General features: G+C 36.9%; 2 protein-coding genes across 2 annotated transcripts; both read left to right on the top strand.

Annotated features, from left to right (window-relative positions):
- Nucleotides 1-38222: 38222 nt before the first annotated feature.
- LOC111915285 (E3 ubiquitin-protein ligase UPL3) lies at nucleotides 38223-46371 on the top strand. The gene is made up of 18 exons (XM_023910955.3): nucleotides 38223-39455; nucleotides 39544-39654; nucleotides 39740-39856; nucleotides 39942-40112; nucleotides 40188-40349; nucleotides 40487-40714; nucleotides 40803-40924; nucleotides 41000-42434; nucleotides 42527-42625; nucleotides 42795-44219; nucleotides 44347-44571; nucleotides 44679-44783; nucleotides 45020-45100; nucleotides 45199-45267; nucleotides 45367-45495; nucleotides 45594-45716; nucleotides 45827-46024; nucleotides 46127-46371. The coding sequence occupies exons 1-17, from the start codon at nucleotides 38559-38561 to the stop codon at nucleotides 45890-45892; spliced, it is 5565 nt and encodes a 1854-aa protein (XP_023766723.1). The 5' UTR covers nucleotides 38223-38558; the 3' UTR covers nucleotides 45893-46024; nucleotides 46127-46371.
- Nucleotides 46372-57561: 11190 nt separating this feature from the next.
- On the top strand, nucleotides 57562-60930 carry LOC111915270 (uncharacterized). The gene is made up of 4 exons (XM_052766645.1): nucleotides 57562-57928; nucleotides 58008-58069; nucleotides 58450-58502; nucleotides 60579-60930. The coding sequence occupies exons 1-4, from the start codon at nucleotides 57562-57564 to the stop codon at nucleotides 60928-60930; spliced, it is 834 nt and encodes a 277-aa protein (XP_052622605.1).
- Nucleotides 60931-72089: the final 11159 nt, after the last annotated feature.

Here is a 72089-nt window from a genome sequence, read left to right as displayed (position 1 = left end):
TGATGCCTGACTCGCCGAGTAGGACCACGGTCTTGGTCACAGATTCGCGACTGGACTCGACGAGTCCATTAGGGACTCGGCGAGTCGACGCTGTTCAAGCTGAAACCCTAGCCGTTTCGATTCTGGATCGTATATAATGTCTTTAGGGCCGTCATGTCTCGTCTTTTGGCCGATTGAAGATAACCTAAACGGCTGTGGGCATCTGGAGCAAGGGTGAAGGCTAGTGGAAGCTTAAAGAGGTTGTTAGGCAAGGAGAGGCAAGGTGGTGATCAAAGGAGGATCAAGGGGTTGAGCTCTGAAGGTTGGGGACGCAGGGATCACGTTTTCCAGGTAATCCTCGGATCATTTCTGTAGTTTTGGTGTTGTACACGAATCTAGGGTTTAGGAAACCCATTTAAGGATTTGATAGATTATAGAGTTGTTACAAGTGTTTAAATCCCAGTAATAGTATGTGTAAAGGTCCAGGAAGTCCCATATCTATATATTACGGAATCATGCGAATTACAGGAGGCAGTTGATTGACTGCATGGCGAGGACTCGCCGAGTCCAATGATCAGACTCGGCGAGTAGCTTGAAGATTCACTAGGACTCGCCGAGTTGTTCTTCAGACTCGGCGAGTAGCTTGAAGACTTACTGGAACTCGTCGAGTCGTTCTTCAGACTCGGCGAGTGGTGTCAGGATGTCTATACTCGTCGAGTTACCCTTTGTACTCGACGAGTCCGGTCAAGATTGACCGTTGACCTGTATATATCTTAGAGGGGTCAGTTGTCTTGTTTGATAAGATCATTAACTAGGGCTGTGGTATTTTAGGGAACCTGCGGACTAGCGGATTGTGTGCGAGTAGCTCGAGGAGGTTATAGCCTGCGTACTACGAGGTGAGTCTTCTCACTATACTTCACCCGGAAGGGTTTGACTGTTAGACCGGAAGGTCGCGTGTGTTATATTCATGCTATGTCTAGAGAGATAGATGCTTTATATGCGATGTGTGCTTATATGTGATGTATGATTATACGGGCCGGAAGGCGAGACTTTATGTGTTAGAAAGAACGGTATGATATATGTGCTTTATGTGTTAGAGTATTTGTATTATGTGTTATATATGTGTATGGGCCGGAAGGCAATTATCTTGTGGATCGAAAGATCCGGGCCGGAAGGCAATGTTATGTGGATCGAAAGATCCGGGCCGGAAGGCAATGTTATGTGGACCGAAAGGTCCGGGCCGGAGGGCAATATTATGTGGACCGAAAGGTCCGGGCCGGAAGGCGTATGTGGGTAAGTCGTATACTGGGGAACTCACTAAGCATTTATGCTTACTAGTTGTGTTTATGTTTTTCAGGTACTAGTGATGACCGTGGGAAGGCGCCGGCGTGACACGTACACACTGCCACTGTTGGAGATCCTGGAGAATTATTATTTTTATTTTGAAATAAACTTGGAATAAACCCTTTTGTCGAATAATGATGTTTTATTTTTAACGAAAAATTTATTTGAAAATTTGAGCTGTTACAATTTTACTCCCCAAACTAGTCATTTATTTTTACTCCCCAATTACCAAAAGAGTAAACTCAAAAACTCTCTCAAGTATCATCCCGGGTTTTGACCGACTTCCCGAAAACGTAAGTGTCTCTCGACTTGATTAGTTGATATAACATAACATCTAGTGATTATACATCCTTTAATCCATCCATTTATGTGTTTTGACTAGTTTTCGAAAACACCAAGAACACACACTAGTGTTCTTAGGCCCTTAGCACCGTTTCAAGCTTCCTTATAGTAAGTACATCCATTCTTGAGTCTTAATAAGCTTGTATTACATATTAACATCAAAAAAAAGTCCCAAGAACACCAAGATCAAGTTGTTCACAGTTTTGAGAGGCTCCCAAAACCGTAAACACCAAATATGGTGCAAAGTAGTGCCTTACGATGCCTAGATGATTCACCATGCCTTAGGGACTTGTCTAGATTCATCCTTGATGAGTTTATCACACAAAAAGCACCAAAACCTTACATTTTCATGTGTTTACGGTTTGGGGATCTCCCAAAACCGTAAACACCCCAAAAGTTGCATAAAAGTCCCATAAAAGTCTCATGGTTATTCCTTATGTCTAAATCTAACCTAGACTAGTGCCATGATTGAGCTAAGGACTAGAAAACCCCAAATACCATAAACTGTTGAGTTTAAGCTAGTAAACTCATGAGTTTAAGGTAGTAAACTCATGAAGAAATGGTCCTTAGACCATAAACTCCATTTAGGAGTGCTTTGTTGCCACACAACACTTCCTAAGGCTTAATCATGAAGTAGGAATGCTTGGAATAGCTTAGAAGAGTTCAAAACAACAAATGGTCATAAGGTTAGGAGTTTATGAACGTAAACTCAAGGGGTGTTGGTCTTTAGGGAGTAAACTCATTTTAGGAGTGTTCCTTGAACCCCAAACACACTAGCCTTTCCCTACAACACGTAGATGCACTCCTTAACACTTATAACACTTATACCAAGTGTTTGTCATGTCCTAGAGTGTCTTGACTTGTTTATTAAGGTTTCAAAGACTATTTTTTATATACATATGTCTTTATATGTTATTAGGATCTTTGTGTGTGTCTAAGTCTTCACTTGACACCAAGCACTTATCCGACACTTCCTTCTGATCCACTCGCAACAGGTGAGTTCATACCCCTTAATCAATGTTTTAAATGATTTTAAATGCTTTAGTGGGGGGGGGGGAATACAGGTAGAAAACAGTATGTTATTAAATCACTCATATGTATGTATAACTGTGTTTTCATCCAGCAGATTTCACATACTTCAAAATGTGATGCATGAAATGGTTTTCTATCTTAAAAGTACCTTGGTAGCAAAAGTATTACGTTTGAAATGTTTATTAAAATGACATCAAGTCATTGTTAATTATTGTTCAAAACTCTTAGATGTCTTACAAAACCATTTTTACCTTCTTGAACAAAACTATATCTATACACTTATGTTCTTATATATGTATTGATGTTATAGTTTTCAGCCTTCATTTAGTTTCCCACACTCTTGTGTAGCAAGGGTGTATAAACCTGCATGGACAATCAATTAACTTCCAGTTAACTATTATAGGGATAGTTAAGAGATACCATTTACCGTTCCAAGTACAAGGAATCACACAAGAGTCAGTTCATTCATGAATCTATACTAGTACATTACATTATACGGGAGTACGTTTACATAGACACACTTACATGAGTACATTCACGTAGGTACGCTTACATGAGTACGTTCACATATGCTTACATGATACATGAATACGCTTACATGAGTACCTTTACGTAGATATGTAACAACTCAAATTTTCAAACAAATTTTTCATTTTAAAAACATAATTATTTCCATTAAAAACAAGACATAAACAGTTTAATTATTCGGTCAATACAATTATTCAAACTCCCAAGATCATGAAACATTCTTCAGTGTGTATCGATCATGCCGGCGCCTTCCCACGGTCCTCGCTAGTACCTGAAATACATGCACAACAACTGTAAGCATAAATGCTTAGTGAGTTCCCCAATATACAACTTACGCACATACGCCTTCCGGCCCGGACCATTCGGTCCACATAACATTGCCTTCCGGCCCGACCTTCCGGTCCATGTGTCTCTGGGGACTTCCGTCCCTGCTGGGTAAACCTTCCGGCCTTACCCACGCCGACCTTCCGGTCCATCACACATCATATCGCCTTCCGGCCCATAACATACATAGCACATATAACATATAACATACCACATATAGCATACATATCACATATCATATCCGACCTTCCGGTCACACAGTCAAACCCTTCCGGGTACAGTATAGTGAGAAGACTCACCTCGTAAGTGCTGAAAGCTAGCAACTCCTGAAATCACTCGCGCACAAACCAACGAGCTACAACCCTCCTATAACATTACATAACTCATTAACACCCATATCATCTAAGTGTGACTATCCCTAAGAAGTCAGACTTAGGTCAACGGTCAACGGTCAACTCGACTGGACTCGGCGAGTACCATGGCGACTCGGCGAGTCTAGTCGTCCTCACAAACTCCTGAATATTCCCTTTCTACTCGTCGAGTATCCCTCTTGACTCGACGAGGTCCTCGTGGAAGAATCGCGGGGCCACCCCGACTCCACTCGCCGAGTCTGATGAACAACTCGGCGAGTCCCAGTGAATCTTCAAGCTACTCGCCGAGTCTGAAGAACGACTCGGCGAGTCCATGCCATGCAGACGAGTAACTGCTTCCTGGGATGGGTCTCGTCCCGAAGTACACATGCATGGGACCTTCTGGACCTCTAAAGGTCCTAATACAAGACTATAATCGTGGGGTAACAAGGCATTACTTCATCAAATCACTAAATGGGTTCTATAAACCCTAATTTCATAAATACATCAAAATAACAGATTTGGTCCGATTATTACCTGAAAACGCACTCTCTGTGTCCCCCAAATCCCAGGACTCAATCCTCCTTGATATTCCTTTAGCCAAATCCCTCTTCTTCTTGCCTAACCAATTCTTCCAAGTTCCAAAGCTTCCTCCCTTGCTCTAGGCGTCCACAGCGATTAGGGTTCCTCTCAAATGACCAAAAGACTGAAAATGACGGCCTAAGAGGCGTTAAATACGATCCAAACTGAACGGTTAGGGTTTCTGCTGAACAGCGTCGACTCGCCGAGTCCATATCTGGACTCGTCGAGTCCAGTCGCGGAACCGCGACCAAGTCCGCGATCCTACTCGGCGAGTCTAGGCTCCAACTCGCCGAGTCCCCTCATAAGTCACCCCAAAACATAATTTTAAAAATACCTGAGATTCCGGGCTGTTACAATTCTCCCCCACTTGGATTAGACTTCGCCCTCGAAGTCTCACTCTGCAAATAGTTCCGGATGCTGCTCCCGCATTTCGCGCTCCGGTTCCCAAGTCATTTCTGATCCCTTATGGTGTTGCCATTGAACCAACACCAGAGGTACCTCCTTGTTCCTCAGAACCTTGATCTTCCGATCCCTGATAGCCACTGGTCTCTCCGCGTAATTCAGGCTCGCATCCACCTGAATATCCTCCAATGGAACCACTGCCGACTCATCGGCTATGCACTTCCTCAACTGCGACACATGAAAAGTGTCATGGATCTGACCCAACTCCGCTGGCAACTCCAACCGATAGGCTACCCGACCTATCCTTGCAATCACACGAAATGGCCCAATATACCGGGGCCCCAACTTGCCTCTCTTCCTGAACCGAATCACTCCTTTCCAAGGAGAGACCTTCAGGAGAACGAAGTCGCCGACTTGAAATTCAAGCTCGGATCGGCGCCTGTCTGCGTAACTCTTCTGTCGGCTCTGGGCAGTCAATAATCTTTGTCTCACTTATTGAATCTGCTCAGTCGTCTGGAGTATGATCTCCGTGCTGCCCATCACTCTCTGTCCCACCTCTCCCCAGCAAATGGGAGTCCGACACCTCCTACCATACAACAGCTCGAAAGGCGGCATACCAATGCTCGAATGATGGCTGTTGTTGTAGGAAAACTCTGCTAAGGGTAAATACGCATCCCAACTACCCCCGAAGTCTAACACACACGCTCGGAGCATGTCCTCCAGTGTCTGAATTGTCCGCTCGCTCTGACCGTCTGTCTGGGGATGGTATGCGGTACTAAAATGCAATTTAGTACCCAGCTCCTCATGGAATTTCTTCCAGAATCTGGAAGTAAAGCGCACATCACGGTCTGACACAATCGAGATCGGCACCCCGTGCCGAGACACCACCTCTCTCACGTATATCTCCGCCAATTTCTCCGCCGAAGAACTCTCACTGATGGCAAGGAAGTGTGCACTCTTTGTCAACCTATCCACGATCACCCAAATTGCGTCAGCTCCCCTAGCAGTCCTCGGCAATTTGGTGATAAAATCCATAGTAATCTGTTCCCACTTCCACTCGGGGATCTCCAATGGCTGTAACTTGCCATGCGGTCTCTGGTGCTCAGCCTTAACCCTACGGCAGGTCAAGCACCTCTCAACGAACCATGCCACGTCCCTCTTCATACAGGGCCACCAATATTCCTTCTTTAAATCCAAATACATCTTTGTAGCACCAGGATGGATCGAGAATTTCGATCTATGAGCCTCTTCCATCAAAGTAGTACGCGTACCGCCCAAGAACGGTACCCAAATCCGACCCTGAAACGTCATAAGGCCTCGACTATCCTTGACAAACTCTGAAATTAACCCCACAACCCGCTCTTTCTTCTGCATTTCTGGTCGCACAGCCTCTGTCTGGGCCCCACGAATAGCGTCCAATACTGGAGTCATCACAGTCAGTCTCAAGCATACGTCTCGCAATGGAGTGCTCTCCGCCCTGCGGCTCAATGCATCGGCTACCACATTAGCCTTGCCTGGGTGGTACAGGATCTCACAATCATAATCCTTGACCACATCCAACCACCTCCTCTGACGCATATTTAGGTTGGGCTGATCCATCAAATACTTCAAACTCTTATGGTCCGTGTATATCGTACATCGAACCCCATACAAGTAGTGGCGCCAAATCTTGAGAGCGAACACTACTGCCCCCAACTCTAAATCATGCGTGGGATATCTCGCCTCATGAGGCTTCAGCTGCCTCGACGCATAAGCTATCACATGACCCCTCTGCATTAACACTACACCCAATCCTGAAATCGATGCGTCGCAATATACCACGAAATCTTCCATCCCTTCTGGAAGAGCTAATACCGGGGCTTCGCACAATCTTTGGCGAAGTGTCTCAAAGGAGGTCTGCTGCTCGGGCCCCCATGAGAACGTGACACCCTTCCGGGTCAATCTGGTGAGTGGCACTGCGATCTTGGAGAAATCCTTGATAAATCTCCGATAATACCCTGCCAACCCAAGGAAACTTCTGATCTCAGAGGGTGACTTCGGCACCTCCCAACTCATCACCGCCTCAACCTTGGCCGGATCGACCAATATCCCTTTCTGATTAACCACATGTCCTAGAAACTGGACCTCCCGCAACCAGAAGTCACATTTGGAGAACTTTGCATAAAGTTTCTCCGACCTCAATACCTCAAGGACCTCCCTCAAATGCTCCTCATGCTGCTCTCTCGATCTCGAATACACCAGAATGTCGTCGATAAATACGATCACCGACCGATCCAACATCGGCCTGCATACCCTGTTCATGAGATCCATGAACACAGCCGGGGCATTGGTGAGTCCAAAAGGCATCACCACAAACTCATAATGTCCATATCGCGTCCTAAACGCTGTCTTCTGGACGTCTTCATCCCGTACTCTCACCTGATGGTATCCTGACCTCAGATCGATCTTGGAAAACCAAGATGCTCCCTGCAACTGATCGAATAAATCATCGATCCTCGGCAACGGGTAACGGTTCTTGACCGTTAGCTTGTTCAACTCCCGGTAATCAATGCACATCCGGTGTGAACCATCCTTCTTTTTGACGAACAGAATAGGTGCTCCCCATGGCGAGCTGCTCGGCCGAATGAATCCCTTTCCCAGCAACTCCTGGAGTTGCGAGGACAACTCTTGCATCTCTGGAGGTGCAAGACGATAGGGCACCTTGGCAATAGGCGCTGCCCCCGGAACCAGATCGATACTAAACTCTACTTGCCTCACAGGCGGTACTCCCGGCAACTCCTCGGGGAAGACATCTGAAAACTCGCGCACCACCGGAACTTCCTCAACTGACTTCGGTTTCTCAGAAACCTCCCGCGTATCCATCACATACGCCACGAAACCCTTACAGCCCTGTCGTAGACACTGCCTCGCCCTAGCGGCCGAACAAAAAGCTGATCCCGAACGGGTACCCTCGCCATATACCGAAAGAACTCCCCCTCTAGGGTCTCGTATAGTCACCAACTGACGCTCACAGTCGATGACAGCGCCGAACCGGCTCAGCCAGTCCATGCCCACGATGACACAGACATCCCCCATCGCGATAGGAATCAGATCAATCGGGAATCCAACCCCGAAAATCTCTAGTACACATCCCCGAAGAACCTCCGTAGCACAAATCACCTTCTCGTCAGCTATAGAGACTCTCAAAGGTCGACTCAACGACTCACGACTAGCGCCAATATGCTGACTAAAGGCCAAGGACACAAAGGACCTACTCGCACCCGAGTCAAATAACACTAAGGCAGGCACAGAGTTCACAAGGAAAGTACCTACGCGCATAACAACATAAGCATAACATATCGACATTAAAATAATTACATGAATTACAACATACCTGCCACAACATCGGGCGCAGCGCGGACCTCTTCCGCTGTCAGCTGAAAGGCTCTTCCCCGAGCCCTCGGGGCCTCGGCCTTCACCGGTCGAGTCGCAGTAACTCCGCAGCAGGTGCAGATCCCTGAAGAAGCTGAGGGCACTCGGCCTTCCTATGGCCAGTCTGGTTGCAATGAAAGCAAACCGAAAATCCCTTGGGGCACTCCCTAGCAATGTGCCCCTCCTTGCCACACTTGTAGCAAGCACCAGATCGACATACTCCATCATGACTCTTGCCGCACTTCCCGCAAGTGCGACTCTTCGAACCTCCTGTCCTCGAATCAGCGGACTTGGCCCGCTTGGCTGCCGGCTGGAACTGGGCCGGTCGCCGTTCCATCCGCTGAGACTCGGCCTCCTCCCTAGCCTGGGTCTCCAACTCGATCTCGCGCTTCCTGGCATTCGCCTGAAGCTCAGCAAAAGTATGGTAAGTGGAGTTTGACACAAACTCCCGAATATCCCTCCTCAAGACACCCAAGTATCGGCTCATCCGAGCCTGTTCTGAGGACACCAGCTCAGGGCAAAACATCGCCCTCTCATGAAACTTCCGTGTAATCACCGCAACAGAATCGGTACCCTGCTTGAGGGTCAAGAACTCCTGCACCAATCGTTCCCTCTCCACCGGGGGAACGTACTCATCCCTGAACATGGCAGTAAATCCCTCCCATGTCACCGCTGTAGTCTCTGCCAAAGTGAAATTCGCTGTCACGAACTTCCACCAGTCCTTCGCTCCCAGACGGAGCTGGTTCAAAGCGAACCGTACCCTCAGGTGCTCCGGGCATGAACAAGTATAGAAGCACCCCTCTATATCTGCGATCCACCTCATCGCAGCAATCGGATCCTGCGTCCCATCGAACTCTGGTGGCTTCGTGTTGCTGAACTCTCGGAACAGCAATGAATCACCCCCCTGTGGCCTAGCAGCGGCCACAGCTGCGGTAGCTGCAGCGGTTGCAGCCTCAGTCAATGCGGCGTACCGCTCGTCGAACGTCTCCATCAGGGTGGTCTTGATAGACCCAAACATCTCCGGGATCTCAGCCCGGATCGCCGCCGCCACCTCCTCGTGGATCATCTGACGAATGTCCTCGTCACTCATACCGCTCGAACTTGCCCCGTGCCGCGGTCTAACCATGATATCTCTGAAATACAACATAAAACTATCAGAGATTCTACCGAGTATAATCGTACTCGACACGCAACCCTACTCAGTCCCAGATATCCAGGGATTCTTACTTGGGCCTCCCACTGACCCGGTGTCCTCGGTAGTACGGGCCCAATACTACCGACCACACCGCATCAATGTTCATCCCAAGTCCTCCTCCCCAAACTCCAGATAGTGAGTACTCTACTTCTGATACGCTCTATCTACCCGCATACTAGCAAAGCATCACATATAGGCAACTTCCCTAGACTAAGGCATCACAAATCAGGCCACTATAGTCCTATCATGAATACCTAGTCTTCTAGCATGCATAACAATTCATATCATATAATATTGTAAGGTATTTTGGGGATCTTTTACCGTTCGGGCGCTGACTGATCGTACACACTGCTTCTTTCTTGCTTACCACAAAACCATTTACAAAAGTTTATGCCTTTATTTGAAAAGTTTCCTCAAATCCTCGGTTTGAGTTCAGTTACCCCCGAAGGTGCACCCGAATCCCTCAAACCAAGGCTCTGATACCAATTGTAACAACTCAAATTTTCAAACAAATTTTTCATTTTAAAAACATAATTATTTCCATTAAAAACAAGACATAAACAGTTTAATTATTCGGTCAATACAATTATTCAAACTCCCAAGATCATGAAATATTCTTCAGTGTGTATCGATCATGTCGGCGCCTTCCCACGGTCCTCGCTAGTACCTGAAATACATGCACAACAACTGTAAGCATAAATGCTTAGTGAGTTCCCCAATATACAACTTACGCACATACGCCTTCCGGCCCGGACCATTCGGTCCACATAACATTGCCTTCCGGCCCGACCTTCCGGTCCATGTGTCTCTGGGGACTTCCGTCCCTGCTGGGTAAACCTTCCGGCCTTACCCACGCCGACCTTCCGGTCCATCACACATCATATCGCCTTCCGGCCCATAACATACATAGCACATATAACATATAACATACCACATATAGCATACATATCACATATCATATCCGACCTTCCGGTCACACAGTCAAACCCTTCCGGGTACAGTATAGTGAGAAGACTCACCTCGTAAGTGCTGAAAGCTAGCAACTCCTGAAATCACTCGCGCACAAACCAACGAGCTACAACCCTCCTATAACATTACATAACTCATTAACACCCATATCATCTAAGTGTGACTATCCCTAAGAAGTCAGACTTAGGTCAACGGTCAACGGTCAACTCGACTGGACTCGGCGAGTACCATGGCGACTCGGCGAGTCTAGTCGTCCTCACAAACTCCTGAATATTCCCTTTCTACTCGTCGAGTATCCCTCTTGACTCGACGAGGTCCTCGTGGAAGAATCGCGGGGCCACCCCGACTCCACTCGCCGAGTCTGATGAACAACTCGGCGAGTCCCAGTGAATCTTCAAGCTACTCGCCGAGTCTGAAGAACGACTCGGTGAGTCCATGCCATGCAGACGAGTAACTGCTTCCTGGGATGGGTCTCGTCCCGAAGTACACATGCATGGGACCTTCTGGACCTCTAAAGGTCCTAATACAAGACTATAATCGTGGGGTAACAAGGCATTACTTCATCAAATCACTAAATGGGTTCTATAAACCCTAATTTCATAAATACATCAAAATAACAGATTTGGTCCGATTATTACCTGAAAACGCACTCTCTGTGTCCCCCAAATCCCAGGACTCAATCCTCCTTGATATTCCTTTAGCCAAATCCCTCTTCTTCTTGCCTAACCAATTCTTCCAAGTTCCAAAGCTTCCTCCCTTGCTCTAGGCGTCCACAGCGATTAGGGTTCCTCTCAAATGACCAAAAGACTGAAAATGACGGCCTAAGAGGCGTTAAATACGATCCAAACTGAACGGTTAGGGTTTCTGCTGAACAGCGTCGACTCGCCGAGTCCATATCTGGACTCGTCGAGTCCAGTCGCGGAACCGCGACCAAGTCCGCGATCCTACTCGGCGAGTCTAGGCTCCAACTCGCCGAGTCCCCTCATAAGTCACCCCAAAACATAATTTTAATAATACCTGAGATTCCGGGCTGTTACAAGATACATTTACATGTATACACTTACATGGATACTTGTACCTCGATTCACTAGGATGATTTATTAGTACCTTCTGTGTAAATTGTCCTGCCTATCCCAGTTCAACGGGATATCTAGACGGGACTAACCATTCTAAAACCCACCTATTAGCAACAGTGGTAGATGAACATCTACGGATGCCTACGGTTATTACTTATATTAGGGGTACCTTTACGGGACTAACCATTCCTTTGGCCTACTGTTCGTTATAGAGGTAAATGAACATCTACGGATGCCTACGGTTAATACTTATACTTGGAGTACCTTTACGGGACTAACCCTTCCTTAAACCTGTTGTAGCTATAGAGGAAAATTGAACAATCTACGGATGTTCAAAGGTTATACATTTCGCTAATCGCGATGTCGTGTTAATCCTAATACAAAAGGATAACACTTACATGATTATATTTTTCCTATTACTTTATTTTGTGATACATTCACATAAACGATGAGTTAGACTAAGTACTGTTTGTAATAGTCAAAAGAAGGAAAAACTATCATTGTCATAGCAAAACATTTGGGTCTTGGTAGAAGACGATTATATTTTCCTATTACTTTATTTTGTGATACATTCACATAAATGATGAGTTAGACTAAGTATTGTTTGTAATAGTCAAAAAGAAGGAAAAACTATCATTGTCATAGCAAAACATTTGGGTCTTGGTAGAAGACGATTATATTTTCCTATTACTTTATTTTGTGATACATTCACATAAACGATGAGTTAGACTAAGTACTGTTTGTAATAGTCAAAAAGAAGGAAAAACTATCACTGTCATAGCAAAACATTCGGGTCTTGGTAGAAGACTACATTTCATACTAGTAGGAAATATGGGATTTTCTAGGGTTTTCATATTTATATCAACTGTTTCATTTAAAGATTTACATGACACTCATAACAGCTTTCCAAAACAAGACAATGACACTTAAATACTTAAGAATTCACCAGCTTTAGGTTGATACTCTCTTTCAAAATAACTTGTATTCTCAGGTCACCAGTAGACAGGTACGATGGCCAGGTTTTGAGAAGACGGAGCACAGACAAGACTCGTCTTTTATTTTGATTACATATTTTGATGTCTTATTACAATGAAAGAACACCCATGTATTAAAACTTTACTTTTAATGCAATGGAAGATGTTGTTGCTTGTTTACTACTTTACACTGTTATGATACTTCACATGACGTCCTCCACCCCAGAACGTTTCCGTCGTTCACGGTTTTGGGGTGTGACATTTTATATTTCAATGGCTATTATACGAGTTACATTTTGCAAGTTATATCTTCTTTGTTACATCATTTATGTTAAACTTTTTATATCCATGGGATATGCAACAAGTAGTGTTTTATGGACGCATTAACAAGACACCATGCTAACCTTTTATCTTCATTTGCAATGACTAAAATTGTCTAGAACAATTTATACGATGGATTGGCAGAAGTTCTTATGTCTCTTTTAATGAACACGAGTACACGAGAGAATGTTCTCGAATATATGGTATAAATGATTAACAAAAATGAACCAACGCCTCATATCCCGGTAATAAGACTTTTTAGACCACAAACGCATAAATTATTTGTTATATCACCAAGGTTTTCATGTTCTTATTCTCATTAGATAAATGATTTTTGATTAAGAAAATAATTAAGAGGCAAATAATTCCGTTATCATCGCACTTGAGAAGATTTTAGTAAATCACTAGGGTAAGCAATCTAAGGGTTCACATGAAGAGATTAAGGTCACAAAAAATATTTTTTTGAACATGTCATGACTTCACTAGAACCAAAAGATAGAGTGATTGTTTTTTATTATTGATAAAAGAAAAGACTTATGATTAAATGATATGACTTATCAGTTTATGTGTAGGGGTTTACCTCAATGTGTGTGAACAATAAGCACAATACATGGGAGCAATTCGATGTAGAGGTATATGTTGATTTTAAATTCTTCAAGCGTTCTAATTTTTAGGCTTATATTTCTATTAAAGATTCAATTTTTAGGTGTTAAATTGAAGTTGTTAGGAGATACTGATTTTATTTGATCTTGAATTTCAAATATGTGTTATATATTGGTTTTTTATGATCTATATAAGTTTTAATTGAATTTAATTTATGTAAATTGGATATATTTTCAATAATGGATGATTGCCTTTTCCTACAATACAATTCATATTTGTATTATTTAAAATGTTATATGAGTTCATAAACTATTTTGATTTCTTCAATGAGGATTAAGACGATGAACAGTGGGTATGGAACAACAACAGAATAAAGAGTCTCTCCACAAGTTGTTGATGCTTTAATATTATAAGGTACTTCTTAATTTCCTTGAGAAAAATGTTTTTTTAATTGATTACCAACTTTTATTATTTTTGATTCTCAACAGGTTAATAGCTATTGTAGCTAAAGGTCAAGAGAAAATGAAGAGAATACTGAAGGAGTAAGAACCATTCCATGTTAATTATTGTGTAAAGAAATTACCAGCTTTGTAACGTGTGAATGACATGATGTTGAATCCTATAATGACTTTAAAAGTTAAAGGTACGATTTTGTCATTATTAAAGTGTATTTAAGACATTTGACTAATAGATAAACGATATCTGCTCAATTAGAAATTTATTGTTCATGATGCAAGAAATGTTATACTTTCGTTTTTCTACTTCTACTGCTAAAACACAATACAAAAAAATAACAAAACAAAAAAAAAACAAAACACCGACAACTCTTTGACTTTTGGGTTAGTACTTAGTTGTGTCTTTAAGGGAACTAGGGAGGGTTTTTGGTATTAGATGGAGTAAAATGGTCTTTTTCCCTAAATATGAATTAGAATTGGCTTGGGATTAGTGGATTATGAAAATTTACCTTAATTATTAATTATGGTTAATTGGTGTACTTATTAGGCAGAGTCTAGTTCTGACAGTTCGGGTGTGAGTTCTATCAGTCGTCTGTGCGAGGCAAGTCTCCTCACTATTCTTACCTATGTGGTAAAATATATTTATATATGTGATGAAAAGTTGGGTCTATGTGTTATTACTATGATATGTGTTACTATATGTGTTGAGACTTCGGGCAGTCTCCATGGTTGCTGATAACCCAGAAGGTGTGTTGTTTATCTACTGAGACTTTGGGTAGTCTATAGGGTTGTTGATAACCCATATCTATTTATTTTGTGCTGTGTTGTATGTGATGTTTTGGGGGAACTCACTAAGTTTCGTGCTTACAGTTGTTGATTAAATGTGTTTCAGTTACTTATGAAGATCGCAGGAAGGCGAATGCTTGATAATACACATTCGCCTGCAGTTTATGACTCCGGGTATTTTGGGACACTCTGATATTTTGATGATGATATGTATTTGACATTTATGATTTCCTGAGATGTTTTTTTGAACAGTGTTTTTATATGAATTTAAAAATGAAAAATTTGGGTTAGAAATTTGGATGTTACATAGGGCTCGAATGCGTGGGTTGGGCCTGAAGCATGTATGTTGGGATGGGCCCGTTCTTGTTTGATATATGCTTTTTTTTGGAACCCACTAAGCTTTGTGCTTGCGGTTTTTGTTTAAATTGTTTTTTAGGTACTTTCGGTTCACAAGGAAAGAGCTTGGCAATGATCGTATTGCACACCCCAAAGTTTATTTCCACATTACCTATTTATTTGTTATTATTGTTTAAGGATACATTATCATACTTTGATTATCTTTTACTGGAAACAAATGAATGTTGGTTTTTGGATTGATCTAAAAATAAAATTTTTTACCATGAATTTTTGGGACGTTACAAGCATACTTGTACTTCATTTATTGAATCAACGATACATTTACCAGTTATCACGGTATTAAGGGTTTACCAATTAATCTTTATGTCGTTGTCGCCCTCTTTAACGACCATGAGTTTGCTATGACCAACCCTCATGAGCTACACTTTCATTTTGTGAGATACATCTTTCATTACATATAAGGCACTCTTGGTCATGCTCTTCAATTTCATATACCATCCCCTTCCAGTTTCACTACTTACTATGATGTCGACTAGGGGTTCTACTTAGTGACTTTTCGTTCCATATACGGTTACTTCACATTTTTGGGTGACGACAGGGCCAACCCAGACGGTGGGTGACCTGGGTGACCACTCAGGGCCTACGACTCTAAGGGCCCAAAATTTCTAGAACATGTAGTGTGTGTGTGTCTATATATATATATATATATATATATATATATATATATATATATATATATATATATATATATATATATGATCAAATGAGAACACCAAAATGTTGAGAACACGAGAACAACTCTGAACTCTTCAAATATTACGATCTAAGGCTAATATAATTTGTAAAGTCATGAGATGAAAATTGTAAATTTCTAAAAGTTATGGGATGAGATTGTAAATTTTTAATAGTCTAAAGGGTAATATGGTCATTACATGTTAACCTATTTTTATCAAGTTGTTGGAATCTGTCTTTGCCCATCTCTCTCTATCTCTCACTCACGTATCCCTTTTCCTTTCACTCTCTAAATACAAATTTCAAACCTTTAAACCCTAATTGAGCCGTCACCACCATACACTTCCAAAACCATCATCACAACCTTCATCTTTTATCCTTTACTGCATCTACAAAAGCTACAACTTGTTATCAAGACATGTAAATCGATCTCCAATCGCTCGTTCTTTATTCATAAATTATATTTTGAGATTCCATACTTGCAAATAGATTTTAATTAGAAAGGATTGTTCTCGATTTTTCTTGAATGTGCAACTATGAAGGTCTCCATGAATGGAGAAGATCAAGAGACTCGAGGTGTTTGAGCACCATTTTTTGCGTTGCCGCCGCTGCCTCAACTCCGCCCTGATGCTATTTTTCATCACAACCTACTTATGTCACCTCATTCTTCTTCTTTCTTCGTGCGTGGTCGTTGCTGCCTCTCTTTCTCCCTAATTTGTATTTCGCGATGCCGTGAATATGAGTTTGTTGTTTTGATCACGGTATGCTTTTTTTTCTAATTTGTGAATTGTTTTGTTGTAGTTTGACTGATACCTATAATTCAATTCAACAAAAAAAATGAGAAGGTTGTTGCGGTTTTTGGTGAGTCTTGATTGGAATTTGAGAAAAGAAAAAGAAGTGGGATACCGTGGGAAGGGAATACACAACACAATCATTCAAAACCAAAAAAAAAACCATTGTTTTCAAGGTATGTTATTATTTTCTTGATGTTTGAGTTTTTTTTACTTACTTTTGCGTCATTTTCTTTTAGGCATCAAAAACAAAAAAAAAACAATTCTTTTAGGCATCTATAGCATTCATTCTACTTTGTTTTTATTATTTCACAAAAAATGCTTGATTTTAACATTAATATTGAAATTGCGAGAGATTTTGACTTGGCTTCAATTATATATTATGGTAGTTTGGTGTCTATTTAACGAACGTTTGATGAACTTTTTACTAGATGTTAATGATGGGTTTTGGTTATAAGAACATCCTATGTGCTCATACAAAGCCTAATGCTTGGATCTAGGTTTCTTTATTGTACATGCAAGTTATCCAAGACTATAAACCCTAATTCTAGCATACAAGTAATCATATTAACATAAGAATGGGTTTAAGTTATTACCTTGATTGTTATGTAGCAATAACAATCCTAAATCCTTCTTGTATTGACTTTAGAAAGCTTAGAGTCACAAATGTCACTCCTCTAATGGTTCACAAACACCAATAGCAAGAGGATGAGGAGGAGAGAGGATGGAGGCTGCCCAAAACGTGTTCTAACCCTAGAAGAGAAGTTCCCCACGTTTTTGAGCCTTAAGGGTTCTATATATAGTGAGGCTATTAGGGTTATCTAACAAGGAAACCCTAATTTGGATGCTTAAGCCCTAAGCAACCCATGGACTCCTTTAATTAAGGCCTTGGACGATTTCTAATGGGTTTCCCCATAGAATTCGTCTACTCCTTAATATAAGGCAATCCATAGCCCAATTGCAATTATCTTATAATTACAATTCCAGTCCCTTAAGTTTAATTAATCTCTTTTAGTCACGAAACTAATTACCAATTAATTCTTGACTAATATTAATTAAACAATATGATTTCTCCTTTAATATATTATTCTCATAATATATTAATAAATCATATTTAATCTTTTCTCTCCATAATTCATCCTATCAAGTTGCTTTGGTGAAGGCAACCCAAAAGGACCATGCACCATCGGGTCAAGTACATACCAAAATAGTTATGGACTTAAACACTAATCCAACAGTTAAGTACTTGGATACATTGTATTCATTTTTGATTATTGTAAGATTGATTTTCAACTTTCACCTTTTTTATTTTAATAAAATTTTGTTCATTAATGATAATCAATGTTTATGTTTATTACATGTTGATTTAAAAATGCAATTTAGAAAACAAATTGGTTAATAAGTTAAGCACTTTGTGGACAAATAGTACAAAAAAAAATCTTTGATTTCTTGTAGATTGACCAAGTTAATATAGATGAGCTAAAGGATTATAAAGATGAATGATGAATGCACATTGACAACAACTTGGAATGAGCCAAAATTTATATATATTAAGACATTGTAATTTTCCATTTGTGATTATAATTCATATCTGATTGTAAACGTGTTTATTTATTTTTTTGCAAAGCTGCTGTTTTATCTCTACTTTGTGTTCTATTCATTTAAAATTACAAATGTATTGATTTTTTTTATTTTTATAATGTTCTTTATTCAATTACGATTATATTTGTATTCATCAAAAACTATAATATTTTATATTTATGAATGAAAATATACATTCATATATGAATACATGGTTTCAAAGTGATCTTAATCATTAAGTACAATTGTGTCAATATAAATGTACAAGTCAAATTGTAATATAATCATTTATGATTGATAGTTTAGTTTTTTTATTCATTTACGGCGTATAACTTATGTGAAATCGGAGAAAAAAATGATTTTTTAAGATTTTTTTTTTCAGTTTTAAAATAAATTTTGGCAAAAATGTTTTTTATATTCCATTAATAAGAAAAATATAAAAATAGAATATTTCTTTGTTTTTTGGTAACTGATATTAAATTTAAGGGAATTTGGTTGAATTTTATTTTATTTTAATTTAATCAAAATATACAATTACTAATATGCTACAATATATTGATTGGTCTATAATTGTTCTCACGTTCTCAACATTTTATGTGTTCTCATTTAATCATCACCCTATATATGTATATATATATATATATATATATATATATATATATATATATATATATATATATATATGGAGAGAGAGAGAGAGAGACAAAGAGAGAGAGGTAGGTTCAAATGTTTCTCACATCTATTGTGTGCTATAATGCACCAATAAGAATTTAGAAATAATTATATGTATATTAAATGTTATCCATACTTATAACTTATTTTTATGGAAACTAATTAAATTCGTCATTCATGTCAACAATAATATTCTTTCAGAATGAATTCATATCTAGAAGAATGAAAGTGTATTCCAGCAAAATGAGAGTGTATTCTAGTAGAATATACTCTCGTTCTTCATACGTCATGCAACTTTATTTTATTTTAAGTGAGTGAGTCCTAAAACAAAATACGAACTTATATATAAAACCTATATCTAAATTCATTCTGAAAGAATGTTATTGTTGACATTAATGACAGATTTAATTAGTTTCCATAAAAAGAAAATTATAATTATGGATATCATTTAATATACATACAATTAAGAAATCATTTAGTATTTATGTTTATTTAATTCAATATTTATTTAATTACTAAATTATTATTGGTGCATTCTAGCACACAATAAATACAACAAACAAAATAACCTAGCCATATATATATATATATATATATATATATATATATATATATATATATATATATATATATATAATAACAAAGGTGAAATATTTATTTAAGTTTAATTGGCTTTTGAGGGTCTAATGAAAAACTTTATTAATATAATAATAGTAATTTTTTAGGAGCAATTCAAATGATGATTGAATATGATGGTATAATGCATAATTATATAAGAAGAATTGAAAATAATGAAACCCATCATCATTATTTTGGCTATAAAATTCAAAATGAACTAATTTCTTTTTTAGATGACACATAAATTCTATGATTAAAATAAATTAAAAGGCCAAATATTTTTCTATAATTATTGATTGTACTCCAGATGTGAGTCATCAAAAACAAATGACTTAATTCTACAAAGTGTGATCTTTTCTTCTAAAAAATAATAGTTGTTGAATATTTTTTTAGAATTTTTAAAAGTAGATGATACTTCTAGTTTGAGAATTTTTAATGAATTATTAGATACATTGAGATTGTTAGATCTTAATGTGGATGATATAATTGTCATAGTCTTAACCTTATAGTAGTGATATGACACTTTTTTTGAAAATACCGTTTCGTTTTTTGGAATTGTAGAGCCTTGTGTTTGTCATAGTCTTAAACATCCGGTTTTAGCAAACCAACAATCCACAAAAGGATAAATCTGCATATTTTCTGTTAAACCTAAGGGTATTTATGTCATCATCATTTTTAGAAGTATAAAAATATTTTTAGAAGTATAAATATATTGTTTAGAAGTATAAATAAATAATTTTTTCATATAGTTGTAACAACCCAAAAATATACTAAAAATTTAAACTTTTCAAAACCACTCCGGGTAAATAAAATTATTCAAACATCAACATAGTTCACAAATTGTTTTCAAAATGATTTCATATCAGAGTTCCCAGAAATCCCAAATCATAAAATGTGAGGATGTGTACGTCACACCTTCGCCTTGCCATGGTCACCTGACGTACCTAAAACAAAAATCAATAAATGTAAGCTCGAAGACTTAGTGAGTTACCCCCAAAATACTAGCATATACCACCCAACAACATATAACAAACAACATGTATAATGAGCCTTCAGCATGACTGGACCGCCTCCTCAGGGACTACAACCTATCTGGACCGCTCCCGAGCCTTCGGCATGACTGGACCGCCTCGCAGGGCCTACCGCCTATCCGAACCTTTCGTCGAGCCTTCGGCCTGACTGGACCGCCTCCTCAGGGCCTACAGCCTATCTGGACCGCCCCAGATATGTTGGCCTACAACACGAAGCAGGATCGCCTCAACCCAACCCCCAAACAAACAATCATGTGCACATGCATAACATACAAACAATAGCATGCATATAACAGTCAAACCGATCTAACAGATCACAAGCATAGTAATGATCCTATAACCAAGACACCGACCTAACATGTCACTAACATAGCATCCTAACTACCATGATGTAAATCAATAGGCATATCATATAATAATCCGAATACAATCCATAAAGGTCCAACCTTGGTGCCTTAGACTCTGTTGATATAGTGAGGATAACTCACTTAGCAAGTAGTGCTGAACTGAACTGGGAGTCTCCTGTCGCTATTTCACCGACCACCTTGATTGCCTAAAATGATGAATACTAAATTCATAAGCGGGGTCTCCAAAATTGTCAAAGGGTCCATATTTCCATTTCCCAATTTCGGCCTAAGGCCCAATATCAATACACTAACCCAAGTCTATATGCACAAGCCCAACAATGGCCCAAATTTCCTAATTGGGCCTTACCACAGGACCCTTTGACAGAACTGGCCCTACTTCTAATATTTAGGGCCCAACAAGGCCCAAGTCCAAATAGTCTAACAGCGGCCTAACCCGAAGCCCACAAGTTAAAAGTCCAATCTGAGGACGTACGCGGGGCGTACTCCCTTGGTACGCTAGGTGTACGCCTGTCTTATGTTGACCGCCATCGGGGTGGTTGACCCCGTACGCTAGGCGTACAAGAATTACGCCAGGGCGTACGCAGGGTTTCACCAAAACCCTAATAAGTGCTTAATGGCTTAAGCACTTAACCACAAATTCCAGATCCATCGACCAAATGTGCCATTGAACCATAAAGTTTCAAACTTTATCACTTTGGACGTCCAGAAAGGTCTTAACACATGGTCTTAATCCATTAAGACCTTCCTACTTCATGCATGAGACAAATCTAGCTATTGGGACCTCATTTTTATCACTTAGGACCTCTTCTAAGGTCTGAAAGGACAACCCATTTCGTCTAAGTCATCACATGCACCATTTTGGGACTTTTGGGATAAGAAAGCTTCCATAAAGCTAAAATGACTAGATCTATAACACATGAGCATAAAGTTCCAAGATTTTTACCTTATGGAGCTTGTAGGGCACAACACAACTTCAGATCTATAGCCTTGATCTCCTTCTCTAACTCCTTGGTGCAATGACTTCACCTTCAAAGGTTCAAAATGCACACCAACTCACACTCTCACACAAAACTAGGGTTTGGAACGTTTTCTGGGATATGGAGGTTGAGCATAACCAGAGGAAATGAGCTATAAGGGCGTTTATATAGTCCCCAACCCTAAATATTAGGGTTTTCACCTGACATGAGTACGCCCAACGTACATGAGTGTACGCCCAACGTACTAGGGCGCGCCTAGTACGCTCAGCGTACCCTTATGTACGCTCAACGTACTCCTTCCTGGCTCAAAGTGGCCACTTTAGTCCTTATACTTCTTATGGCCCAACTCAACCACTCTAGGGACTATAATTGGAAACTTATAAAAGAGGAGGGATTCGAAATATACCTGCGGAGTTCAGGATGTTACAACTCTCCCCCACTTGACCTAGACTTCGTCCCCAAAGTCTGCTGCAACGAATAGATACGTGTAGTGTTCCCGCATTTCGTACTCTGGCTCCCAAGTACACTCGGATCCCTTCCGATGCCGCCACTACACCTTTACCAAAAGTATTTCCTAGCTACGTAGAATTTTTATCCTCCTTTCCAAAATAGCCACTGGCTGCTCCACGTAGTTCAGGTGCTCATCAACTTGGACAACATCCAATGACACTACCGCATCCTCATCCAATATGCACTTTCGCAACTGGGAAACGTGAAAAGTGTTGTGTATCTAACTGAGCTCCTCTGGAAGATCCACTATATAAGTAACTTTGCCAACCCTGGCAATAACTCGAAATGGTCCAATAAATCGGGGACCTAATTTTCCCCTCTTCCTGAAGCGAATCACACCCTTCCAGGGTGAAACCTTCAAGAGCACCATATCGCCAACCTGAAACTCCAACTCAGATTGGCGTTGCCTAGCATAGCTTTTCTACCAACTCTGAGCGGTCTGCAGTCGCTGTCTGATCTGCTGAATCCTCTTGGTAGTTTGCAAAACTACCTTGGTCCTACCCATTACCCGGTGACCCACCTCGCCCCAACAGACTGGGGTACGACATCTCCTCCCATACAACAACTTATAAGGCGGGGCGCCAATGTTGGAATGAAAGTTGTTATTGTATGAGAACTCAACGAGGGGTAGGTAGGAGTCCTAGCTCCCACCGAAGTCAATAACACAGGCTCTCAACATGTCCTCAAGAGTCTGTATGGTCCTCTCGCTCTGGTTGTCCGTCTGCGGATGATAGGTTGTACTAAAGTGCAACCGTGTGCCCAGTTCCTTGTAGAACTTTTGCCAGAATCGGGGGGTGAACTGAACATCACGGTCTGAGACGATAGATACCGGAACCCCATGTCGCGCGACAATCTCACGGATGTATAGCTCAGCCAATTTCTCGGCCGATGAGCTCTCCCGAATGGCCAGAAAGTGGGCACTCTTGGTCGGTCGATCGATGATGACCCATATGGCGTGAAACCCCTTGCCGTCTTCGGCAGCTTGGTGATAAAATTCATCGTGATTTGCTCCCATTTCCACATGGGTACCTCAAGAGGCTGCAACTTTCCATGCGGCCTCTAGTGCTCAACCTTGACCATCCTGCAGGTCATGGACCACTCCATGTACCAAGCGATCTCTTGCTTCATGCACGACCACCGATAACTCAAACACAAATCCCGGTACATCTTGGTAGCCCTGAGTGAATAGAATAGCGAGACTTATGAGCCTCCTCCAAAACAATCTGTCTGACCCCACCAGACATCGGAACCTAGACCAGACCACAACGGGTCAACAATCCCCTACTATCCTGCACAAACCGGGTGTTCTCACCCTTAATCCTCTCTAATTTCCAGTTCTCCTGATGCATACCCTCTGTCTAAGCTTCCCTGAGTAAGCCCACGAGTGGGGAATCACTGATATCCTCATGCATGTCACTGAAATAGAAGGTCCGGTTGCCTTGCGGTTCAAAGCGTCCGCAACCACATTCGCTTTACCAGGGTGGTAAAGGATCCCACAATCATAGTCCTTGACTACATCCAGCCACCTGCGCTGCCTCATATCCAGGTTTGGTTGATCCATGATATACCTCAAGCTCTTGTGGTCCGTGCAGATGGTACAACAGACCCCATAGAGGTAATGTCTGCAAATCTTGAGAGCGAATACTACTGCTCCCAACTCCATATCATGTGTGGGGTATATCAAATTGTGCGGCTTCAGCTGCCGCGAAGCGTAGGCTATTACCCTTCCTCTCTGCATGAGGAACGCTCCCAGACCTATGATGGATGCATCACAGTATACCATAAAGTCCTCCACTCCCTCGGGGAGGGTCAAGACTGGGGCCTCGCATAAAACACTGTCTGAGGGTCTCAAACGCCCTCTGTTGCTTAGGGCCCCAACAAAAATCCACCCTTTCCTCGTTAGACGAGTGAGGGGTACTGCAATCTTGGAGAAATCTTGTATGAACCTCCGGTAGTACCCTGCCAAACCCAAAAATCTCCTGATGTATGAGGAGATCTCGAAACCTCCCACCGCATAATTGCCTCAATTTTGGCCGGATCGACCAAAATCCTATCCTGGTTAACGAGATGCCCGAGGAACCGGACCTCTCGTAACCAAAACTTGCACTTCGAGAACTTGGCATAAATCCGTTCTCACCTCAAAACCCCCAATAACTCCCGCAGATGCTCCTCGTGTTGCTCCCGAGTCTTGGAATACACCAAGATATCGTCAATGAACACTATGACCGAGCGATCAAGCATTGGTTTGCAGACCCGATTCATCAGGTCCATAAATATCGTCGGCGCATTGGTGAGCCCAAATGGCATCACCACAAACCATGTCCATACCGAGTCCTGAACGCAGTCTTCTCCACGTCCTCCTCCCTCACCCTGACCTGATGGTACCCGGACCTCAAATCAATCTTGGAGAACCACAATTCCCCCTGCAACTGATCAAATAGGTCGTCTATCCTTGGGAGTGGGTAACGGTTCTTCACCGTCAACTTGTTCAACTCATGGTACTCTTTGCACATCCGGTGCAATCCATCCTTATTCTTCTTCATGAAGAGTATCGGTGCTCCCCACGGAGAACTGCTCGGACGAATGAACTGCTTGCCTAACAGTTTCTACAGCTGTACGACAACTCCTGCATCTCTAGTGGTGCCAACCGGTACGATGCCTTGGCGACAGGGGCCGCACCAGACACTAGGTCGATCCTAAACTCGACCTGTCTCTCCGGAGGAACTCCGAGTAACTCCTCCGGAAACACGTCAGCAAACTCCCTGGCCAATGGGACATCTGCAACTGAAAGTTGATTGCTGACCCGCCTATCCACCACATACGCTAGATAACCCGCACACCCATTCTGAATGTACTGTCGAGCCCTGGTAGCTAAACAAAACCCGGAACCCGATCTGGTGCCCTCACCATAAATCACCAGTTCTCCCCTACTTGGGGTTTGAACTACAACCCATTGGCCCTCGAAGTCAATCATGGCACCGAACTGACTCAGCCAATTCATACCTACTATCACGCCAACATCCCCCATAGGGATAGGAATCAGGTCAATAGGGAAGCGTACCCCAAATATCTCTAATGTGCAACCTCGATAGACTGAAGAAGCAGAAACCCCAAGTTCGTTGGCGATAGAAACTAGCAACGGACACTCAAGCTCCCCGACCGGCAAACCAAACTCCCTACATAAAATTTGAGAAACGAATGACCAACTCATACTCGAGTCGAATAATACCAAAGCAGGTAAGGAGTTCACTAAAAGCATACCTAATACATGTATACACATATATAATCATAAAACAAATATAATCAACGAGATAAAAGGATAGAAACATACCACCACCACATCTGGTGCTGCTCTGGCCTCCGCGGCTGTGAGCTGGAAGGCGCGTCCCCGAGCCTTCGGGGGCTCTGCTCCACCCTGCCTCCCATCGATTATCCTCAATGTAGCCTCCGCCGGCCTAATAGCTAATTGCGGACAGTTGGTCTTCACATGACCAACCTGATGACAGTGAAAACAAATCCTCGTATCCGGGGTAGGAACGGGCTGGCACACTCTCGCGCGTAGTGCCCTTCCTTGCCATATTTGTGGCATCCAATACTCAATCGACATGCTCCGGTATGAACCTTCCCACACTTCCCACAAGTACGGGCACGCTGCCCTCCCGACCTGGAGTCAGCGGCCTTGAACCGCTTCGGCGCCGGCTGCGCCTGCCCTGGGGCCTGTCTCAACTCTCATAACTGTAACTCAATCTCCAACTCATGCCGCCTTGCGGCCTCCTGAAGCTCCAACAAGGTATCACATCTCTATGTCGCAACAATCTGTTTGATATCAGTCTTGAGCATGCTCAAATATCGATTCATCTGAGCCTGCTCAGAAGCAAACTCCGGGCAAAACATCGCCCTCTCAGTAAACAACCTGGTGATCTCCGTCACTGACTCCGCCCCCTGACACAGATCTAAGAACTCCTGTGCTAGTCTATCCCTATCCACCCATGGAACATAACGGGTACTGAACATGTCTCTGAACTGATCCCAAGAAATCGCAACTCGCTGCTCCTCAGTGTACGATCTGATAACCAATCTCCACCAATCCTTCGCCCCGGACCGTAACAGGTTCTGAGCACACCTCACCCTCTGATCAGCAGGGCATGAACACGTGAAGAAACATCCCTCCACATCAGACAACCATCTCATGGCGACGATAGGATCCTGAACCCCATCGAAAGTAGGGGCTTCGTGTTGTCGAAGTCCTAGTACTGAAATGCCCGGACAACTCCTCCCCCTGCCGTCGTTACAGTCGATGTCGCTGCAGCGGTAGCTGTCTCAGCTAGGGCTGCGTAACGCTCGTCAAAGTACTCAACCATGGCGGTCTTAATAGACCTAAACATTTCCGGTAACTGCGCCCGAAACAGAGTAGCAACTTCATCATGCAGGATCTCGCGAATCCTGGCATCCAACTCATCTGTCCCCATCTGACCGACGACCTCGGGCGGTACCGATCCATCCTGACCACCAGCTCCTGACCCCGATCCCGATCCGAATCCAACCCCAAAGCGTCTCATAACCACCATACTGAAAATATACCAAGAAAGATATCAGATAATCCACATAATAACTAGAAACCAACTCCCAACTAACCCTACGGATCATGACTTCCTTGACACGCGCATGGGTCCTGTGCTTTCAGTAGTACGGGCCCATACTACCTTCCACACCTACCCATATTTGTCTCGGGTATCATCATAACGCCCTAGTATACACATGCATGGCGTCCACTCAACCTCGCTTCTAATGAATGGCTAGTTGTTTCATAACTGGCCTACCGACCTCACACAACTCACCCATGAAACTTTCACCAACCCTGCAACACTAGTGTATGCTAGCCATACATAACGTTGGACCCTATAGACTTTCGAATATCCGATCCTACCCTACGCCCCCAATCAAACAAGAACATAACATAAGGCCAAATCAAACATTCTCAAGCTATAAGATCTTAGTTATGTATAACCGTGATGTGTACACTAATCAACTTCAGTAATGATGTCAATCTCATATAAAGGAAACCCTAGGCTAACAACTATCACATAATCAGACAATTATATCATGTAATTTTTTGAAGATCTTTAGCCTGGTACTAGCATGTTGTTCTAACATATCACATAATCAAATAACTATATGGTATTTTGGGGTCTACTTGTTGGCTCCGGCTGAAGTACACATCACATCCCCTTTATTTATTTTGAAATTTATTTTAAAATCATTTTGAGAATCTTTTCCTTGATTTGAGACTGGATTCACACGAGTGTTCTTCCAATTTACTCAAACCAAGACTCTGATACCAACTTGTAACAACCCAAAATTTTACTAAAAATTTAAACTTTTCAAAACCAATCCGGGTAAATAAAATTATTCAAACATCAACATAGTTCACAGATTGTTTTCAAAATGATTTCATATCAGAGTTCCCAAAAAATCCCAAATCATAAAATGTGAGGATGTGTACGTCATGCCTTCGCCTTGCCATGGTCACCTGAAGTACCTGAAACAAAAATCAATAAATGTAAGCTCGAAGGCTTAGTGAGTTACCCTCAAAATACTAACATATACCACCCAGCAAAATATAACAAACAAGATGTATAACGAGCCTTCAGCATGAATGGACCGCCTCCTCAGGGCCTACAACCTATCTGGACCACTCCCGAGCCTTTGACATGATTGGACTGCCTTGCAGGGCCTACATCCTATCCAGACCGCTCACCGGGCCTTTGGCTTGACTGGACCGCCTCCTCAGGGGCTACAGCCCATCCGGACCACCCCGGGTATGTTGGCCTACAACACGAAGCAGGACCGCCTCAACCCAACCCCCAAACAAACAATCATGTGCACATGGATAACATACAAACAATAGCATGCATATAACAGTCAAACTGATCTAACAGATCACAAGCATAGTAATGATCCTATAACTAGGACACCGACCTAAAAGGACACTAACATAGCATCCTAACTACCAGGATGTAAATCAGTAGGCATATCATATAATAATCTAAATACAATCCATAAAGGGTCGCCTTGGTGCCTTAGACCCTGTTGATATAGTGAGGATAACTCACATAGCAAGTAGTGCAGAACTGAACTGGGAGCCTCCCGCCGCTATTTCACCGACCACCTTGACTGCCTAAAATGATGAACACTAAATTAATAAGTGGGATCTCCAAAATCGCCAAAGGGTCCATATTGTCCATTTCCCAATTTGGGCCTAAGGCCCAATATCAATACATTAACCCAAGTCTATATGCACAAGCCCAATAATGCCCAAATTTTCCAAATTGGGCCTAACCTCATAATTGGGCCTTACCACATGACCCTTTATCAAAACTAGCCCTACTTCTAATATTCAGGGCCCAACAAGGCCCAAGTCCAAATAGTCGAACAGCGGCCCAACCCGAAGCTCACAAGTCAAAAGTCCAATATGAGGATGTACGCAGGGCGTACTCCTCCGGTACACTAGGCGTACGCCTGTCCTATGTTGACCGCCATCGGGGTGGTTGACCCCGTACGCTGGGCGTACGCGAGTTTCACCAAAACCCTAATAAGTGCTTAATGGCTTAAGCACTTAAGCCCAAATTCCAAATCCATAAACCAAATGTGCCATTGAACCGTAAAGTTTCGAACTTTATCACTTTGGACGTCCAGAAAGTTCTTAACACATGGTCTTAATCCATTAAGACCTTCCTACTTCATGCATGAGACAAATCTAGCTATTGGGACCCCATTTTTATCACTTAGGACCTCTTTTTAGGTCTGAGAGGACAACATATTTCGTCGAAGTCATCACATGCACCATTTTGGGACTTTGGGACAAGAAAGCTTCCATAAAGCTAAAATGACTAGATCTATAACACATAAGCATAAAGTTCTAAGCTTTTTACCTTTTGGAGCTTCTAGGGCACAACGCAACTTTAGATCTATAGCCTTGATCTCCTTCTCCAACTCCTTGGTGCAATGACTTCACCTTCAAAGGTTCACAATGCACACCGACTCACACTCTCACACAAAACTAGGGTTTGAAACGTTTTTTAGGATATGGAGGCTGAGGATAATCAGAGGAAATGAGCTATAAGGGTGTTTATATAGTCCTCAACCCTAAATATTAGGGTTTGCACCTGACATGAGTACGCCCAACGTACATGAGTGTACGCCATGCGTACTAGGGCGCGCCTAATACGCTCAACTTACCCTTATGTACGCTCAACGTACCCCTGTTGGATTAGTGTCTAAGTCCATAACTATTTTGGTATGTACTTGACCCGATGGTGCATGGTCCTTTTGGGTTGCCTTCACCAAAGCAACTTGATTGGAGAAATAAATAGAGAGAGAGGTTCTTATGATTTATTAATATGTTATAAGAATAATATATTAAAGGAGAAATCATATTTGTTTAATTAATATTGGTCAATAATTAATTAAGAATTAATTTTGTGGTCAAGTGTAATTACTTAAACTAGAGGGGCTGAATTGTAATTATGTGATAGTTGAAAAATAGGGCAATGGTTATCCTTGTTAAAGGATGGACGAATTCAAGGATAAGTATATCCTTAAAATCGTCCAAGGTCCAAGAGATAGGGATTTTCAAGGCTTATCTTATGGTTGCTTGATGGGCAAGTAACTAGATAAGGATAATGACTGAAACCCTAATCCCAACCCTATATAAAGACCCCTAAGGCCTTAGGATTTCGTACACTTGATCCCTAGAGCATCTAAGGACGAATTTCTACCTATCTCCTCTCTCTTTATACCTTCTCCACTTGCTTATGGTGTTTGTAAGCCATTAGAGGAGTGACACTTGTGACTCTAAGCCTTCCAAAGTCAATTCAAGGAGATTTGGGATTGTTATTGCTACATAACAATCAAGGTAATATCTTAAACCTAATTATATGTTAATATTGATTCCCATATGCTAGAATTAGGGTTTATAGCCTTAGATAACTTGCATGTACAATAGAGAAACCTAGATTCAAGCATTAGGGTTTGTATGAGCACATAGGATGTCTTATGACCAAAACTCATCAGTGGTATCAGAGCCTTGACTGGTTTCTATTGTATTGATGCTTGATATGTTTAAAAAATTCGATTTTTGATGTTCTGGAGGCTGGACTCACCGAGTCCAAGCCTGACTCGACGAGTCAACTCGTCAGATAGAGGTATATCCGGGATTTCTTGCTGTTTTTGATTATGGATAGTTACCTTATCATACTAGATCAATATTAATCCGATTATATGATATATTTGACTATATTCTTGATCTAATTGAAGATATTTATCAATTAATAAGATAATTGTTTCCTTATGTGATAATTAATTATTTATTTTGACTTAATTGGTAAATTGTTTTGCAAGAAATCATTAAATAAATCAAATATGGATCATTATGTAATTAAATGTTAATTTAGATTATTTGTTATTTGATCCTTGTGCTTTGAAAAGTTTCATACTTTACCCTTTAGGTTTTATAGTTTAAATTTGAACCCAAAGGTTTTGTTGTTTTGAAATTTAAATAGTTGAAACCCTAATGTTTTGAAAAAGGTTTCAAAACTTGCCCTCAAGTTTTGGAATTTAAATTTTGATTAATAGTTTAATTTTGATGTACATTTAAATTATAAACCCTAATGTGTTGAAATGTTTCAAAACTTGCCCTCAAGTTTTGGAATTTAAAATTTGATTAAAAGTTTCATTAGGAATGTTAAATTCTAAAACTCTAGTATAGTTTTGAAAAAGTTCAAATCACACCCTTATGGTTTTATTAATTAATTAAGGTGTATAATTAAAAGAGGTTTAATAAATCCATAAAAGTTTAGGTTTACAATTTAATTGAATTAAATGTATAATTGTTAAATTAGACCACCTAGTATTTTGAAAGTATAAAATACACCCTATACTATATATAACATTAAAAGTCTAACATTATATATATATGTATGAGTAAAAGTCAGTCTTACCGTTAGTAGGCCTCATTCACGAAGCTGGTCTATAAGGGGTGTTTAAGGAAATTGCCTATAAAATGGCGATTGAATGGGTATCCACTCTTACCCACCGCACTCTTGACTAGTGGAGGGTCGTTAGCCGAACGGGTAGGATAGGACGAAACCTTCCATTATAAGTATAATGAAGTATAAAAGTAACTAAATGTTTTCATTAAATTCCCAATCTTAGTTACTTAAGCAGAAGTGAATTGATGCAATTCCATGAAATTACACTTTGTGCCCTTGCGAAGACGTTAGTGGAGCGTGTGTGGTTTACCGGCACACTAAATGGTTCTAAGCAAAGGTAGCAAAGGGTGACTCAATGTTTGTCATAGTTCGGTGGAGCGTGTGTGGTTTATCGGCACATCGAATAGGTGACTGTAACATGTGAGGGCACCATGTAAGTTTGCATGGTTATTCGCACCCGCTTTGTGATCCTCGGCATCCCAGTCACAAACAAGAGGGGCATATCGAGATTTAAACATGCCATTGAAAGTTCAATGAATCTCAAAGAATCTAGGAGTTTTCATAGATTTAAAACTTAAATTCCTTTTCGTTTTTCGCGGTGGAAATTAGTGAATCGTCATTCACTTACCTTCAAATATTCTGCAATTAGGGTTACGACATCCCTATCCCGAGTTGTAGAATATTGTGGTGGGTCCTAGCCTTAGTATCTCATTTGGGTGATTTACTAAGGACTCAATCTATCAACTAACTTGAATTTGTTTTTCTCCCGTTTTGTAGATGTCAAAGTTCGACAACTATGGTCTTCCCAAATCCCGTGGAACAAGCATTCCACATGAAGATGGTATTCCACGATTCAATCGAGGAACGAGAAATCATGCTTCACTTCCTCCTCCTCCTCATATTGTTCTCCCCAACCCACAAGATCGAAGAATTGAAAGGTTCAATATCACTAAGGCCCTATTGGAAATGAAACATGAAGATGGTAAACCCGTGTGTGCCCACGTTCTAGGAATGAAATCACACATTGATAGGTTGATAATGTTGGGTGTGTCATTCCCAGATGAGTTGGCTGTAAATTGGGTTTTGCAGTCACTTCCTAAATCATATAATGAGTTCAAAAGAAAGTATTATATGATAGATCATGACGACAACCTCATTGACCTAACTTACATGCTCATTACTGCTGAATCAGAAATGATTTGGCGAAGCAATGGAGCGTATTTGTTGGAAAAGTCAACCGACCATGCTTTCGAGGACGTTCTAGGAGAACCGACCTGCGTTTACTGCCAAAAGAAAGGGCGTTGGATACAAGTCTGCCCAAAGAGCCTGAAGAGTCCAGAAGATGGGAGAGTCAAAGAGTATGGTTGCGCTTCAGGTAAAATCCACTATCTAACTCCATTAAGTTCCTATTCATTAATTCTTAATACATAATGTAATAAGATTGCATTTGAATGTTTTACAGGATCGGTGAAAAGAAAGGAAGCTTGGTGAAAGAGCAAGATGAATCTAATCACAAGGAATGGATTTCGATCGCATGGACTTGAAGATTAGATTTTGAGCTTAGATAGTTATGATAGAGTTGTTAGAAAATTTTATTTGTTTATTTCCTTGCAATGAAATCGTTATGAAAATTGGTGTTTGCATATTTCTACAACAAATGGATATGATTCTTATTTATGGTGTTTATGGAAAAGTCGAGAATTTACCAAATAAGGAGAGTTTCTCATCGCCCAAGTTTCAATTGGACAGAAATTTGGAATCACGCAACTTGGTTGCATGATGAATGAGAAATTTCATATTTGGAAATTAGACTAATTCATTGACAAAGTGTCAAGTGAAGGACTAGGAGATCGAGTACACAAAGTTGTGTGTTGATCAAAGTCCATCATAAGAGTAACAAGATATTCGTCATGATTTACTAAAGTTTTAGTAAATATGATTATACTTATAAAATTAAGTGTAATTCTGAATTGATTGAAAAAGTTTAAATCAATAGTAGAACGAATAACAAGAATCAAGTAGGCAAAAAGATAAAAGTTTCTCCATTCTAAGAAGAAGGGAGAGTACCTTTTATGCTTTATGATAGGTCTTAATGATTAAGAACCATATTTCAATTGATCCTCTAAGTACAATTGTATGTTTAAGAAGAGAAATCAAGAATTGAAGAAATGGTTAAATCAAAAAGTCAATCATACTTCGTTCCAAAACAAGTCTTAAAGTTAAGATTATGACATTGAGTGAAAAAGTATTAAGAAGGTTTATAACATTCATTAAATGTGGTAAGTTGTGATGTCTTGGATAAGACAAAGACCAACTAGGACCAATTTATGAAGTGTTTTTGATAAAAGCTACACTAACTCTTGAATACTTGTTTGTCAATAAATGGTTATTGACAAGAGAATCTTATATGTCAAGGAGTCAGTGGGAGTCTTAATGGTCTTGAAAGGTTTCAAGAACAAATCAAATAAACCTTACACGAGTTGAGATTTACAACCTATCGTGATGACATTATTTTGTTTTTGTGCCAATCCAATCGAGTTAATTATGCATGAGAGTTCTATGAGTTCTCATTTTGAACACATAAAAGGCAAATCACCTTAATCAATGAAAGGTACATTGATAGGAAATGGTGAGCTGCTTAACTACTTGGAAGACATGGTGGGCAGCTGTGCTACCATAAGGCAAGAAATCAAGATTAAGAAAGTTCGGTCCATATGAGTTTGAATTTGTCGTAAAATTTAGTTTTAACAAATTCACATGGATAGGAACACATACACCGTTTAAATCTAAGTGTCATAAGATTTCCTCCTTCATGAAAATGATTGTGAGGAAATGCTTTTACTAAGAAAGATTTTAAGAAGATAGTGATTGTAAAATTGCATTCTCGAATTCGATTATGGTTACGGTATCCATTTCCATAATTTGAATTGTGAGGTTTGGCAATTAGTCTTAAGTGTTAAGAGAACATATGAACTATCGAAGGCAAAGGTGTATAAGTTCAAGAAGCCTTGATAAAAGATTATCAAAGCACTAAGTATTAGAAACATGAACTTAAGAAATTCAATAAGCATTGTTTTTCTGAAAGTTAAAATGTTTATGAATACATGTCGAAGCTAGTGGGAGCATAAGTGTGATGTTTTATAATAATCATCATGATAGTGGGAGCATAAATGTTATGATTGTATGATTATTAAGGCACGTATTGCAAGTTGGCAATATTAATTATAGAAAAACAAGAGTCATACTTTGCAAAGTTGTACGAGTTGAAAGGTTGTTTTGCTATAATTAAGGGAGAGAATATTATGCTTCATTTCAAATCTAAAGGTTTAGGTTGAGAAATGTTAATAAATTTAGTCAAGGGTACATAGTGTGTTCTTAAAATTTCGATTATGATTACGACATTCCTCTTCACAATTCGAATTTTGAGAACATAGCAAATAAAACATTATGCGTCGTGTCCCATACGCTTCGGGTATAGAATCGATTGCAAATGCTTTAATGTTTGACCATTCTAAAATTTTCCAAATGTCTAGCGCATTTAGAAGGAAAAGGGACTAGAATCGGTTTTGACTAAAATAATTAAACAACTATCAAAGGACAATCCAAAGTTCGACGAGGATTGGTTGCTTGTGAGTAGTTGGAAGCATGGTATTGAATGGACCATATCGACATTATTATGAATAAAAAAGATTCTATTAAGAATAAGTGGTCATATGGAAAATATGGAAATGTTTCCATATTGGATGGACCATATCGACATTATTATGAATAGATAAGATTCTATTAAGAATAAGTTGTCATATGGAAAATATGGAAGCGTGTCCATATTGGAAATTGAATATTGAAATAACTATGTCTAGATTAGAAACTTTTATGCAAAAGGATGTTCAAAGGAATGTACTTTGAGTGAGAGACATCATATCTAAGGAATTGTCTTGTAACAATCTCCGATAGAGGACTTTGTAATATCATTGGCAATAGTCTTTGTGACTTTGGTGCAGTGACATTACGAAAGGATAGTTGCATAGAATGTTAGAATCAAGCATATTCTATAAGTGGCAAGAATTTGATATTCTTAAACTTATGAAAAATGGTTTTGGAGTTGTGAAATGAGAATGATTGGAAATGTGTCCAATGTGATCTATTTCACAAAGTAAGAACCATGAGTAAACATTGTGTGCATGCTAGGAGCATGGGACAAGTGTAATAATTCAAGTAAGAAGTTGATTAACCGAAACGACAAATAATGAGTAATCGATATGGTGATAAATAAAAGGTGTTTTATTTATACTCAAAGGTTTGAGGCCATATGGGATTAGTATTATTCTTGTGTTTCACATTTGCATGTTTTGACTTCCAGAATAATTGAGTTTATTAAGAATAATCGAATTATTCGAATGGGCCACAGTCGTTCATATGTTGGAAGTAGATATGAATGAAGACTGTCGTGAATTGGTGTGTGGATTGTCTAAAAGAGTATTAGACATAAGCAAATGTTTGCTGCAACGTTCATGAGTGCTTATGAATATGAATTTGAGCATTGGATTAAACCCACGCTCACTTGGATCACTCCATGGATTGTATCACGAGTGATTGGTGAGACGATAACATCTTATATTCTTGAAACTGAGATGTGTGAGTTGTATCTTGCGAATCGGTTGCACATTGATAATATGTAAACGCACTAGTAACTTGGTGTTATAAAACATATTGTTGTGTGTGATTCGGTGCGTGAGTGCAAGCAAGCATTGTATCAAAGTTTATCCATTCCTTTTATCCAAAGTAGGATAAAAGCGATATCTTTGGGCCCCTCGATGATTTTGTGATGACAAACGTAAATGCTCGGCCGGGCTAGGGCTAATTTGATTTGTTCAATTAGTCAGTCGTCATAAATCGGGAATCGAGATATAATACAAAGAGAATGATTTGAAATCATATCTCATATGATATCTAGAATGGAGGAATATATGATCCCTTATCTGAGGACACGCGTATCTGATATGATCAGAGTTGACAGCGGCTTTGGAAAGCTACGATTGCAGATCAGGATCTGAAGTCATACGCAGAATAGTTATTAGATTTACCCAAGTGGGAGACTGTTGGATTAGTGTCTAAGTCCATAACTATTTTGGTATGTACTTGACCCGATGGTGCATGGTCCTTTTGGGTTGCCTTCACCAAAGCAACTTGATTGGAGAAATAAATAGAGAGAGAGGTTCTTATGATTTATTAATATGTTATAAGAATAATATATTAAAGGAGAAATCATATTTGTTTAATTAATATTGGTCAATAATTAATTAAGAATTAATTTTGTGGTCAAGTGTAATTACTTAAACTAGAGGGGCTGAATTGTAATTATGTGATAGTTGAAAAATAGGGCAATGGTTATCCTTGTTAAAGGATGGACGAATTCAAGGATAAGTATATCCTTAAAATCGTCCAAGGTCCAAGAGATAGGGATTTTCAAGGCTTATCTTATGGTTGCTTGATGGGCAAGTAACTAGATAAGGATAAGGACTGAAACCCTAATCCCAACCCTATATAAAGACCCCTAAGGCCTTAGGATTTCGTACACTTGATCCCTAGAGCATCTAAGGACGAATTTCTACCTATCTCCTCTCTCTTTATACCTTCTCCACTTGCTTATGGTGTTTGTAAGCCATTAGAGGAGTGACACTTGTGACTCTAAGCCTTCCAAAGTCAATTCAAGGAGATTTGGGATTGTTATTGCTACATAACAATCAAGGTAATATCTTAAACCTAATTATATGTTAATATTGATTCCCATATGCTAGAATTAGGGTTTATAGCATTGGATAACTTGCATGTACAATAGAGAAACCTAGATTCAAGCATTAGGGTTTGTATGAGCACATAGGATGTCTTATGACCAAAACCCATCAACTCCTTCCTGACTCAAAGTGGCAACTTTAGTCCTTATACTTCTCATGGCCCAACTCAACCACTCCAGGGACTACAATTGGAAACTTATAAAAGAGGAGTGATTCGAAATATACCTGCGGAGTTCGGGATGTTACAAATTTTTGATTGATATACTTTTAGATACATAAAATACATATTTATACTTCTAAAAATATATTAATATATTTTTTATGTCTTAATTGGTATAACCAAGCAAAAAAGCCCTTATATATAAATAAATAACATTTAAAAAGAACATATATATATATATATATATATATATATATAATATTTAATTGAATATCTTTTCTTATATAATTTTTTATGTGTATAAATACATATAATATAAATTTTTTTAGGATAAAAACATAAAAGAATTATAAATCAAAGGTTTTTTTTTACGAATTTAATATTATAATAACCTGAAAAATATGTTAGGATATGTCAAATGATAAAACCTTATATTTTTTACAAATATTTTGGAAATAATACGTATAAGACTTAAAGTAATTGTTTTTAGACGAAAATAATGATTTTTGTACGGTTTTTATAAAGTAAAAATCTTAAAAAATGAGAGGGGTGAGAGGTTTATAGTGGGACCAAATGTAATATAATAATGATTTAAATTGTCAATATATATAAAAATAGATAAAATGGGTATATAGTTATTATTTTTTTTTTCCAACAATGCAAAATTATTATAAAAAAATTAAATATCTTTTTATATTTTGTTTTTATTTTTATTTTTATAGAATAATGACATGTGAATATCATTAATTTTATTTTTTTAGGAAATAAAAGTAAAGATTATTTGATGAAATGAGGATAAATTGTAATTTTCAAAATCAAAACATAAAAAAGCTAAACTCAAGAGAAAAAAAAAATGTAATTTTCTTAATTTTAATACGAAATTTGATTGTTTCCAAATCAAGAAAGAAACGAAGGAAAAGAAAAGGACTTTTTAACACATGAACATAAAACATGTACAAATGTACTATTTCAAGGAAAGGGGCTATATACATAAATTAGGGTTTTCCTTTATGAATTGATTATACCTTCCTCATCATAAAATTGATGTCGGTACACTCCTAAATTCATCATACGCATGCGTCTCTTTGCAATCAATCGGTTTACACCAAGTAAATAAACAATAATTCCCGTGATTGATTTTTCTAGGGTTTGTCAGATTTGGTCCAAATTGGACCTTTTTCGCAGGATAAATTGAAGTATTGTTTGTAAGATTCTTAGACTACGAGGACGATGATGATAAGGATTTATTATTTCATCGATCGTCGTTGATCGTTGATTCCGAAAGGTGGGTTTGGGGTTTTGTATGGAAACTCGTAGCCGGAAGAGGGCGGAGGCCACCTCATCAGCCCCTTCTTCTTCATCGTCCGGCGGTCCTGCCACTCGTTCCAACAAACGCACTCGTCTCTCTTCCACTACATCCCCCGCCGCCGCTGCTACACCTTCCAACGTCGTTGCGCAATCCGTTTGTACTCGCTCACGCGCTTCTAACATGGATACTAACATTAATGAACCGTCAGGCTCTGGGTTAGCCCGCGGCCGTCGTAGTGGAAAGAACATAAATAATCCGAATGCGGGACTGGATAAAGATAATTTGAATAAAGGCAAAGAGAAAGAGAATGAAATTAGGGTTAGGGATAGAGATAGAGATAACAACAGAGACAACATTTTAGGATTTAATAAAGACCGCGGGGGAGTTGATGATGAAGATGACGACGACGATGACAATGACAGTGATGGTGGCGGCGTGGGGATTTTACATCAGAATTTGACTTCTGCTAGTAGTGCACTTCAAGGCTTATTGAGGAAACTGGGTGCAGGGTTAGATGATCTGCTTCCGTCATCAGCAATGGCATCCGCTTCATCATCTCACCAGAGTGGACGACTAAAGAAAATTCTTTCAGGCTTGCGTGCTGATGGGGAAGAAGGAAAGCAAGTTGAGGCGTTGACACAGTTATGTGACATGCTTTCTATTGGCACTGAGGATTCTCTAAGTACTTTCTCCGTTGATTCTTTTGTGCCTGTTCTTGTTGGGTTGCTTAACCATGAAAGCAATCCCGATATCATGTTACTTGCAGCTAGAGCACTCACACATTTATGTGATGTGCTACCTTCTTCATGCCCAGCAGTTGTGCATTATGGTGCTGTTTCTTGCTTTGTTGCTAGATTGCTTACAATCGAGTACATGGACTTGGCTGAACAGGTGTGCAATCTTACTTCCTAAATGTTTATATCACTTCACTTGTGGATTCAGACTAATCTTATCTTCAATGGAATTGCTTTCACAACAGTCCTTGCAAGCTCTTAAGAAGATCTCTCAGGAGCATCCAACTGCATGCTTGAGGGCAGGTGCACTAATGGCAGTACTGTCGTATCTTGACTTCTTCTCTACAGGAGTCCAGGTATGTTGCTTAATCATGATATAGTTTTAACTTTTAAGCATATATAATATTATCCCTTTTTCCATAATCTCATTTTATCTTTCAGCGAGTAGCACTTTCTACTGCTGCAAATATCTGCAAGAAACTTCCATCTGATGCAGCTGATTTTGTCATGGAAGCCGTTCCTCTATTGACAAACCTTCTTCAATATCATGATGCAAAGGTGAGTTCTTTGATTCCAAGAATAAAAAAATTAATGAACTTTTATATGTTTCTGATTGTTTTTTGAAACAATACTCTCTTTGTAGGTTTTGGAGCATGCATCCGTTTGTTTGACTCGAATTGTAGAAGCATTTGCAGCATCTCCTGATAAACTAGATGAGCTATGCAACCATGGATTAGTTACACAAGCTGCCTCCCTCATTTCAACCAGTAGTGCTGGAGGTGGACAGGCATCTCTCAGTCCATCTACATATACGGTATATTGATGACTTTATTTTGGAAAAAGCACATAGCTTTTGGAGGTTGCATTACCTAACAAAAAGATTTTTCAGGGATTAATTCGATTGTTATCCGCATGTGCAAGTGGGTCTCCTTTAGGATCAAAAACATTGTTGCTTCTTGGGATTAGTGGCATTCTTAAAGATATATTATCAGGCTCTGGTCATGCTGCAAGCATGTATGTATCCCCTGCTTTGAGTAGGCCACCTGAACAGGTAATTCTTAATGCTTATTTATATTTCTTTTTCTCCTTCTCCATGCTTATAAACTTTTACAGATTTTCCCTGACTCCGTATAATTTTAATAATCGAAAAATTTGTAACCAATCTGTTTGATTTTTTTTTTCGTGCAGATATTTGAGATTGTGAATTTGACAAATGAGCTTCTTCCTCCATTGCCTCAAGGAACCATATCTCTTCCTTCCAGCTCTACCTTATTTGTCAAAGGGTCTCTTATAAGAAAGTCACCTGGAAAGCAAGAAGAAACAAGTGGTGGTGCACCAGAAAAAGAAAAGTTATTGACTGATCAACCTGGCCTTTTGCTGCAATTTGGAATGGACCTTCTTCCTGTTCTCATTCAGGTTAGTTTTAATGGAAACTCTTAATTATAACTCATTTTAGCAAACCTACTTTAAAGTTTAAAATGGACTTTTTTTTTTTGTCTTGTAGATATATGGGTCAAGTGTGAATACACCTGTGCGACATAAATGTCTATCAGTTATTGGGAAATTGATGTACTTCAGCACATCAGATATGATCCAATCTCTACTTGGTGTTACAAATATATCAAGGTATATAAGTTTTCATTCCTTTCTCATTGAATTCCATCATACCAGACCCCTGATGTTATATGCTATTATCACTAGTTTCCTAGCAGGCGTTTTGGCATGGAAAGATCCACAAGTTCTATTGCCTTCACTTCAAATTGCAGAAATCCTAATGGAAAAGCTTCCGGAAACTTTCTCCAAACTTTTTGTGAGAGAAGGTGTAGTTCATGCTATAGACACACTCATTTTATCTGGTCCATCCACCAATCCTCTTTCCCAATCATCATCAAATAATTATACCGATTCTACCCCTGGATCATCACGTTCAAGACGCTATCGCCGCCGCCTTGGACCACCCAATGTGGACCCCGAAGATCCCAAAACCGAGGGCTCACCTCCAAGTTCCCTAGAGGCTCCCACACTCAATTCCAATCTCCGGGTATCAGTGAGTACAAGTGCAAAAGCTTTCAAAGATAAATTCTTCCCTTCAATCCCTGGAGCTCCTGAAGCTGGGATTACAGATGATCTTCTACATTTAAAGAATCTTTGCTCAAAGTTAGTTGCTTTATCTGACGACCATAAGTCAAAGTCAAAAGGAAAGTCAAAAGCTTCCACATCACCTCGGTTTCTTGATTTTTCACCCACTAAGGAAGATAATTTGTTAAGAGTGGTAACCTTTATGTTATCAGAGTTAACCAAAAGAGACAGTGTTTCAACATTTGAGTTCATAGGAAGTGGTGTTGTGGATGCTTTACTTAACTACTTAACTTGTGGAAGCTTCTCAAAAGAAAGGGTGTCAGTGTCAGAAGCGAATCTACCAAAGTTACGTCAACTAGCTATTAAAAGATACAAATCTTTTATATCAATTGCGTTTTCAAGTGTCTACAATGAATCAAATTTAGTTCCTATGAGCGTTTTAGTTCAAAAGCTTCAAAATGCATTGACTTCGTTAGAAAGGTTTCCTGTAGTGTTGACTCACAACTCTCGATCCTCTACAAGTGCACGTCTTTCATCTGGTTTATCCGCTTCATCTCGTCCGTTCAAACTTCGGCTTGTAAGATCACATGGTGAAAAATCACTTCGTGATTATTCCTCAAATGTTCTTTTAATTGACCCTTTAGCAAGTTTGGTTGCTGTTGAAGACTTTCTTTGGCCTAGGGTGCAACGTAGTGAATCTAGCCATAATAAGCCTTGTACTTCTGTTGGGAACTCGGAGTCTGGAACCATGGCGGCAGGTGGTGGCAGCGGTGGCGGTGGTGGTGGTGGTTCGTCGCCTTCTTCTTCTACTCCTGCTTCGGGTACACGGCGTCAGTCAACAAGGTCCAGGTCAGCGATTAGTATAGGGAATTCAGGTGAAAAGGATACCCCACAAGAGAAAAATGCAAGTTCTTCAAAGGGAAAGGGGAAGGCTGTGTTGAAGCCAAGTCAAGATGAGGGGAGAGGAGGACCACATACAAGAAATGCTTCTAGAAGAAGAGCTGCTTCTGATAAAGACACTTCGATGAAGTCTGTGGATGATGAATCTTCTTCTGAGGTATGCTCTTTATGTGCTAAAGTGCTCTTTAATTTTTCTATAAAAAACTTTTGTTCTCATATATATTTTGATTACTTATGTGTGCACTGTAGGATGAGGATGTAGATATATCACCTGTTGATATTGATGATGCATTGGTGATTGAAGATGATGAAATATCAGAAGATGACGATGATGATGATCATGATGATGTATGTTGTCAGACTCATACCCTTATTTCTGTTCACTTGTTTATTATATCATTCTACTTTCATTCATTTGTTTCCTACAGACATACAAAGAAGACTCATTGATAACTTTTTATAATCTTTCACAAATACAACTTTTTACATACGATTTTCCTTCTTCCCATTTTCATAGGTGCTAAGAGACGATTCACTTCCAGTTTACATGCCATATGTCCACGATGTCAAACTAACCGACTCCACTGACAACACCACCCTCGCGGGTCCCACAACCAGCGACAGCCACACAAAGAGCCGATCAACCCCGGCTCGTGGCTCTGACTCAACTGACTATCGTGGTCCGACTTCATTCAGCTCAAGGGGCTCAATGTCATTTGCAGCAGCCGCCATGGCCGGGCTTGCATCTGCCAACGCTAGGGCGGTTAGGGGCGGCAGCGGTGGCGGCAGAGACCGCCATAACCACAGCACCCCCCGGTTAAGCTTCTCCTCAAATGGTAAACAACTCAACCGACATTTAACAATCTATCAAGCCATCCAACAACAGCTTGTGTTAGATGAAGGCGACAATGATCAATACAACACCGATGGAAGCAAACTATGGAACGATATCTACACAATCACCTACCAAAAAGCCGATATAAACTCACAAAAAACAACAAATTTAACAAAACCGGGGTCCACATGTCAAATGTCTCTCTTAGATAGCATCCTCCAAGGCGAACTCCCTTGCGACATGGAAAAAGATAACCCCACTTACAATATTCTCTCTCTGCTTCGCGTATTAGAAGGTTTAAATCAGCTCGCACCACGTTTACGTATCGAAACAGTAATCGATCAATTCTCGGAAGGAAAAATTTCAAGTGTAAATGACATATTTACCCCTGGCGTTCGAGTTTTATCTGACGAGTTTGTGAACTCTAAATTAACCTCGAAATTATCCCGACAAATTCAAGATGTGCTCGCTCTTTGCAGTGGTAGCCTTCCTTCATGGTGTTATCAGTTAACAAAAGCATGTCCTTTCTTGTTTCCATTTGAAACAAGAAGACAGTATTTTTATTCCACTGCTTTCGGGTTGTCGCGGGCCCTACATCGGCTCCAGCAACAGGGGGCAGACGGGCACGGGTCGACTACCGAGCGGGAGTTACGGGTCAGGCGATTGTCACGCCAGAAAGTGCGGGTTTCCCGGAATAGAATATTGGAATCTGCTGCGAAAGTAATGGAGATGTATTCGAGCCAAAAGGCGGTTTTGGAAGTGGAGTATTTTGGTGAGGTTGGGACTGGGTTGGGTCCCACTTTGGAGTTTTATACGCTTTTGAGTCATGATTTGCAAAGAACGGGGTTGAAGATGTGGAGATGTAATAACTCGGGTGACGGGAGTGTAGCAATGGAAGTTGAAGTTGAAGAGAAGAAAGATGATTTGGGCGATATTGTAATTTCACCTCTTGGGTTGTTCCCACGCCCTTGGGTTGAATCTTCTTGTGATGGTAAAGTGATTGAGCATTTCTGGCTTTTTGGTTGTGTAATGGCGAAAGCTCTTCAAGATGGGAGGCTTTTGGACATGCCTCTTTCTACTGCTTTCTACAAGCTTGTTCTTGGACAAGTAAGTTGATTGTTAATGAACTATTGACTCCACTTTTTTTTTTTTTTTTTTTTTTTTTTTTTTTTTTTTCTGTTTTGTTGTCTTGGATGAATTGACTTATGTGCCTTTTCTTAATTTTTCATTGTAGGAGCTTGATTTACATGATGTTTCTTCTTTTGATGCTGAACTTGGGAAGACATTGCAAGAATTGCAAGCGATTGTTTGTCGGAAAAAATACCTGGAGTCAACACCTAGGCATGACTGCAATGCAATACTTGACTTAAATTTCCGAGGTGCTCCTGTTGAAGATCTTTGTTTGGACTTCACACTTCCTGGATTTCCTGATTACATTTTGAAACCTGGCAACGAAGATGTATTTACTCATCCTTTTACCTTTCAATTTTTTTTTCCTTCTAGCATTTGTTGATAAGGTTGCTGTGTATATTCATAATTCATATGATTCTTTTTTGGGAATGACAGGTCAGCATAGACAATTTGGAAGAGTACATTTCCCTTGTAGTTGCTGCTACTGTCAAGACAGGTATCACAAGACAAATGGAAGCATTCAGAGCCGGTTTCAATCAGGTCATATTTCTTTTTTATATTTTTAACTTCATGTTGCTTCTTGAAGTCTCGTGTATAAAAGAAATGATGATTTTTCATATGCTCGTTTTTCTTACATATTGATGACAATACGTTACAGTTATATTGTTATAGATGCAATATAATGTCTTTTCACATAACCCGTTTTCCTGAGACATCTTTTCATAAATTGATTTAAATAAATTTCAACTAATGTGTATTTTTTGCTCATTCACCAGGTCTTTGACATTTCGGCTTTGCAAATATTCACCCCAAATGAATTAGATCATTTACTTTGTGGCCAACGAGAGTTGTGGGAGGTAAATTTGTTTACTTATAATTAAATACTTTTTATCCAATTATTGTGAAATATATAATTAATTATTTTTTTTGTTTCAATTTTCTTACAAAACCGCAGGCTGACAAACTTGTGGACCACATAAAATTCGATCACGGATATACTTCCAAGAGCCCTGCAATAGTCAACGTAAGTCAAATTTCCATACAATTTAAATTCCATTCATTTCATATAATTCACATTATCATTAAAAAAAAACTTACTATTTGTTTTTTCACAACTGTTTAGTTGCTTGAGATAATGGGAGAGTTCACTCCCGAACAGCAAAGGGCATTTTGTCAATTTGTCACTGGTGCACCTCGGCTTCCTCCCGGTGGTTTGGCAATTTTGAATCCTAAGTTGACCATTGTGAGAAAGGTATATCATATATATGTTGACTTTGTGTATTATGTCTTTTTTATTAATTAATAATTTTAAAATAAATGGTTATAAAATGTTGTTTGTGTGTTGCTCAGCACTCTTCAACAAGCAGTAGTGTGACATCCAGTGCGGGTGGCGCGTCGGAATCTGCAGATGATGACTTGCCAAGTGTCATGACATGTGCTAATTACTTGAAGCTTCCTGCTTATTCCACCAAGGTATAATAAACAATTAAATGAAAGTAGGTTGGTTGTATTTAGTCCAAAAATAAATGAGGGCAGTTTTGTAATTTTGGGTGTGGGTAGCAACTAACAAGTGATTACTACAGGAAATTATGTACAAGCAACTGGTGTATGCTATCAGTGAAGGACAAGGATCGTTTGATTTGTCATGAACATGAAGCTTTTCATTTCAAACTATTAACTGAATTTTGTACATTTTGTCTCGAAAGCTTTTGGAATTTGGAATCATTTCTTAACTGCAATAAAAGTTTCTCCAGGCGCCCTCCCGGACTCTCAATCTCAAGGTCAGTAAACTTTTCATCTGAAAAAAAAAAAAAAAACATATCAACATTGATTTAAGGAAAAATCGTTATTTATTTTTAATCATGTTTATTTATTTTTTGCAGTTGTATGTGGATGTGGTGATTCGATCCGATGGTTTGGTTTCTACAGATTTTGTTTTGTAAATAGCAACTAGCAAAGCATCGTATTATTTGACTCTCTTATAAGTCTTATATCTCTAATCGCTACTTCTGTTTACTTGATATCTGGTTTCTTTTTGTAGCTCAATAATGGTTCCTTACGCCATATTAAGTTTTACCTTTTGCCATACTTTTGGGAAAAAAAAGTACTCAGGATCTGTTTCAGTTAACTTTTCTTTCTTTTTTCCATGTTCCTGTTTACCAAAATGGAACAAAATGAATTAATTATATCCATATAATCCCTTGTAACAAATCTTCATGTATAATGCATAATAATAATAATAATAAAAGCATACTAGACTTTTTAAGTATATGCATTTCAAATGATGCTTTTCAAATATACATTCATAGTTTTACTGATAAGATAAATCTTATGCTAGAAAACAAGTTCAATCATTTGCGACATGTAGTACCTTAAAATGGGAAAATGTGTCTCTGTACTAGCCCTTAGGTTAACCTCAAAGCTTACTCTCAACTTGTATTTTTTTAAGTTCCAAATTTGTGCATAAGACCAAATATATTCTTTCAACATCATTATCGCCTTATCTTCATTCCAATTCTTTCTTTTAGCTTTGTACCTCTTTTGAAACTCTGGTATGCATCTTGTTTCAATTCGTTAGGGTAAATAGTTTATCAAGCATTCAATCGTACCACTTGTATACTTTACTACATATACTTCTTAATTCTCTAAGGTTATATGTTCACTATATGTCCCATAACGCTAATGATAACACTTCGCCACTGAATTATCAATCTTTATCATCATTCCTTTTAATTGACACATTAAGTTGTGACTAACTTCTCATTTCATTAGCCTCATAATGCCACTTCTCATTTCTTAGCACAAATCTTCAAATTTGACTTCTTAAAGTCAAAGATCAAACTAGTAATTTATCATTCACATAAGTGTATTTAGAACTCACATAATGATGATATATAGGTGATTTCGTATATTTCCAATTTTGTCCCATACTTGGAAGAAATAACAACATACTTTGCATTTTGCCCCCTTCTTGACATAAACACTTAATTCCTTATACCATTTACATCCTAAGATATTTTATAGAGTGTATAAACATTAAACTGACTTGGATCACATCTAGACTAATGGAAGCAAGTCAACAAGCAATGACACAAAATGTACATCATGATGGAAAAATATAGGTCTGTATATTTCCAGATAAACTAGTTACTTTAAGACCCATATAAATATGCACATGTTTAGGTAAAAGACTCTCCTGAGTACTTGCATCCAAATATGATATTTAGAGAATACTTTCATATTAAACATCTCATTAGTTCCATTATTTTCCAATTCCATGACATTCTTTATCTCTTCATAACGTTAAATCATCATCCAAAATATGTACACTTGTCTTCTAACCGAAATGCGAGGACGTTATAGTTACCATTCTCTAATGAGATCAAGAACCTCAATTCTATTATATGTTTATTCATTGGGGAGATAACACTTATTTATCGAAGTTACTATACTCATGTGTAAATATTAATATATATGAGCTTATTTGGTCTATGTGCATTGATGAATTCTATACTACATCACATGAAGTTCACCTCAAAGTAGAATAACTATAAATCCCAAATGGTTGTGACCATAATTATATTTATGCTATATAGTGATCTAAAGTAAGTATCAAACTACAACTTGATCCATATATTTAACTCTAACAACCCATATACCAAATAAGTGTGAACATAACTAAATAAACTCTTCAATGGTATTAGCTAAGGCATGGTATTTAGTTTCAATGTTGGATCTATTGATAATTAATGTTTCTTATTACTTCAAGAGATAAGAGATTATCCACATAAAATGCAACAACGAAGATATATTAAGTCTCATCTAGTAGCTCGAAAGGGTTTGAGATGATGTATATGAGAAATAAAGATCATGAAGCATAGTTACATTGTTACCTTGTGATACCCTATGATGCAAAAAATCCGATGTAACTATAAGAGCAAAAGACAATGATAAATTGAGTAACTATGTGTATATAATAAACATGAACCATACGAGTAGCTTTAAGGTATACTCGAGAGCCCACCAAATGATGATAAAAAGTAGGATCCCGAAGTGTGGCTCTTGTTATTATTCTATAGAGACATGGAAGTACCCTTACTGTGGTGATGTAGATAAGCAATGGCATATTTTACTAAGATTTATAGCCTAATCCTTATTACAATGTGTATTCCATGTAAGGTTTGATGATGGATTTCTTGATATTGAGTACTTTAGGACTTAGAGATGTAAGAGAATTGATGAGTTTTAACATTGTCGATTCATTAGATTCTAAATATTTGGTTCTGGTATCATTGACGTCATATCGTGTTGATGTTGATCAATATGAACTTGATGGTTCTATTAAATTTTTTTACTGTTATAACATTTTTGATGAACATTATTGATTTTGGGAGATTTTGTTTATTTAATGTTGTTTATTCCCTCTCTATATGGGAATTTATTGCGACATATCCTCAAATTTAAAGTCAACCAAGTTGTATCTTGATAAGACATTATATTTGTAACATATACATATGTAAGTTATTTACCTAATTAATTATTTGAGGTCTTTTCATGTCATTTGTTGCATTCTAATAAGCCTTGTTAGATATGTATTTTGATTTTTTTTTTCTTTTGCTATTATACTGCGAAATTAAGCAAATTTCTTCTTCATGCTTTCATAACTTTGGCATTATAAAGCCGATGTACAATTGGTTTTTTTAGGGCCAAGACACCTTTCAATATGGTTCCATTTTAGTGGAAACCAAATTAAACTGAACCATAAGCATCTCTTAGCTCGAAGAGATAAGATTGGAAGGATAGTTGTTTATGTGCTACAAATTGCCATCTTTGCCATTTTTTTGAAAATGACAACTTACAAAACCATTAAATGAGGGATTCATGCATGCACATGGGAAATGGTACTAGTACCATCATGTGAACTACAATATTATGTTTTATATTTTCTTTTTTTGTCCTTAAAACGATAACAATTTGTTATATAAACAGATCGAAAGATAAATAATTATTGATCATAAGTTAGATGAATATACTAGTATACCAATCACATGTTTAATATAAGAAATGGAAGCATCATAACATCAACATATAAACACACACACAGTCACACACACACACACAACCATATATGTATTTATATACATGCATTTATGTGTATTACATACATAAGTTTATGTGTATACATATATTATAAAATATAAAAATACAAAAAAAAAACACCTATTTATTTAAGAACAAGAGCAATCACATAAAAAGTCACCTCAAAGAATATCTATTTTGAGTTATGCCAAAATTCCTTCTCTAAATCAAAATTCCTTTGTCACTCATGTTTTACTTGTATATACCATGTTTATTATCTATCTTATGGTCTTATATTTACTTTTAAAATCCTTAATTATATTTTATATCATACAAAACCCCATAAAATAAAATATTAAATGATAAAAACGATTTCAACCTTAAAATTTAATACATTTTCATATGCGCAAGTTACGACTAATGAATTTTTATAATATTTGTTTTCTTTCGGTTTTCCTTGACTTCATCTTAAAGTTATGCTAAAATAAGCTAATTCACCATCACTTCATATGAACTAATTAATCTATAATCCCAATAACCAGTATAAAAATTAACATTGAAAAAGAAAAAAAAGTACAAATAGGTGTGATTTTGTCTTTATAAATAAAGTGGTATCATAAAATTGACATACAATGTTTTATTTGGGAGAATGTCTTAATAGTTTTGGGTGACAATGATCCAGAAAACTATTGATGTGAAGTAGTACGACGTTGATTATTCATTGAGTGTCACTTTATATTTCAAATAATTCCTCATCATACAAGATGTTGGTTTAATGGTCAATTACAAGATCTGATTATTTACTAATAGTGACTTTCAGGTATAATCATACAATAAACTTTTTTTAAGAGTTTTTAATTTTCAGTTTTCAAAATAAAAAATTTACAAATTAAAAAAAATTGTTTGAAAGTACAAGCCTGATATTTTATTTTTTAAATAGAATTAGTTTTTAAAAACTTTTAACTTTTATGTTTTATTTATTTATAAATATAAAAAGCTTACAACTTTTTATTGAATATTTTTGTATAAATAAAAATTGTAACTTCAAGTTTCAAACTTTTATCTACAAGTTATAACTTTCGATTACCAATTATTTTACCAAACATACCCTTATTTTTCAAATTGTTTTTTAGAGTCATGTCCGTTTGTTAGAAGGCTTAAGGCCACACAAACGATGTATTATGAATTAAGTAAGATACATACATGAGGATAGCTAGAGCATCACAAGATTATTTCATGTTTGCAATCATGAAAGTTTGTTTTTTTCAAGCAAATTGGATCAAATGGATTTATTCAAACATATTGAGGATATTATTTTAATTACATTTAAAACATTAAGATATATTATAAGATTCAAATAAGTAGCAGACAAAGAATTTGACGATTCAATCTAACTTAACCAATTGAGTTTAGACCACCTAAAAACTACAGGTGTCGACATGTATATATATTCAATATGTTTGTTATATATTCTTCATTCTAACATCGTAATAAATGTAATATCAGTAGCTATATCTTTTTATGTATTTTAAATATGTTTATTAATTATTATTTTATTGTTTTTTAACATTATTTGATATTTATTTATTTGATTATAATATGAGTCATAAACATAATTACATATTTCATGATGTTTATCATACATAACTTTCTTATCTATTTAAAGGCTACTTTTAGATAAGTATATCAAATCACTAAAAACAATTATCATATGGTATTTAATTTAATTATGTTTTTGTTTAGAGAAATAATTGCTATAGATAAGAATATATATATATATATATATATATATATATATATATATATATATATATATATATATATATATATATATATATATATATATATATATAGAGAGAGAGAGAGAGAGAGAGAGAGAGAGAGAGAGAGAGAGAGAGAGAGAGAGAGAGTTCAACTGAGGAAAAATAAAGTTGAGAATGAGAGAATCAATTTCAGCCACATATTTATTTTGCCGCAAAACATTTGGGTGTGCCGGAGAAAATGGGCAACAGATACACGTGTGTTTTCAAACCAAACATATTTACTTAAACTATGGTAATCATCACCTTAATATATATAAAAACATAGTCTTTTTTTTTTTTTTTTTTTTTTTTTTTTTTTTTTTTAAATTTTTAAGTAGTCATTTTTATCAAAAAATTAATTTAAATATATCAAAATTCAAAATTTTTTATTCTTTATAAATATAAATCTATATTGATAGTTTTAAGATTATATATATATATATATATATATATATATATATATATATATATATATATATAGTTTCAGTTCACATTATTCATAAGTGAATAAAAATGAATTAAATTTTTATTAAAATACATTCAATATTCACTTATGAATAAAAATATGTTTAATTCTTTTTTACAGTTTAAGTATCATTTATATATGAATATAACACATATTAAAATTTTCTTACCTAAAATAAATTTTTTACATCATATTTCGTCACATGTTATATTCATATATAAATAAAACATATATCAACTAACGTCATATGTTATATTCATATATATATATGAATAAAACATTTATCAAATTTATGTTACAGTTAATTTGTTATTCATATATGAATAAGTAGTATATTAATAAAAGACGAAACATTTTGAAAATTCGAACTCATTATTCATATATGAATACCAAATGAACTGTAACAAAATTCTGATAAATGCACCATTCTTATATGAATATAACTTGTGAGAAGAGCTAATACATGTTTCATTCATATATGAATGATAGTTAAACTGTAAAAAAAATTAAGCATACTTTTTATTCATAAGTAATTAACGAATGTATTGTAATAAAATCTGATACATTTTTATTCATTTATGAATAACGAAAGCTGAAACTATAGAAAAAATATTTTATCTTAAAACTATATCAATATGAATGTCTATTTGTATAGAATAAAAGATTATGAATTTTGATATATTTAAAATAGTGTTTTGATAAAAATAGCTACTTAAAAATTAAAAAAAGAAAAAACTATGTTTCCTTTCGGTCGGTACAATGGAGGGTTTTGCGGCAAAAATAAATGATTGACTGAGAATGATTTTCATTTTCAACATTTTTTAATTGAGATGTCTATTTGTATAGAATAAAAGATTATGAATTTTGATATATTTAAAATAGTGTTTTGATAAAAATAGCTACTTAAAAATTAAAAAAAGAAAAAACTATGTTTCCTTTCGCTCGGTACAATGGAGGGTTTTGCGGCAAAAATAAATGATTGACTGAGAATGATTTCCATTTTCAACATTTTTTATTTTCTCAATTGAACTTACATCTCTCTCTCTCTCTCTCTCTCTCTATATATATATATATATATATATATATATATATATATATATATATATATATATATATATATATATAGGGTTAAGTTATTGTGTTTTTGATAAGTATTGTGTGCATGTATGGTCGATTGTGGTCCAATCATTTTAGTTATTTTAAGTAAGTGATTAATAAATATTACTAAATTAAAGATAACACAAAAAAACCATATAAATTCATTATAAGGGTATTATAGTCAATTAAAAAAAATTATAAAAAGGAAAATTCGAGATTTAGGGAATAATTAATGCTCTTGACTAAAAAAGTATGATTTTATAAATTAATTCAATTTCAAACGTAATTTGTAAGCATAAACCGATTTTATTCTATCAGAATGTTATTTAGTTAGAATGATGTTTTGTGATTATGTCAGAATGATATTCTATTAGAATATTATTAAATGATCATTTTTTTGAACCCTTATTTGACTAATAACAACATTTTTATATGTATTCATAGACATCCGAACTTAAATACACATTAATACATATTCTTACAGAATAACAACCTATTTTAATATAATTAGAAATATTCTAAGAGAATGTCATAAAAATGAATAAAATTCTTATAAAATTGCATTCTTAAATATAAAATTATTTATAAATGCACTTGATCTTCTTCAATGGTCCAAATAATCGAATTGAATCCAACTATTCTTACGAAAATGTGATGGATTATGGTAAGAATGTAATTTTCGTAAATATACTTGTTTTTGAACTCCATTCCAAGTCTTTCTCTTGTATAATATATATTTGATTCCTTATTGAAGGCATTCTGAAAGAATAACATACATTACTCGTTATTATTACTAGTTAAGCAAATATACTTGTCAACAAACATTCTTAAAGACATTATGATATAATGCATTTATACAAATAAATTCTGATAGAGTACACAACAGAATTCACTCAAATAATATTATTTTCTTCTATATGAAAAAAAAAATACATCAAAGAATGTTTTTTTACTGTTCCTATCTTGACAAAAAAGGAGATTGAAATCGAATTTTGTCAGAATAATAGGCATCAAATTGATGAGTGTTACTAACCTCATTCTAAAAGAATATTGTGTTTTCTCATTCTATAAAAATTTGCAGGTTTAAAATAATATTCATTATAAATTGTATTGGTAGAATACCAAACTTTCCATGAGTTCTTTTTAAGAAAAAGGCCTAAACATGTCCCGAATGAAGAAACCTAATAGGAAAACAAGAAAAAAAAATCATTATTTATAACCAAATACATCATAAACATGACTTATTATCGAGATCCCAATTCATAACTATACACAACAACTTGCTATTAAATTAGATAATTTCTTCATTGAAGCTTCGTCGGATCAAACTCTTTTACAAACAATCCTACTTTAACACAATAAACAATTAACAACTAAGATTTATAACCTATTTCATAAAAAAATTGGCAAACAATAAACTAATGATTAAAAATGAAAAACAATCAACAATATAAAAGCAATAAATAAACCATTAGTGGAGGTAATAAGTATTTGATAATCATGTAAAAAGAAGAAATATTTTACCCTATGTATGAATTTTCATCACAAACATTTTATGAAAACTTAATTCATGCATACAAAGTCACTAAACACAACAGTCGTCCTTAATTCAATAAAGGAGAGTCGCTCGACAAATATTTATTCTTATAAAATAAACAGGAACACGAATACATACCTTCAATACTTTGGTGTTCAATTCATCAATATTTTATTGTTTTATTCATAAAATAAACCAACTATAATGGAGATCACAATGTGGCGGTATAGAAATCAGCCATACTAGGGTTATAGAAACGTTTCCAAAAGAGGAATCACGAAGGTTGTCGAAAATGTTTTCGTCAGAGGAGAGTGGTTGGCTTAAAGACGACGGTGGCCAACAACAGAGATGCGGAGGAAGACAATTTAAGACGGAGATGGACGATGAAAAAGTGGCTGTAGCGTCGATGACTGACGATGAAATGGTAGAGTAAGGTTTTAATAGATAAATAAAAATTGATCCCTTAAATAAATGGATAATTTTGGATATTAATTAATACATATATGTAATATTACTAATTTACTCTTATTAATTTAATTAATGATTTCTTTTTTCCTAAATTTTGATTGGTTAATTCATGCATACAATAGTTATTGGAAACATTTGAACCTATCTCTCTCTCTCTCTCTATATATATATATATATATATATATATATATATATATATATATATATATATATATATATATATATATATATATATATTCAATTGAGAAAATCAAAAATGTTGAGAATGTGAGAATCATTCTCAGCCAATTATTTAACTAACATGTAAACCTTAAAAACATGCAAATCATTTATTCATTAAGGGTATGCATGTAAATTAGTCACTTTTTAGATTTCTTCTTTCTTGTTCATATTTAGTTTCCAATTTTCTCAGATATTGAATATCAATCCTATTATTCTTTCTTCCTTTTCAATCAAAATTCGCTATACTTTATCTCGTTTGAATCGGATGTATCATAATTCATTATCAAGATTCTTTCTTTATATAATTTGTTAGCAATTACACGTATTCGTTCAATTTGAGTCATTTTATGCATTTATCGTGGAGTTTCACATCTGTATTGCAATTGTTTCATCAGATATTTGTTGTGAAGTGTGAGATTTGTATTTCCATTGCATCATCTGATCGAAACTGATTAAATTTTCAAGCATATCGTTTTTACGCTCTGAAGTGAGACATATTCAAAACAAAACATGTTTTCATATGATCTCTATTGCAATTGCATCATCTGATAGGAACTGATTTAATTTTCAAGCAAATCGTTTGAGGCTCTGTAGTGAGACAAATTCGAAATTGATCAGGTTTTCATATATACAATTTGTTGTCGTTCAATTTCTATTTTATTTTATCATGATTTTCATCGATATTAAGATTGTTTTTGTTGCTTATTACAGTTCAGTTGGTTTATTATGTCAAATTCGAGTGTTATTTATGGTGATTTATATTCTTCGATGTGTGAGAGTGGAGAAGAAGATGTTACGAACTCATTTATTGAAGGTATCACTAATTGAATTTTTATGTTGTTTTTAATTTTTGTGAGTATCATGTATTTACATATGAATCTGTAAATCTAAATAAATTATTGTCTTATTCATATATGAATAAATGTGTGATAATTGGAAATTCGAATTTATTATTATTTTCATCTTATTCATATATGAATTAATGTTGTTTTTATTTTATATTTTTTGAATCATACGAATTTCATGTGTTCATATATGATTGTTTTATTCATGCATTAATAAACATTGTTTTTTGGTTTATTCATATGGGAATAAAGAGTGCCTTTGTGTTTATTATTGATTATAATAAAGTGTCACTAGATTGATTTAGATTTTATAAGTTTTTTATCAGGTGAATCTTCGAGTTTAGTAGATGATTATAGTAATGTAATTGGAGAACACGTCTATAAGTCAGATGTACCTGTTCAATTTATTCCATTTGAATGTTTAATCTTCAAATCATTAAAGTTGGCCATAAAAATGTATTCTATATATGCTTAAATTGGTGGTTTTGATGTGAGATTGAGCATACATACAAGGTTTGATAACAATATTATAAAGAAGAAACATGTTATATGTAATCGTGGTGGCAAAAATAAAAAGAAATCTTGTAAGACATTAGGTACAAGTGATGTTAGGAGGAAACGAAAGTCAAATTCAAGATTTATTGGTTATCAAGCAAAGATTATATTTGAATATGTGTATGGAACTCCAAATTATGAAGTTTCTCAGTTTGATGAACTTGACAACCATCCATTTAAGAAGAGAAGTGATTTAAAAAAAGCGAGACAAATGTCATATTCAGAAAAAGAGTTTATAGTGTGTGCTTCCACATAAAAAATAGGCCCAAATATGGCTCATAAGTTGAAGGCAAGTCTGAGAGGTGGGTATGAGTTTGTAAAGCCCACAATAGTTGACTAGAAAAATTTAAGGATAGATATCAACAAGGTTATAGGTTATAAAGATGCCCAGTTGATAGTAAACACAATGAATGACTGTCGAGCTCACTATCCAAATTATTAATTTGAGTTTAATTGTCAAGATGATGTTTTGGACTCTATGTTTTGGATTGATGAAATGGAGAAGACATATTATGTTGAATTTGGTGATGTTATCTCATTTTATGCGACTTTTCGAACAAATAAGTAAGTTATTATATCTAGTTTTTTTATATCTTATTAATATATGAATATTTTAACTTTATGTTTAATATTCATACATATTGTAACTCTATTTATACATGAATATTTTTATATTCAATTATGAATACATAAAACATTTACTTTAATTAAGACTTTTTTTTTGTGTTATAGGTATCAAATGGTTTTTGTTCCATTTACTGCTATTGACCACTATAAAAAATCAGTTACTATTGGAGCGGGGTTGCTAAGCAGTGAAAACATTGATTCATACTCTTGTTTCATACTCTTGGTTGCTTAAAGCGTTTCTTAAAACTATTGGGAAAAAACCAACACTAGTTTTAATTGATCAAGATGTGACAATAAAACAAACTATTGAGAATGTGTTTCCTAATTCAAAGCACCGATTATGTATGCAACATATAATGAAGAAGTTGAATAACATGGTATTATTTTAATATATTTCAAATATGTTACATAGTATTAGTTATTCATAGATGAATATAGTAATTTTTTCAAATATTAGTATATTCATTTGTGAATATTTATTATTATTTTACTTATTACTATTATTTATTCATTTATGAATAAATATAGAAGTTTACTTATTTTTGTTTTAATATAGATATCATATGATTTATTTACGAACACAAACTTTAGAAAATGATTCTCGAAGCTTGTTTGGGACATGAATATGAAACCTAATGTCTTTGAGGTGATGTGGGATTTGCTTATGAAGGAATTCAATCTTGAAGACACGAGATGGTTTAAAGACATGCTTACAAAATGTGATTCATGGATACCTGGATATTTTTTTAACGATATCCCACTGTGTGGGTTGATGAAGACTACGTCGAGGTCAGAGAGTATGAATTATTTCTTTAATACCTACTCTGAAAGTGAGAATTTACTTTTGAATTTCAAGATGAATTACAACACTACTATTCAAAATCAAATGAATACTCAACGAGAGCTTGATAAGGAAACAAAGAAAGCATCATATAAAATGGAAACACCTCGAGAAATAGAACTACAAGCATCAAAAGTTTATACAAGTACATTGTTTTTTGAGGTGCAAAAGGAAATATATAAAGCAACTTTTTTCCTGTACATACTCCAATGTTGGTATTAAAGATGGGTGGGAAGTTTATAGTGTGCAACACAACAGTAAACATGAATTTAAAAATGAATTCATGGTAATTGAATAGTTTTTTTATGAATAATGTAATTTTTATACATAAATATGAGAATATTCATATATGAATATTCTGATCATTTTAAATTAGAACATGTTCAGATATGAATTTAATTTCTTATATGAATATTTATAATGTGCCTATTATATATGAATATATATATATATATATATATATATATATATATATATATATATATATATATATATATATATGATTACTCATATATGAATATGAATTATTATATATGATTGGATATTCATATATGAATACTTATATATGATTATTCATATATGAATATGAATATTTATATATGATTTTAAATGTATAAATTATGTATAAATTCTTTTTTTCATTTTTTTATTATGTTTTTGTATCAGGTTAAAATAAAAGTTGAAGAGAAAGAAATAAATTACAATTGTGAATATTTCATGTAACGCCTGTTCCAGGTATCATTTAATTCTCTAATTTAGGGTTTTGTGCTAGGACTCAACGAGCTGGGGAGCTCCAACTCATCGGGTAGAGTTCATTTATGAGGACGCGGGATTTAGAACCTACTCGACTAGTCGGAGGGCCTCGACTCGACGAGTAGGTGCTGTAGAGGAAAACCCTAATTTTCAGGGGGGTGTACCCTATTTAAAGAACTTATGGCTCATTTGTAGCCTCTTTCATTGTTCTTCCAGTCCAAAGAGAAACCCTAGTCGCGTTTTGGTGCTTTCTTGAGTGTGTGTTAGCTTTGGAGAGTGAATATTAAGCTTTTTGGAAGGAAACTTGGAGAGTGAAGAGATTGAAGTGAGGAGAAGGCTTGGATCCGACATCTACCAGTTGTTAGCATCCAGTTAGAGGTAAAAAGTTGCTACCTTGATCTCTTTTTGACTAGATCCCATCTTATGGAAGAATATGACCACTTTTGGTGCAAAAAGGGTGTTAAAATCGGATTTGGACTTGTCATAAGGATATGGTTCTAGATCTGGACACCTCTAGGTCTTTCATGACATAAAGTTGCTTCCTTTACCTAGTCTAAGCCCTTTTCCATGTCCTAAGTGTTGTATGAACCCTAGTTTTAGTGTTTTAGCCTTGGGAGGCCTTGCATGCACGTAAAGTTTGCAACTTTATGTGGTAACTATACCACAAGGGGTTGGATCTGTAGTTTGGAGCCTTGGATCCCACTGGAAAGGACTGAACTGAAAGAGGTTTGAAGGGAATCGACGAGTTGCTTAGGCAACTCGACGAGTCAGGTCGGGTTTACCTGTTTTTGAGATTCTGAGTGGTTTTGGTGATGGATTAGGGTTTTACGTCTACATGAGTTTTCGTTCTTCTTGACATTAAGGAACTCGACGAGTTATTCAGGTAACTCAGCAAGTTGATGAATTACTAAGGTAACTCAGCGAGTTGCTAGATGTACTCGACGAGTTGGGGTTAACATGGATTGTTGACCTTGACTGTTGACTTGGAATTTGACTAGGGTTGAATTTGAGGGTATTTATGGTATTTCGGGAGTTTAACAAGTTAATCACATGATGGCTATAGGCAGTTAAGTTGGAGCTGCGCGTGGGGACTTATCCGATCTAATCTTATACCATACCAATGGGTCGATGGCACCAAGGCCGGCCCATTTTATGATATATGGTACACTAGCTGAAGTTATATTATGAGGCATGATAATTGGTTATGTGCTAGGAAATATGCTAGTTGTATATGTGGTATGCTTATATTGAAGACTATGGGAGAGCCCATGACACCTGGATGTAAGACCATATGGAGAGCCCATGACTTTCCTACTAAAGACCATGGGAGAGCCCATGGCAACCAGTTGTAAGACCATGTGGAGAGCCTATGGCTTTCCTATTAAAGACCATGAGAGAGCACATGTCACTTAGGTGTAAGACCATGTGGAGAGCCCATGGCATCCTGGAGTAAGACCCTGGGGACGAGCCCACGACATCCCTATATGTTATATGCATGGATTATGTGGTTTATGTAGCTTTTATAGCCAATATGGTTATGTGATTATATGGATTGTATAGGGTATGCTCTGGGGAACTCACTAAGCATTAGCTTACATTTTGTTGATTGTTTCAGGTACTTCTGAGCCGAAGGGCAAGCGCAAGGCTTGATGGCGCGACATGTACTCTCTCAGGTGGTTTTTATGGGACACTCTGATATTTGAAATAAAATTATAGATGTTATGAATCTGAAAACAATTATTCTTGAGATTTTGTGAGTTACTGAAAATGTTTTGACTATTTAAAAATGAAAATTTTCTTTGAAAATTTGGGTCGTTACGTTTCAATCATATGGGTATTTTATGCAAACATGCTTTCACAATAATGATGAGACGCGGTGTTAAAGAAATTCCTGAAAGGTGCATTCTGAAAAGATGGAGAAAGGACGTGATATCAAGAAATTATCATTATAGTTCTCATCAATCCGATTTAGGGGATCATGAGAATGTGAAGCTAGTCAATAATTCATATTATAGTTTTGAATAATGTTTGAATACTGTAAGAGAAGAAAAAAAGAAGTTGGATTTGTTTGTTGAGAAACAAAAAATATTGTTGAAGGGAACTGATAGTGATTATACATCTGTTGGATTGAAAAGCAAGACGGATGGTGAAGTCGTATGCAAGCTTATGAGTGTTTCTGTTCCTATTCCAGAAGAGATTAATATTCATGTTCGACAAGTTCAAAACAACAAAGGTTCTAAAATCAAGAAAAGAATTCCAAGTGCAGGTGAAATAGCATATGTTAATTCTAAAAAAGAACATAAAATGTGCTTAGGATGTGGAGAACAAGTTTCTCACAATTTACGTACATGTTCGGTAACTATTGCAATTGCTCAATCAACACAAGACATCTAGGCTTTTTGTTTTTTTTTTTTTTTTATGTTATTTCGTTCTATTCATTTTTGAATACATGCAAATAATAATTATAAAAAATTACTTAGTAAGTGAATAATAAAGACAAATATATTCATATGTATTTTTATAGTTATATTCATGTTTTAATAATACAATATTCTTGTATCATTATGGATTTATCAGAAGCTACTACTTAAGATATTTATATTGATATGTAAAATTCATATGTGAAATACATGTTAATTATAAATGAATATATCATATTTGTTTTTTTAATTTACTAATAAATAAGTTATATTCGTATTTGAACTTTGTTAAATTCACATATTATTCCTAACTTAATCATAAATGAATACATCATATTTGTACTCATTTATGATTAAAGATGTTTTTATTTACATATTAAATTTAAATGAATATATCATATTAGTATTCATTTATGAATAAACAAAAATAAAATTGAAAACTACCAGAAATGAATACATCGTAAATGAATACAAATATGATGTATACATGATATTTATTTACTATTTTACTAATAAATAAGTTATATTTATAGGTGAACTTTGTTAAATTTACATATGATTAATAAGTTAATCATAAATGAATATATCATATTTGTTTTCACTTATGATTGAAGACGTTATTATTTACATATTAAATGTAAATGAATATATCATATTGGTATTCATTTATGAATAAACATAAATAAAATTGAAAACTATCATAAACAATCACACTTTTTCATAAATCATTATCATAAACTTTGAAAATATTTGAATATAAAAAACTAACAAAAATAAGCAAACTTGTTTGTATTACATAATCATTCAACACAAAATAATAAAACCTGTTCACATGCATTTCACACATTATTTAAACGATATTCAAAAACACTTGAGAAACCATCTAAAACTTGTTCACAAACTTGTTTCATAAAATTATCTTGCATGTCCTCCAAAAGTATTCAACTTCATCACAAACTGTTCTCTTATATCATCACACTTCATCACAAACAATCATCAATATTATTTTAACCTTTTTTTGGATTGTTTGCATAGCCTTCTATGCATGAGCGGTACGCACTGTGAATTCCACATTTTGATATTTTCGGCAAGATCCAACACCTTAGCCTTCAACATGTTAATTTCAGAAGTTAACATTCGGTGCACATACCTTTTCCTGAGCTTCTATAAAGTAGTTTGTTGAATTGCACTTTCTTTATAAAGACCTGGTTTCCACTTTGAGATTGGTTGTCCCATATAGGTCTCCATATGTCTCATTGCAAAGGACCTACAATCAACTTTATTATTAACTGTTCTCCATGGCATTTCAAGTAGTTGTGGTATGATAGTTTCTTTTGAGATGGTATTGGCTCTTGGATGGTTTATTTCTTTCAAGTATCTCACAAACAAACTTTTCTGATCATTAAATAAAATAAAAGTTAGATATGTAATAAAGTGGTTCTTATACGTTGTTTTGACTATATTTCTTGTTTATTTGTCACATGTGCAGAAATGGTCAACATAAGACTCATTCACAACGAATAATCAGTCCAACCAGGCTTAAGACTCGAAAATACCAAGTCAAAGCACGTTTTAAATACCAGTTCAGCAGGATCCTGGAAATATCGTACATTTAGTTACTTAATCTAGACTATAAATACACCTGTAAAACACACATAACGGGGACAATTCTTTGAAACCTTACTTATCTAGACTCACTTTATCATTTGTAATCGTATTATCGAGCTCTTCTCTGTAATTTATGTTCAAATCAATAAGATCATACAAGACAGGTGATCATTATCACCTCCCAAGGTTTTATGTCGGAGATCCTAGAAAGGATCATGGGATTTCCTTGTAAATCACTTGTGTAGTCTTGTTCTATTTTCATTAATCACTTCACCTACAACACCACAGCCTCTCATGCAATTTGGTTAATATCTGCTTTGTCGATTTTTGACCAAAACAGGTACGTTGATGGTACTTCGTTCATGTCATGGATCTATGGTCCACCTAATATAATTTTATAGGAAGACAAGGTATCAATTACATAAAATCGGTGTATAGAATTTACCCATCGATGTATATAGGTAACTTGATCTCCCCGACTGTGTGCTTTGTTTCACGACTGAATCCTATCAACACTGAGGACCTTTTAACTATCTCGTATTATGGGATGTTCATCCTTTTCAATGCGTCTAGGATTATGATGTTGACTGAGGATCCTCCATCGACAAGGATCCTTTTGACAAAGTTGTTGGCGATGAAGAGAGTGATCACCAATATGTCATGGTGGGGATCTTGGATGCCTTCCCTATCCGCTTCATCAAATGTGATTTCCTTATCATTCACGACCAATGTATTCTTCTAGGGGCTTTCTTCTTTTTATTTTTCCTATAGAATAAGAAGTTCCACAACTGCTAGAACCTCCAGAGATACCATTGATTACCTTGGAGTCTACAAAAGGGGATCCTGGTTTTTCTAGGGTCTTAGGCGGATCCTGATCTTTCTTTATGGATCTTTCGTTTCTTCTTCCTATGATCTCTTTATCCTCTTACAGCTTGATGAACCTTAATGTTCTGCTCCTGACTTCGTCTATCCTTTTGCATGGGGTCATTACAAAGTCTTCACAAAAAGAGAGTACTTCTTCAGACCCATTTTGAAAGCTTCTGTGACAGTTGCCATACCAATGTTGGGGATAGTCAGGGCTTCCTTACCGAACCTGTTCACAAAGTCCCTAATGGATTCCTTAGGATCCTAGATCACTCGATAAAGATCATTAGTGATCTTTTAAGTAGTTCTTCTAAAAGAAAATTGATTGTTAAAATGTGAAAATGAAGTAATAGAGTAAGGATGTACATTTAGTAGCCATTTTAGGGATGATCATGCGAGGGTCGAACCAAAACCCGTGCACATGCAAGCTTTTTTTTTCAAATATGAGGGAATGGGGATAATCTCCATTCTTTCCCTTTATTATGCCACATGTTCTTCAGGATCCGTATTCCCAACGTAAGGTTTCATGATGGGAGTTTGGAAACATTTTGGGACTTCAGTATCAACTATCAAAGGAGTAAGACTTGAGATCATGTGACAGGTGGGGGATGCTTCAGGTATAGGATGGACTATCCCCAGTACACTTGAGATCCTTTGCTTTAGTTGTTGGAGTTCTTTGGCCATAATTGGACTTATTCCTGCATCAAGATCCATAGAGTTAGTATTGGCAATGTTATTGTTAAAGAAGTTACTAGTATATCTATTATTAGGAGTATTAAAGGTTTCATCAAGATCATGGGTCACATGAGTTTGGATGTTTTTGGATTGTTCTCCCTGTCAATTCTGGGTGTTTCCCTATGGATCCTGGATTATCGAAATTTAGGATCCTCGGTTGCAAGATTGAAGGTGTTACCTCCTGAGGTTTGCGGATCTCTGCCATTATCCTTTGTAATTCCTTAAGCATCATTCAATTGTTTCCCTGTTGCTGAGCCACCTGCCGTGTCAACGTCTTCATCATGGAGAAGAGTTTGTTATTGGAGACCGAGACAGGAGGATCTTGGGATCCCATGGATCCTGGAACAACCGGAGGAGTATTCTTCTTTGGCACATCAAAAGTTTTCCTCTGGCCAGACAACCTACTTGGAAGAGGTGGAATATTTTTTGGAGGAACAAAAGGAATAGAGGAGGAAGAAAGGATTGGTTGTATAGACATGATTTTTGAGGATTACGAACACCATGACCCCACGGTAGGTGCCAAATTGTTTTGGTTGAAAATTAATCAAGTGTAAATCAACAAAATTATATGAGAGGATGTGATGTTGTAATCGAATCAAGTGAGCAAATAAAGAGTAGGTGACACAAGTGGTTTACAAGGAAAGCCCTTGATCCTTGTTAGGATCTCCGACATAAAATATTGGGAAGTGATAATGATCACCTGCCTTGTTAATTTGTATTAATTGAAAGATGAGTTACAGATGAAATGATGAATATACGAGTACAATTGTTACAATAAGTCTAGGTGTATGTTGTGTGCAAAATACATGTGTATTTATAGTCTATTCTAAGTAACAATAAGTCTAATATTCCCGGGATCCTATTGAATAACAATGAACACGTTGGTTTGACTTGGTATTCCGGGTCTTTTGGCTGATTGAAGTGCTTCTTCATTGAGAATGAGTCTCATATTGACTAACTCTGTACATGTGAGAAAGAGACTAAAAATATATCCGTTAGAGATGTTAGGAAGTAATAATAATAATAATAATAATAATAATAATAATAATAATAATAATAATAATAATAATAATAATAATGGCCGGGATCCTGAGATATGTTCAGGATCGTAAATGTTCTTGAAGATATGGGATCCGGAATAGGGTTGAGGATCTTGGCCCTAACAAAACACCTCATTAGATCCAACCCATATATCACTCCCATAAGTAGATCAATAAGTATAATGACTTGGAATCACTGATAAATCTTATTTATGTATTCATAATAACGACTATGAATATAAATATAAGTTACACTCGAAATAAAATAAGCGTAGCTTAGCTTGTAGAGTTTCTAGCGAAAACCAGGAAATTATGCGGGCAGAACTCCGAAACCGAAAGCTCTATCTCTCAGACGCTTAAAGGCCTCGCTAAAGTAGTCGAAAACTAGAAAGTAAAAGGACTAGAGATACGAGAGAGTTCCAAAGGATACCGGGAGAAAGTGGTGAAGAAAATGGATGCAAAACAAAGTTTATATAGGGTTGGAAGGGGGGGGGGGCACGCTTCTTGTCTTGGTGTGTCGCACCTCTTGTCGGGGTTCTGATGTGGCTTCATTCATTGGGTGACATGTGGCATGCTTGGGGTGGTACGCGTCGGCTGTCAGAAGTGTTACACCTCCTGTCGGCGCGCGTGAAAAATCAATGTTTTCAAAAATTCGCATCCTCTTCATACAAGCTCCGTTTTGACATTCTTTATATCCACCTGTAGCTATTGACGAGATCTGCAACTTTCATTTAGACTCCGTCAACTAATTTTCACTTTATTTTTAAAGTTATAATTTTAACAAGCTTAGATTGTTAAAGTCTATATAAAAATCATAACTATCCCATACGACCTCCGTTCTCAATTGTCTTAATATTGACGAACTCCTATTTACGAGATCTTCGATTCTCGTTTAGATATTTTTCCTAACAATTGACTGATTTAAACTTCAGTTTCTTTGTCGCATACTGCTATACTGAAACTTTGAAAAATCAGAACTTCCTCATATGAAGTCGGATTAAGACGGTCTATTTATGCACGAGTTCTCTTTTATGATTTCTACATCTTGCTAAACGAGTATCAAACTCTTGGACTTCTTAATTGTTGGCGGTTCTCAACTTGCATTTGTTCTTCATTCTCTTTTGGATCTTCAGTCCTAACCTTCGAATTACAAATTTAACCTTCATTGGAGACTCTTTCTCCTTTTTCAACAAAATCAATCCATGGTAAAGTCTTTACTTTGACTATCGTAAAGAACGTGGTCATACCCTGATGACCTTCCATTGCATGATGTAATAGATAGGCTCGGGTCTCTTTGATTCGGACTCTAGCACGGAAGATACCTTACTTCATGTTCTAATGTGATATAATCACATCATAGCGGTTAACATTTCTAGCTACAGGCTGCTTAGCCTTAACGATAGTTGTGATACTTTTGTCGACCACTTCGATTATCTTTTCTTCAATCTTGTAATGAGCTTTGTAGATTTATTTTTAATCGGGACTCATTTCTTTATGACCACTATGGTTGTAATAACATTCATTTTCTTAGTCATAATCGAAACGAAAGTAATGACAGATATTAGAAAAATGAACTCAACTACTAGTGCCTTAGTAGCCTTGTGACTTGTCCTGATCCAAGTGCGAGTCTTGTGCTTCTAGTAGTATATTCCTTTATTACCTTTTAGACCTACTCATACTTAGTCCAAGAATTGTCCTGCAGTTCCCAAGTTACAACACATAAAATCATATAGTCATGTAACAGATATAAATGTGTCCAATTAAGCACGTACAACAAATTTCCCCCCGATTCTACTAGAATTTCGTCTTCACAGGGGTCGGTTCTACCCTTCTATTTTCTATAGTCAATGTAACTTCATCTATGGTTACATCTCCCAAATTATTTATACAAATTCTTTCTCGTGTAGTGTCCTTTCTACAAGGCACACTATACCAGATTTTGTTCTACTCAATTCAGTTTAACCAACCCATTATGTTGAAATCATAATTTCTTATTGCCACACAATTAACAACGTAACATAATTAGGGATTTTATAATGAAAAATGATTACAACAATTATTCATACTTCATGTCTCTTGCATCATGCCACAAATCCTATTACTATCTATATAGGATGATTGCTTCATATCTTGATTTTGGAGAAGCGGCTTCCTTCTCTTCTTTTCCTCAGGCGTCGTAAGCTTCATCTCTTATTGCATCCAGGATCATCTAGAATTCTCTCGCCTGTATCTTTGGCGGTATAGTCGGCCTTGTATCTCCTTTCTTCTTTGGGCAATCCCTCTAGAAATTCACTGCTTCTCCACACTTAAAATAGGCTTCCTGCTCGGCCTTGCAATCATTAGAATAGTGACCAGTCTTCCCATATTTAAAGCAGTCACTTCTTCAGTGCACTTTCCAAAGTGCTTCCTTCTGCAATTTTTGCACCACTTTGCCTCGTTGTTAACCCAAACTTCCCATCTATAGGGTCAGGCTTCGAGAATCTATTCATTTTGTTGGGTTTGGTGTATCCTTCACGCTTCCTCATTTCCCCAGCTCCAGTTTTGTTGGAGGCTCTCCCCTTGATCATGCTTTCGACAGACCTTGTAGTCCAGACGTCTGCCTCAAAAGTATGTGCCTGCTTAACCGACACAAATTACTCCCATGGTAGTCCCTTGGCATACTTATCGATCTTTTTTAGTTCGTATGGGACAATGCATAGGGCGAAATCCATTTTGTCTGTGAAAGCATTGATATACTCATCAATAGTTATGCTTCTCTTTTTCAATGTCAGGAGTTTGTTCTCTAACTCCAACATGTTCTTAGCTGAGCAAAATTTATGCTTGAATTAGGTCAAGAATTCTTCCTATGTCAGGGCTTTTTAGGAGTTATGGTCTTGCCTAATGTGTTCCACCAACATATAGTCGAGTATTTAAATTGTCGCACATTATAAGTGGTTTGTAACTTTCACGTGAAACCATGTGTTATGATGTAACATTCCAAAATTCAAGACCAAAAATTTCATTTTTAATTAAGTTATTATAAAACCAACGGTATAAAAACATCCAATGTCAAAAACCAAAGTGTCAATAATCAAAACATGTTATCATAAAACAATATCAGAGTGTAATCCCAAAGATCTCATGTGCGGAAAACATAGTGTGATGCGCTGCGATCGTCGACTCCTTTCCTTTGAAAACGAAGTACCTGAAACCAAAACTGAAGACCATAAGCACAATGCTTAGTGAGTTACCCCATCATACCACATACCATGCAACAAACATACTGTCTAACATAGACGGGTATTGGACTACCCCTTTGGTCTCTTACAACTGGAAACTGCCTAGCATATCAGAGTGTTGGCCTACCCTTTCAGTCCTTTCGACCGATACCTCGCCTAACATATCAGGGTGCTGGCCTACCCCTTCGGTCCTATTGACAGGTACCGGGGACAGTATAAACACATAAGTCATATACAGCCTAGCTTATCAGGGTGTTGGCATACCCCTTCGGCCCTTTTAACCGATACTGGAGCCTATCCTACCCCTCCTACCACTATCACATAATTGTTGGATTAATGTCTAAGTATATAACTATATTTCGCATGTACTTGACCCGAATCGGTATGGTCCATTTGGGTTGCACTTGTAACGCCTGTGTTTCCGGGCTTGCCATTTTTAGCAATGTAATAGTCTAGGTTAACCTTTGTAACCCGTTTTGAAATAATAAGATTGTATTATTTAAGTATTGTGTGTTTAGTGCTTAATTTCTTAATTATGTGGTTTGATTAATTAAGAATAAAAATAAGCGTCAAAATTTAAGTGTAAAATAAACTTAATATCTTTGAATAATGTTGTAGTAGTTGAAACGAGGTTTCCGAATATATATAGAACGCCCAAATCTGACTTCGTATGAGGAAGTTATGATTTATTGAAGTTTCGACTTAGCGGTGTGTAGCCCGAAATACTCGATTTGAGATCGAGCGGTTTTTAGCCGAAGCAATCTAAACGAGGATCGAAGGTCTCGTTGTTGGTATCAAAGCGATAAAAAGTTAGGCGAGAACGGACGTCAAACGAAGAAGTTATGAATTTATAACGAAGTTTTTCTGTCGCGGCCTATTAAAAATAAATAATAAAAATAAAGTCAAAATTAGCCGATGGAGTCTAAACGAAAGTTGTAGAGCGTAGTCTCACCTTCGCCTGGATATGAAGAACGTCGAAAACGGAGTTCGTATGAAGAAGATATGAATTTCCGAAGTTTATTAAATATTTTGTAATTAAATTTAATTGAAAATTCGGAAGCATTATCCAAAGGAGTCATCGGTCTGATCCGAGGTACGCCCCGCGTACTCCGAAGGTGTCGACACTCGCAGCAAGTGGCTCGGATGACGCATGAAATGACGATTTCGGAGGCAGTACGCGCCGCGTACTGCAGTACGCTCCGCGTACTCCGAGGCTCCAGCCTCCTATAAATAGGATCCGAAGGCAGCCGAGTCTTTTGTTCATTTTCTCTCTTCTCTCTCCCATTTTGCATCGTTTTGCGTGCCAGAAATACCTTGAAGCCCCGGTATCATACTAAAGCCCCGAGGCAAGTCCCGAGATCCCGAAGATCCCGAGAAGTGCGGTTCCCGAGCCGAAGCTCTGCCCGCGAGAAGTTCGACTTTTGTGAAGATCTTCTAGATCTGCTGAGGATTACTACTTCTGCAAGTCGTAGTGCTGTCCGATCATCTTCTGATCAAGTGAGTGTATACTACCTTTCATAAACACGATAATAATACAAGTTTGGTTCGAGTGTATTAAGTATATTGTTGTTTATAAGCGTGAGTGTGTAGTTACCTTCTTCCATCACATTATTATTAAGTATTTTATATAAAATACGTGCTATGTGTATATATTTTGTTGTTATATGTGTGAATGTATATTCACTCTCTTCTATCTCATAGATATGATTTATTCTCTATGAGATATGTGTTATGTGTGTGTGTGCCTCATCTGTTATGTGGAATATGTGTTGATTAAAGCATGCTATACAGGTTTTTAAAGTATGTATAAAAATGTATATTTTTATCTACTAATATGTTGGGTAGAACATGGGTAGATAGTTGGTGTGTAATAAACAGATGAGAGGCCTCGTTGTTGTTTGATTTAGTCATCTAGCGGAGTTTAGATGACGACCACTGGCTATTCTAGACAGTCTTGTGGAAACATTAGCAGGTTCGCCACCTGTAGGTGTTAATGAACTTGGGTGTTCATTCGCTGTACTCCATCCCCCTCATGGTTGCCTTATTTGACTTATATTGCTGAGGTACCCCCGAAGCATGTGTTGTCGCCCCGATTAAATATTCTTAGACTAGGTCCCTTGTGTTAGTTGTTTTAGGGACATAAAGTGAGAATAACGGGAATGGGTAATTGGGTTATTGTTGGTTGGTGGAAATTAAATATGATTATTTATTATGGGTTGAAAACCCTATATGCTCACCAGGCTCCTAAGCCTGACCCACTCAGTTTTATTTGTATTACAGGAAGTGGCGCGAGGGCATGAGATGGATGAACCATCAGTTGTTTTGTTTACAAGTCTGTATATGTATATATTTGTTGGATGACTTGTAATGTTATCGTTTATGCTTATTGGTCTGTATCGGAACATGACACCCCGAGTTTTGATTATATAATGAAAAATACATTTCTTTTATGAAATGCTTTGGTAAACATTGTTTTATCATGTTTTGTTTTTGGGAACAAATTCCGCAACTCTTTCAAATCAAAAGGATTTACTCTGAAAATATTTTAAAAGCATAAATGAAAATCGGTCTTTTCTGGCCGAGATTTTGGGGATGTCACAGTTGGTATCAGAGCATTAGTTTAAGCGAACTTGGAATTTGTAGGATTTCTAGACTTAAACTTAGAATGCTAAGTGAAGTTTTGAGATGTGTGTCTGTTGTGTTTTAGACACGAGCACTGGTTTATTTTAGGAAATTTACGTAAAATGCTTTTATGTGCTAAATGTTATATGTTGCCATATATGATATTATTTGTTCGGATCTATGGTCTGTTGCCGACCGGATCTAGAAACCTTATGTGTGTAGGATTCTAAGTATACGTCTACGATATTAGAAGTAGCATGTAAATGTTTCAGAGTGGTAAGGAAGATTTGAATATTTATCGTGATTGAGGATCTAATTTCACCTTATTCGGTGTGTAGATCAAAATGGTGAGAACAAGAAGTGGAGTTGGAAATGCTGATGAAAATAGGAATCAACCACCAGTGATTGAGCAAATACCTGTCGTAGCAGCAGCACCTAAGCCAATAACCATGGCTGGTGTGCAAATGATGATTCAGACGATGTTGGATCGTCAGATGGATGAAACTAGACGGTTGCTTCAACAGAATCGTGAAGAACTGTCAATTCGTGTGGAAGAGCCTGAATTAAATGAAGGGCACTCGGAAGGGGGAAACTTCAGTGGGTCTATTGGTCAAGCCAACCCACCGATAGTTAGGCAAAACAACCATGATGGAAGGATTGATGGAATGGGATGCAAGTACAAGGACTTTCTAACTTGCAAACCATCAACCTTCAATGGAAAGGAGGATCCGATTGGGGTTATGGATTGGATCTCCGAGATGGAGTTAGCCTTTATGACTTGTGGCTGCAGAGGCAAGTTGCAGACTATCTATGCAGTGCGACAATTCCGAGGTGGAGCCGTTCGTTGGTGGAACACTCTAGGGAAGACGTTGAGCCCTAATGAGCCACTACAATTGTCATGGGCAGAGTTCTTGGTGCAGTTCAAGCGCAAGTTCTGCTCGGCTCAAAATTTGTTGGAGTTGGAGAACAAGTTCCTGACATTGACGAAAGGCAGCATGTCAGTTGATGAATACACCAATAGCTTCACCGATAAGATGGAGTTTGCC

The sequence above is a fragment of the Lactuca sativa genome, chromosome 8 (assembly GCF_002870075.4).
Source record: "Lactuca sativa cultivar Salinas chromosome 8, Lsat_Salinas_v11, whole genome shotgun sequence".
Classification (NCBI taxonomy): Eukaryota; Viridiplantae; Streptophyta; class Magnoliopsida; order Asterales; family Asteraceae; genus Lactuca; species Lactuca sativa.
The sequence above is the reverse complement of the archived record's forward strand: the minus strand, read 5'-3'. Positions and strand labels throughout refer to the sequence as shown.

Bases quoted from the DNA above. Each gene is read 5' to 3' on its own strand.
- LOC111915285 (XM_023910955.3), top strand. From the start codon at position 38,559: ATGGAAACTCGTAGCCGGAAGAGGGCGGAGGCCACCTCATCAGCCCCT. The intron at 39,655-39,739 runs GTATGTTGCTTA...TTTATCTTTCAG, and splicing joins TCTTCTCTACAGGAGTCCAG to CGAGTAGCACTTTCTACTGC. The intron at 40,350-40,486 runs GTAATTCTTAAT...TTTTTCGTGCAG, and splicing joins TGAGTAGGCCACCTGAACAG to ATATTTGAGATTGTGAATTT.
- LOC111915270 (XM_052766645.1), top strand. From the start codon at position 57,562: ATGAATATGAAACCTAATGTCTTTGAGGTGATGTGGGATTTGCTTATG. The intron at 58,070-58,449 runs GTAATTGAATAG...TTTTTGTATCAG, and splicing joins AATTTAAAAATGAATTCATG to GTTAAAATAAAAGTTGAAGA. The intron at 58,503-60,578 runs GTAACGCCTGTT...GAATACTGTAAG, and splicing joins TACAATTGTGAATATTTCAT to AGAAGAAAAAAAGAAGTTGG.